The sequence below is a fragment of the Nilaparvata lugens genome, chromosome 1 (assembly GCF_014356525.2).
Source record: "Nilaparvata lugens isolate BPH chromosome 1, ASM1435652v1, whole genome shotgun sequence".
Taxonomy (NCBI): Eukaryota; Metazoa; Arthropoda; class Insecta; order Hemiptera; family Delphacidae; genus Nilaparvata; species Nilaparvata lugens.
The window spans coordinates 10,986,398-11,058,486 of record NC_052504.1 but is presented as its reverse complement, the minus strand read 5'-3'; the positions used below and the strand labels follow the sequence as shown (position 1 = coordinate 11,058,486).

Here is a 72,089-nt window from a genome sequence, read left to right as displayed (position 1 = left end):
TTCGAAGAGACTTACTAATGGAAGAAGATTCTCCGAGATTAACCCTTCCAGAAAGTTAAAAATTTAGCGATTGAGTATCTCACTGATTCCAAATTATATACGGGGAGAAATATGGAGTGATCATCTTCTAAATTTTTCATTTAATGATCTTGAGTTCACCTTATAAAATTATTGTATTGAAGGTAAGGGTTAAGAGAGAATTGAACTTACATAGAAAGTGATCTCGCTTATATGGTATCGCTTATGGAAGCTTTCTAGATCATAGAAGTAGACAGTGAGAACATAATACTTGTAATCTAAAAATCCAAGATGAGCGACCGTCACTTGATCACAGAATTGTTTTTCGCAACGCAAATGTCTTGTCCTGAAAAATGTCAAAATGTCAATATCCTTATCGATCCTCTAATTTTAAATTATAAAAAAACTATGAATAACGAAAGATGGTACACGTTATTGCAAAAGATAATTACTGGTTGAATTTGGTAAGTTCCGTATCAATAATGTAGAAATTATTATATTTACAAAATTTAGTTCAATTGATGAACCATGGTTTCGTATTAGGATGTACCTATTTATCAATTAGATTGAATATGATGGAATGCTTTTATTGAATACATTGAATGCAGTAGTAAAACAAGAAAACGTGAACGAAAGCTAATCTAAAATGAATACTTGTTACTACAATAATTATAGCAATTATAATAATTACTAGCCGTCAGGCTCGCTTCGCTCGCCATATCCGGGGGCTCCGCCCCCTGGACCCCCGACTGGATCGTCCAAGAATGAGATCAGCAGGCTCGCTTCGCTCGCCTGCATTTTTCATTTGAGCATTTTTATCATATGTTAGGACAATCCAGTCGGGGGTCCAGACTAAACGTTTGGCTAAACGGATATGGCGAGCGAAGCGAGCCTGACGGCTAGTAATATAATATTCCCAGGATTAAAGTAGCAGTGCCCAATCGATTTTTCCGCGATAAATGCATTTAAATCTTCAACTTGGTGCCAACCTAACAAAGTCAACTCAACTTAATGCCAACCCTGACAAAATTATTAATTTAGTTGCCAGTTAACAACTGTTTCGAAGAGGTACTCTATCTAGATTATAGTTATATAGTAACATATGATATGGAAATTTCAATTATAATTAAGAGATTGGGAGAAAAAGAATATACATGCTAAAAGACGAATTTTAAACCCTTAAAAACAACCCTTAGAGTTAAAATATTGCCAAAAGATTTCTTAGTGCGCCTCTAAAGGGCCAACTGAACATACCTACCAAATTTGAACGTTTTTGGTCCGGTAGATTTTCAGTTATGCGAGTGAGTGAGTGAGTGAGTGAGTGAGTGAGTCAGTCAGTCAGTCAGTCAGTCAGTCAGTGAGTGAATGCCATTTCGCTTTTATATAGATTATAGTTCTAAGGAACTTTTTTCAACGAATAACAGATACATTTACAGTAATCTATCCACAAAAATGTGAGATAGATGGAATGATAATAGCACAGAATACAGCAGAAGTTTTATATATTTATAACCTAGAAGTTTTCTCTAATATTAGCCTATACTACAGAGTAAAATAATTATACCTTGGAGAAATGATAGAAGAGAAGAGCATAATTTTATCTCGTGGTGCTAGGGCTACCCGCTTATCTTTGAATTATAATTTGTTATCTTATGCTATATTTTCTCTATTCTATGATTTACATAGGCCTACGTATAATAAATGCTGCTCCAAAAATATAGATCTATATACTAGTCATATCACCACAGAAAGTACAGATCATCATCTGTACTAGATGCCTAGTAACTAAATTATATACGGTAATTATTGTAATAACAAGTATCCATTTTAGATCAGCTTTCGTTCACGTTTCTCGTTCTACTACTGCATTCAATGTACGGTATTCAATAAAAGCATTCCATCATATTTAATCTACTTTATTCAATCATAAAAATACTACTACACGTATTTTTTCATATTCATTTATAAGGTCAAAATATTATAACATATTAGAAAGAAAAACAGGTTCAGCCCCAAACTTCTCCTCTTCCTTAATATATAGTTCATTAAATTTTCCAGAATTATAAAATTGAATCAATAAATTAAATTTAAAATGTCATAAAAAATTAAAGTTATAAAATATGTCATATTATTATGTCATAGTTATAATAATGTGTTGAATGAAAAAGACTAAGAAATTGTCAAAAATCACAGATTTATTGATACTTAGAAAGACCGGTTTCGGTTATTACATCATTGTCACTGATAAACTAAAACTAAATATAAGAGCAGCAGAATTTATACTAGTAGGCGAGTACTGCTATTGGTCAAGGGCATGAACGCCTGCTATTGGCCCAGCTAGACAGTCTTCGTCCACTCAACTGTGTTACAAAATGGCGGCTTAAGCAACAGAATCGCCATGATAACAAAATTTACTTTCAGTACAAAATAAGAACCAAGAAAACAAGTGTGAAAGATGATAAATCAAATATGTAGATGGAAAACAATTCACGCTTACAATTTTATGATAAAACTAAATTCGTAGTGTTGTATTGGCTGAAATGAATCTGGTCATTTATTTCATTCATTTCAACCAATACAACACTACGAATTTAGTTTTAACATAAAATTGTAAGCGCATACATTAGTCAATAGTTTTTCCATTTACATATTTGTTTTATTATCTTTCACACTTGTTTTCTTGGTTCTTATTTTGGACTGAAAGTGAATTTTGTTATCATGGCGATTCTGTTGCTTAAGCCGCCATTTTGTCACACCGTTGAGTGAGACTGTCTAGCTGGGCCAATAGCAGGCGTTCATGCCCTTGACCAATCAATAGCAGTATTCGCCTACTAGTATAAATTCTGCTGCTCTTGTATTTAGTTTTAGTTTATCAGAGATTGACAATGGTGTAATAACCGAAACCGGTCTTTCTAAGTATCAATAAATCTGTGTTTTTGACAATTTCTTAGTCTTTTTCATTCAATATAAATAATTACCACAGTATCAACTTCTCAACTACACACAAAAAATAATAATATGTCATCTTATTAGGTCTCACCCATTATAGATGTAGGCCTACATGTGAAATTTACAATAGAGTTGATAAGAATGTTTGAATTTACCTATTATGTGCACTGTCTCTGCGCATTACATTGACTAGATTACTGTCGGCGAGAAGTCCATCGATCACTACGCTTACATGGAAGCTCTTGTCGAATTTTTCATCTGCAAAATAAAAAATACATAATTATCAAAGATGAAATTCATAGGACAATATTTATGAATAGCAAAGAAACTGATGTAGAGCGCTTCTTACAATTCACACTTATAAGTACAAAATTACTAACTTCTGACTTGGGAGGGACATGCGCAGCAGAGAATGCATACAGAGGTAGGGATACAAGATACAACGGCGGTGATGTTGCCATTCTGAACCGGCCAGCATTCCCCAATTTCCAGTGAGTATTCAAGCGCTCATGTTTAACTTACGGAGTTTCCTCTCTGAAAGCCTTCAGTCGACTGACTCGAATCGACAAATTGGCAACTCCTCTTCTACCTATGATGACTATCCATCACAGTGATTGGCTGATCTCCCACTATTACTCTGCGCCGCATATTCCTCCAAGTCAAAAGTTATTTAATACGGAGTTTAGTTCAGTGTGATAAAATGATAGAATTGTATCGTCAATATCAAAATTCACTTTGTATGATGGTCGTTTGGCTGCTACTGCGAACTAACAGTCATGTTGACTCCAGAATTTTTCACATCACACATTCATTTTAATGAATAAAATAAGATAAAGAAGTGGTAAATGCAGAGTGATCAAGTATTTCTGCAGTATATGGTAGTTATACAATAGTATATAGCAGAGCGTTTACAAGTCGAGGTCAAGATGAAAGTTTTATGGATAATTTTGGATTATCTTCCTTTTCGATTCTTGTAGTTTGTAGTGGAGGAAAAGCAGGATATGGTCGTTTGAGTTTCTACGATTATTTTAGGGGTTGCATTTTAGAGGTGAATGAAGCTAAATCCTTATTTGTTTTTGAGATAGATTGAAAAAATTATTTTTGCCATCCAATTTGGTTATTTGAGAATATTTTTTCGTTTCTTCAAACATATTTGGGAAATGGTAAAAACTGATTTGAATGATGGAAAGAAACATTTTTCATCAACTCCTAAGTCAACATCTTGAAAATAAGCTTCTAGAGCTGCGTACAGACTTGCGCGCCAAGAACACGCGCATTTTATTTATTTATTTATTCATCATTTACAATCAACTTGAGGACAAAGAAACAGACTATAGTCCAAAACTTCTTTTCATCCCAATTTTGCCAATTTCATAAAATAAATGAAATAAAATAATTTTCAAATAATTTTTCATCAGCTCATATATATTTTATGATTGAGTGTTTCAATGCTAAGGAAATTTTCGACTACTCTCTATATAGATGGCAGTTGGATAACGCCTGTAGGCTATATTTTTCATTTGATATATTTTAGTGTTATGAATTGTTTTGTGGTCTTTCTCCTAGAATAGTAGTGGGCTACTCACCATCAGTATTATCAGTCTCAACCATGGCAATAACCCACAATTGCTGGCAGTAAGTAGACATTGCAGGACTCTTCATGACAAAAGGCCCTGAGGATATGCTACTTGTGAAGTTTTGCCTTTGAAGTAAATCAGTTGCTTTATGTTTACTGGTAATGGTTATTGGAGGACCTGAAACAATGTAACCCATATTCATTCATTGATTTATTAAAAGAGCAATCAATCATAATATTACACAATGATCTATACTATAATAAAGTAAAGAACTGGATCATAAACGTACGGGATAGAAAAATCATGTTTGACGCATCATCATATATCATCATCATTTGACGGATCAAAATCGATGAAGTGAGTAAAAATGCAACTGAAGTGAAGTTTTGTTTCTTTTCTGGCTCAAACTATTGCAAAATTACTCAAAAATTTCCAGTTAGTAGAGTGAAATATTTATGTTTTTAATTAGGTTTTAATTATCAGAATTGAAATTTTAGTTTAGTCATTAGTTTTGAAGTGAAAAGTAAAATCATAGCCTCATTCTTTTTTCGAAACTTTTATTTGTGAAAATTTGGGAGGACAGCTTTGGGCTACCGTATGCCTACTGTTTTCTCCCAATCATACTATATTGTAATAATGATTTGTGATTACAATGAAATAAATAAATGAATAATAATCACGTCTGAACTACTGGACTGATTAACTTGAAATTTTGCATATAGATTTTTAATTAACCGAGGATGGTTATAGGCCTATTCTCAATTCTTCAAGATTTCATTACATCAAGTTTTCAGTTTGTCAAGTTTTAAAATATACCCTTGCGGAGCACGGGTCACCTGCTAGTATGAAATGAATGATCGGTTGAAGACAACAGGCATAACCCAAAACAGTCTCTCTTCCAAATTTTCATGAATATCAATGTTAACGTAAGGCCCATTTCACACCAAAGCTGGGCCGGGCCGGGCCGAGCCGAGTGGAATCGGCCGGAGGTGGATCGGCCGAGCGGAATCTGCCTGCGTTCGCACGGAAGCCGATTCACTCAGTAGGTTTTCTAGCCTTATAGTAAGAACTCACTACGTGGGAAGATTGAACTAAACTCAAAGAAGGCAGAATCCTTTTGGCCGAAAACGCTCGAGTTGAGCGTCAAGCCGATTGCACAAATCCGCTCGGCTCGGCCCGGCGTTGATTTGAATGCTCCCGACTAAATCCTGCATAGTTAGCGCGCACGCGGATCGGCCCAGCTTTGGTGTGAAACCCCACAAAGATAGTAAATTGATCCCAATGGAACATTTTCAATCAGTATTCTACTGATGATCATGTAGATCATTATGATAGCATAATAATTGATATGATAATACAAAAATATGATATATTCTTGAGTGGGGCTTTCTCTCAAATAGAGCTTTTTCTCAGCTGAGGTTTTTCTGAAGTGACGCATTTTCTTGAGTGACACGCAGCTTTTTCGAAAATGGCGATTTTTCTCCAGTCTGAAACTGCTGCTGCTATGAGTAATGATTTTACTTGAACATCAAAGTTGAAAATCATCATTAAAATGGAATGGATCCAATAAGAAGATGTATTGATTATCTATGGTGAGATTCACCTTATAAAGTCAGCATTGACATTATACCGTAGCTCTGCTGTCTGATATTGACATTGCTTCGATATATTTGTCTGTCATTAGACAAAGAAGAAGGCTCTATCTTCAACCAACTCCGCACCGTTGCAGATTATTCAATCTCAATAAAAAAGTATACTATTGAATCATGAAAATATTTTTTTTTCTTAGTGAATATAATGTATTTGAGATATAATTGACCTTCAATAAAATAGCATCATAGTACCATTTTTTTAAAAGTTTTTAATATAAAATAACACATTAAAACACAAATTAAAACTGAATACATACATTTTGAGAAGATAATTGACCATCATTAACAAGAATCAACAATAATTTTATAATAGCAAGTCAGTTATACCGGGAAGACAGCTAGCCTATCTACTACTACAGAAAGCGGTGAAAAAACTTGGCAACTATGTCATCCTATTATTTCCTCTGACTTGCATGCGCTGAGCGCATTAAACAATATGACAATTGAGGCGAGCAGGAGATCTACCTGCATATTCTTATATCATTTGATTACTGACCGGACAATTTGAAACGCCTTACATACCTGAATTAAATTGAAAATTATAAGTATCATGCGTTTATAAAATAGAATTATAGTACCCTCTATTATTTTATTAATTTTAAATTGTAATATATTTCTATTTTATGAATACAAGAAAGTAGCCATGAATTCATACATTTGAAAAAAGTATCATGCGATGATACACATTATTCAAACACGTTCAAATCTCAAGTTCATAGAAATTGTGATGAACTTAACAATGTAATTAGTTATAAATATATTTAATAGAAAGGATAGATATTCTCCAACCACAAATTATGTATTAAAACATAGAGTTCAATATTTTATTCTGTAGTTGAACAATATCTAGTTTTTTCAGTAGGGATAACTATCATAATATTACCTTTTCAACTACTCAGAAAGTGTATATTAACTATTATTTATCAATACATCAGAAGAGATAAATTGAAAACTTGTTCCTTGTTGAAACTGCAGTCTTTCAATTGATTTATATCTCTAATATAGCCTATTATTTACTATTATAACACCTACAGTATATTAATAGATTCGAGGCAACACTCACCAGCTAATCCGATAGACAATCCTAGACCAATAAACGCAAAGAATCCTATAAATACCATCACAAATTCTCTTTTATGCATCGAGTATAATCTCATTTGAACCGACCTGCAACATATAATTACGTTTTATTTAATGTACATTAAATAAATATTATATTACATTACATTAAATATTACATTTTATTATTTATTCATCTACATAAAAAAGCACACAGAATAAATCCATGGAGAGCCTCAGGCTGGGCGTACACCGGTTAGTCAAGACAAGACTAGTCACGTTTAGTCACAATACTTCACATAGTTGCTTATGAAGACATGTCTAATTGCAATGACTAATCAGTGCGAGTTGCGTCATAAGCAACAATGTGAAGTATTGTGACTAAACGTGACTAGTCTTGTCTTGACTAACCGGTGTACGCCCAGCCAACATCAACTAGCTTAGTCACGTATATAGGAATCTGGCATATACCAGTATATAGGATTATAGGAATCTGAAAAGCACTTGTTAGGTTTTATGTAAAACATGTAAAGCATTCAATTATTTAAAAATCACATCAGACACACAATCAAGTATAGCCTCTACGGAGTTGATGAAAATCATGGAAACCTGTATTAGCCTATGTTATTCAATATTGTGTAATTGATAATTACACAATAATTTATTAGCATATAAATTTGTGTTATTCCCCATGCCCTTCAGGACATTGGCGTAGATTTATGACATTTGGGGGGATGTACTGGAGGGTCTGGGGGGTGCCCCCCAGCAAAGGGTTTTTTGAAAAAAGCTTATTAAAATCGTGGTTTTTAAGGCATATTTTACTTCAAATCTGTTTTAAATCCTCTTATTCGGCAGTGGTAAATAAAAATAAATTCTGAGTTAATAGTTTTAAGTTTTATTAAAAAAAAATTATTTACAATAAACCAGCATTAGTTGTATTGTTTGTTTTGATTACCAGCCATAATTTGAATCTTCAATAAATTTTTCCGGGGGACACAGCATAATACCGTAAAATATTGTGGGAGGGGGACGCGTCCCACCAGGTTCCACGCCCATGCTTCAAGAAAATTACATTATTTTTGATGACTATCTGATCTGATAAAGCGCATAAAAGGGCAATAATATTGGGTTATTTATTATCCTGTAGACTGATGTTTCATCAACTTGCTCACTCATAGATACCCGTAAAGTGACAAAATTAAAATTATCTAGGTATACCCTTTAATATTTCAATAATGCATTAATGACATCATCGCCAGTACCCTTCCATATTTTATTAATGAATTTATTGATGTATACCCTTTTTTATTTATTAATACTTTAATAAACTATAAAAGGTAATTTCAACTGAGTCACTGTCAATATTTTATAAAATAATACTGTGTAGAATTTGACAACATATGGTTGTTTTTATTTAATTAAAAGATACTTGATGATAATTTTCATTTTATTTCAATAAATTGTGTTTTCCTTTAATAAAAAGTGAATAAGCTCACTCGTGTAGGTGGGTAGCCTATTTGACTGGGTAATCTTACGCCTTCACATCTCCAGAAAACTGCCATATAGAGTTGTATATTTTCTGCTATAGTAAGGTCCACGTTATAATTGCAGTGGATTAAGATAGAAGAATATCGATGCCGATTCTCTGCATTAATTAATTATATTTCCACACTGTCAAAAACATAATTGGCATCGTTGTGAACCTAGAAAAGTATAGTAACACCGGCTTTGTCGAATGATAGACAAGGATAGCAAAACCAAAGTTGATCAAATACTGTCATAACGTGGACCTCACTATAGACACTATACATGTTATTTTTCCATTTTAATCAAATTCATCAAGTAGAATAATGATAGCTAACTCAATAATAATTATATAAAATAAAATCACAGATGTACATTTGAAGGAGAGTATAAAACAGTGAATACCTTTCGCATCGGTCATGATGATAGGCTGGTGCAATGTATCTATTGAACTCACTGAAAAGATCACTGAACTGGGATAACGCATTCCTGATTCTCATCAAACAGCCCCCTGAAGGCAAATGATAGGCATAGCCGAGATTGGAAGTGTCAGACTTGGCCATTTTTTCTGAAAATTGAACATTACCATACATTGAAAATTGAACAATACAATACATTTTTATCTAATAATAAAAGTAAATAAATTTCTTCAATCAGTGCCGTATCAACTGAATGTTTTACTGATGTGTTATACTTAACTGATACTAATTGTTATACTAAGAGTTATACAATCGTCATATAACAAAATCTGATGATGGTATGGAATGCAAATTTATAAAATTGTGACACACTAATGTTTTGTAAATGTGACAATCTCAAATAAATTACCGGCTTCTAGTTGGATAGTTTTCAGTAATATAGATAAAAACAGAAAACATAATTATGTAATCAAAAATAATAATAGGCATAATTATTATTGTACAATAATTATGCCTATTACATTTTTGATTACATAATTATATGGAATTGGTAACTCAAAAAGTGTATTTAAGGACTAGCTTATAAGTTCTTGATGTAACCAATAATATAAACAAAAATATTATTATTTCCTTACTATTAATTTAATAAGACTAGCTTATAAGTTCTTGATGTAACCAATAATATAAATAAAAATATTATTATTTTTGTTTTATTGTTTCCTTAATATTAATTTAATACTCTGTTATTTCTTTGAATGCTTTATTATTTTATAATCTTTAATCTGTAGTTCTTATGCCCTTGTATGCGTGATGCTTTATTTTCGAGTTGAATTGTATTTTTTGTTTTTTAACATTGCTTACTACTACCAAATAAGAATAATTTTTATTTTACTTACTCCAAAATACAACTTGAAAATAGACCTATGTTACAAAACAATATATGAAAAACTAGCATTAAATTCATGAATATTACATTGATATCTGGTTATAGATAATAAATCTATCCACAAACATTACTCATAATAGATAAGATATTATTTTATAACAGGAGGTTTGAAGTGGAGGTAAAAATCAAATGATAAGTCTCAAATTTATCTAATGAATCGGTTATACTGTAAAGAGTATAATATAGGTAATAACTTTACTGTAATTGAAATAGATTTACATGACGGGTTATTGCCACATTTTGATTAGATAATAAAATTTACTAATAAATTAGTGTTAGAATAAGCTTGAATCATAATGCTTGGATCCAAAAAAACAATATTATTGATGCTAGGCATAATGTGTGCTAGGCCTACTTGTGCATAGCGATATCAAATTTGAACATACAGCTTCAGCTTACCTTTGTTTTTGTGATATGATAAGGACAAACCACTACTACACCAATAACTGCAGGTGTACGATTCAAGTTGAAAATAGGAAGTGTAATGGAAAGAAGTTGTCTCTTGCTGTACTCCAACAGCTGTTACAAAGTCCCGTACTATTGGAGGAAGCAGTTGAGTATTGATCCATCCCCTTCCTCTTTCCCCCACTCCTCACTCCTCCTACACTGAAGCGTCTCCCTTCCCACAAATCTAAACCTATTCAAGGAACTAACCCGACTCAGCAGAATGAAAGAAGCATGAGTAGCTGAATGCTGAACTTGCAAACCTATTTATTTATTAATTCATGCATTTTCTTTACATACAAAGGCTCACAGAAATCCATAGAGAGCCTTATTTACACAAGTAAATAAAACAACAATTTAACATTATGAAATATAGTAAATAAAATAAAAGAAAAGAAAGCAAAAAGCATTTACACAGTTGAAAAAATCAAATTAATTACATTCTTATTAAGAGAAATGTGAAAAGAAAGCAAAAAGCATTTACTCAGAATAATCAAATTAATTTTATTATTATAAAGAAAAATGTGAAAAGAAAGCAAAAAGCATTTACTCAGAATAATCAAATTAATTTCATTATTATAAAGAAAAATGTGAAAAGAGAGAAGATAAAACAATCTTTTCCAAAGATTCTAGAGAAAAATACAATGGAAAAAAATAACAATTAGAAAATAATAATTAAAAAAACAAAGAGCTAAGAAAACAGAAAAAGAAAAGTCTTAAACTAGGTGAGTCCCATCCAGAGTTTACAAAACAATTCATTTCGAAAACGAGACTCTTTTGATAGATCCAGTTCACAATGTTTCTTATATTCATTGAATGAGTTCGGAAAAGGATCAATGTGTTCATTCATGCTATTAAACAGTCGTAATTTAAGAGACTTCAAATAAATAATTAGATAAATAATTGAATAAATATAATAATCGAAATTTCAACTTAGCGACAGAATTCAATATTTTTATTATTTTTCAATTGCAAAGTGCTATCCTGCTTTTTAAATTAAGTCTTCTTTCATTACTAGAAATATAATTTTTATTCTTTTTGCGATATTTCGAAATATAAAATTTGAAATGATTATAATTTCCTTAAAACGAGGTATCCAGCGTGAACTTTCCAGGACATTTCACTTTTTGCACATTGGCCATTTTTGTAAGATACGGGATAGAATAATGAAACTTATTTTTTGTCTGTTCACACATTGGTATTTTTATAGAAACCTGATATTGTTATTGATACATTGATATATAGAGGGCAATATAATTACGGGACTTGGTAAATTTATGAAAATATCCATATAAAACAGAAATTTTTCTAAACACATAATATATTATGTTTAAATAAACATCATATTATGTGTATGGTATTTTTTCAAATATGAGCAAAACTGCTTGATAAGGACTTATTTTTTGAACAATCATACAAGATTGAGGTTTTCCGAACATTATAATGTGTTTAGGTATCTGCGGCCCGGTCGCACAACAGCCGGTTAAATTTTAACCGTGATTAATTTCAAGAGAACCAATCAGAGAAGGCGTCTTTGAAAAGACGGCTTCTCTGATTGGTTCTCGTGGAATTAATCACGGTTAGAATTTTACCGGCTGTGTGCAACCGGCGCTCAGATTGTGTTACCGTATTTAGGTATCTACAGTAGCTAAACTTTTACAAGATTTAGATATATAACTGTAATAAAAACATTCAAAAATATGTAATTGGGTTTAAAAATATGTGATTGGTGAGATATTAGAAATTCATGTAGAAAAATAATCGATACAAAAACTGCAAAGCTTCTCTCAAGGGCCAAGTCACATGAGGCGTTTTCAGTCGTGTCGGCCGGGCAGGAAGCTCTCCGATTGGCTGATTGGGTTGGCGATAGGGAATCAGCTGATAATTAGCCAATCGGAAAGCTTCCTACCTTGCCGACTCGTCTGAAAAACGCCTCATGTGCTTGGCCCTAAAACTGATATTTGAAAAATTGTAGACATGAGTCAGTGTTTTCTTACAATCATTCTACCCTTGCGATGGAATGACCAATGATTCTACAGAATTATGAGGATTCTGTTTGTAAAATAACATCTACACAACATCTAACATCAAATATAGAGTGACAAGCAGGAACCCGTGCTCCGCAAGGATCTGTTTTAAAACTTGACGTAATTAAATTTTTAAGAATTGAAAATAGGCCTATAACCATCCTTGGTTAATTAAGAATCTATATGCAAAATTTCAAGTTAATGAGTTAAGTACCCCCGTAAACAAAGCCATAGTGCATTCGTGTGACGTCAGCACAGGTAGGGCTCCTACACCAATAAAAATTCGTTGATTTCAGCTGATCTATATCAGCTAGTGTTTTTATTGGTGTAGGAGCCCTACCTGTGCTGACGTCACACGAATGCACTCCTGCTTTGTTTACGGATGTAGTGACTGGAGTTACTAGGTAGCAGTTAACGACCAATTAGCCTCACAAATACTAAAGGTTTCAATACAAAATGGAATAAGAAAAATGCCTTCACATAGAAACACACTTTTATTTCATAATAATAATTGATATCATTCTGCTCTAATAAAAATCCATAATGATATAAATTTCAGTATTCAGTCAATAACTTTAAATAACTCTACCATTATTCTAGCACCCAAGCCTGCTATTCATTTGGTCCACAGAACATTCAGGATTTATAAAAATACAAGACACAATGTGCATTTGATTGCGGACTGAAATGATCAATATTGTCCAAGGCCCACATAGAATCTATGAAAGTAGTAGTAGATTACGAATACATTGTGCTTTTGATTACAGACGGTTATTGAATTCGTGATAATGCGTATTGCGTATATGATTTGGCTTAAAAGGACCTCCCAGCAAGGAACACCCTAACAACAAAAGCCACACGAATTTTTACTAATGTATAAAATGTATGAATATACATAACTGCGTATATTATTTGGCTTAAATGGCGAGGTTGGACCTCCAAGCAAGGAACGCTCCAACAAAAGCCATTTACTAATGTATGAAATGCATAAATATATCTAACTTACAGTTACCTATGATAAAATAAAGCTCTAGGACTTTGATACTGATAAACGAACAAGGCTATCAACCTCCACCAATGCTAAAGTTCAGGACAATTGACAGTCTATTTCTTGGGAGCCTGTTCTTCCTTTTTGTCGGTCACAGCACAGTTGTCCCTGTAGATGACGTAGTTGAGGGCAGAGGCCAGACCCAGCCACGCAATGTAGGGGAGCAGCAAACAACCAGCTGTTTTGTTGACCTTGAAGAATAGGAAAGCCGTACCCAGGACCGCTGAATCCAACAGGATAATGTCAATCAGTCCCTGCAACAAACGGTAACAGTTTCTATCAATTATAATGGTGAGATTCTCAACAAGATTCCTTAGGAATTTTCTAATTTAGTATACTGGGGAGGAGGAATAGCCTACTCGCAAAAATAGAAAACCATGTCCTACATCCAAGATGTGTACAACAAATGTTTCATTGTAATACCTTTTCAAGGCCTTCCTTACCACAAAAATCAATACTTCGGCTAATATCAAGGGTTATTTTTCATCAGGATCACCCGTGAAATTCACTTAATTTCAGTATTTCCTAATGGAGATTCTTAACAGGATTTCTTGGGTATTCTAAAATTTAGTAAAGCAGGGAAGAGGAATACTCGCAAAAAAGAAAACCATGTCCTACAGCCAAGATACCAATGCGGAGAGGTGCGCATAACAATCACAAAGACAACTTAACTCGAATAAGGATAATATTTTGGAAGCAATTAATAAAAAGTAAACACTGTAACGTACAAGATTGATTGATCGAAATATGAATGAATATAATTCATCATTTTTGTATACAACGGAAAAATACTGAGTTCACATTATTGCTGTTTAACCAATCAAACTTGTCAGTCATTCATATTAATTGAATAATGAATGAAGGGCATTGAAAGAAATTCAATAGTTTTGTGCACTGTGAGTAATGAAAATATTGTCTGATTGCCAAAAAGGGTTCCAGTTGAAGAGAAATTGTTTCATAAATCTATAATCTGGAATAATAGCTAGTTAAAATCTCAAAGCTGTTGAATGACATTTTCAAATAAATATCACAGAACATTAAACAAATTAATGAATATGAAATTTTTCAAGATGGTTAGAGATTTTCAACTTGTAATAATGTAGGCCTGCCTGTTGATAGATGAGTCATCTTTGCAAGAAATATTAAATGAAAAAGACTAAGAAATTATCAAAAAACCACAGATTTATTGATAATTAGAAAGACCGGTTTCGGTTATTACACCATTGTCAATATCTGATAAACTCAAATTTTGTACTGAAAGTAAATTTTGTTATCATGGCGAGTCTGTTGCTTAAGCCGCCATTTTGTGACACCGTTGAGTGGTAGGAGACTGTCTAGTTGGGCCAATGGCAGGCGTTCATGCCCTTGACCAATAGCAGTACTCGTCTACTAGTATAAATTCTGCCGCTCTTATATTTAGTTTTAGTTTATCAGAGATTGACAATGGTGTAATAACCGAAACCGATCTTTCTAAGTATCAATAAATCTATGGTTTTTTGACGATTTCTTAGTCTTTTTCATTTAATATGAATAATTACCACAATATCAACTTCTCAACTACACAGAAAGTTTGCAAGAAATCTTCATACAAGTTGATCTCTTTTAATTCTCATGCTATTTAAAATATGACATATTACATATTACTATTTAGATATTACATCAATAATAACCCAAAAAGTCACGATTTTCATGTATATCATAAAATTCACTCCATGTTGGAATAAATTCGTATGATTGAGATTTGGGTAGAAATTAGTTTTTTTCAAATATGGATAGATGAGGAATAAAAAAGGATGTGAACAGAAAATAAAGAATAATTTTATAGTTACCCCTTTGATATTTTTGGCTCCGAAAAAGATGGGAGTCCACGCCCAGTTCAAGGCCAGCTGTCCAGCGAAAAAGGTGAGTGGAAGACGGGCGGATCCTGTTTAAAAAAATCAAATTTTAAGAAAAAATAGCATAAAAACCATCGGAGATAATTCATATATTGAAAAAAATACTTTCTAGACAATACGACCACTAAAACCATGTTAAATCTCAGTGTTAAAAGTGGTGTTAAAGATTTTCCAAAGTGTTAGTAGATTTAGTAGTGTTATCCAAATTGTAAGTAGTGTTAGTAGATGAACACAGTTATTTTTATAGTACTCTCTAACTTGTCTGTTCTAGTTCTCAAATAGGAAAGCCTAGTGTGTTCTTGTTGGTAAGTGACAATGTAATTTACAATAAATTTTTGTTACAATAGCAATGATCTACAATAGAAGATAATAGATTTTTCAAAAAGTTCAAACGCATTTTTCTTGATTTCGTTTCAAGGTTTATTAATTATTTTTTATCAATAAGTTTGTATTCAATTTTTGGATGAAATATTTTCAAAGTATCTCAATGTTTTATAGATTTTAGTGGTTATTGAGTGTAATTTCGTTATTTAATATGGGTTTTCAATGTCAAGAACACAATATCATCAATATCTGGGTACTAGCAGACAAGGATAGCCTACTGTTAGAGAGTACTATAAAAATAACTCTGTTCATCATTTCAAGAATCTACTCCAATATTGACAGTTCCTTTTATCGAAATTCAAAATTCTATGTTTGTGAGCGGTATTACTGAAAATTAGAAAAGTGAAGGAAAAATAGCGTAGCCTAGATTCGGACTAAGTCATCACCTAAATTTCCAAGAAAAATAACACAAGGATTCATTCACAAGTTGTGAATGAGTGCGCTTGTTGGATATGGGTGTTCTCGCTCCTTGGTCAAAAAATGCAAGTTTTAACAATTATTGTATCTTTTTTAACGATTTTATTTTGTTCGTCGATCTCACCGTGCTTCCCACTTCTTTCCTGATTTGGTTTATTTTATTTGCTTAATAATAATACCTCTCTCCAGATTAAGTTTTGTTTTATTTGTTACTTTAGTCTATTCTGTCTTGAACAAAATTTTTTATCGTAGGTATTTAGTTATACTTTCCATAGCTGATAAATAGTTTAATTGAAGATAATATATTGATGCTACTTGACAACTCGCTCCATTCTCACAGGCATCTGCCCATAACAGGAGCCTCCAGTGAAATGTATTTTTATTTTTTACATGCAAATATTCAATATTCAAGAGGTATTATATTCAAGATATCAACCACATGATCAAAAGTATATTTCACCAATATAATAAATATAACTGTATTACCCTGTTGCATATCCATACTTTTTCAATATTAAAATTAAACTTGAATTGAAAAAAAACATTTATGGAGTGAAAATGCACTTACATTGGTAGTGACGATCGTTTCGACCTGTTGTTGGTCATCATCAGACTGTAGGAATTTACTGTAATGGAGTCAATTTAGGGACATTAAGGACATTTAGGGACAAACTAAGGGACATTAGAGTAAATTCCTAAAACAGTCTGATTATGAACGATCGTAACTACCAATGTAGGCCTATGTGCATTTTCACTCCATAAGTGTTGTTTTAAATTCAAGTTTGATAAAATGTATGAATTCATGGCTACTTTCTTGTATTCATAGAATAGAATTGTAGTACACTTTAAAATTAATAAAACAAGAATACAAATTGTAACGTAACTACTAGTTTCGGTGATTACACTATCGTAAGGTTATAACATTTATAATTGGAAATTATTTTTATAACCTGACGATGGTGTGATCACAGAAACTAGTAGTTACGTTACAATTTGTATTCTAATCAAATTTTTTTGATAATTTTAAAGGGTACTATAATTCAAGTTTAATAATTGTATTGTTAATATTTTTTGAGAAATAAAGAATTTCAATATTGGTTATCCATCTTGTTTCCACTATTATTATTACTATCGTATTTCATAAAACTTTAAAGTAAAAAACACTCACGTTCTTTTGTGTGGCGACAACCGAAATCGGTCCATTCAAAAATGGCTCCAATCCAAAACTTGTAGTTTTGAGAAATCTACAAAAAACTGCCTGTGCGTTTTATTTTTCGTAACATGGCCATTCAATTTTTATCTGTGGTACTTCATACTGTCATAAGTTATATAGGATGTAGAATTTGAAAATTTGACGGTATTTGTTTTCAAAAAAAAAAAAAAAATAAAATAAAATAAATCTTGGATTGAAGCCCTTGTTACAAGGAACACAATTTGAAATTGAAATAACAAGTTTTCAGATGCTTATAATTCAATCTTAAAGTTATTTTGAAATTCCATATAATAGGAGAGGTTTAGAATAATGTACATGACAAATGTAATGAGATTGTCAAACAGGGTGTGAGAGGAAACGTTGATTTGGTCATTTAGAATATTGTTTGTAAGCCATTTACAAATATATTTTCAAGCCAGCTTACAAATATATTGTTTGTAAGCCAAACAATATTCTAAATGACCAAATCAACTTTTCCTCCCACACCCTGTTTGACAAACACATTTAAATCCTCCTTTATTAACCGCCAAAACTCCCCTCCACCTCCACTCTGACCAAATCTCACCATCATAACCTCAAATACTCCAGTTTCTGTTTGGCTTGAAAATGTGCAACACCAACACGAAACGGTCGTCGCCACACAAAATAACGTGAGTGTTTTTTTACTTTAAAGTTTTATGAAATACGATAGTAATAAAAGAATTTCAATTTCAATTGCCTTAGTATTTCATCTACCAATGTTATCACATCAGCGTCTTTTGTAACATAGTTGAATAAATATTGTTGGTAAAGTTCTTGATAAGGTAAGGTTTGTCCCATTACCGTCAAATCCTCCGCCATCCTTCCAGACCAGATATGAAGCATATCCCATGCTGGAGTAGAGCGTTGTCCAGACCGGTGGAAAGGCATAGTTGGGAGGGCGCCAGTTGGGCCTCTTCAATGACTGCAACATCAAAGTACAAATACTTTTATTGATACACTAAACATTTGATAATCCGATAGCATGATTAAGCAAGACATTGTGAACGTGATAATAACATCATACACAGGCACCTAGCCTGTTAAGCTAGCCACTTACGATAGGGCATGCATGATGTCGTCCGTCATACATTGTTGTGTCATCACAGCGAAAAGCTTTGAGCAAAAATCTTGAGGTCAAGTTTTTCTATTCCCAATTTTGTTTAGTTAATTATTTCTCCGCTACTCTATTTGAGGTAAAATTACTTTCTAGGATTATTATAATTTGTAATTTTCCAGTGGTTTATTGAATGAGCGAAGCGAATTCTATGTTTCAAGTAAATCGGCGTTTGTCTATTAGTTTGTTTGTACCGCAGTTACAGTCACAGTTATGGACCGATTTGGATGAAATTTGGAATATAAGTACTTTGAAACAAGGCGCAGAAACGTATATTTAAAATTTTAAAATTCATCCCCGTTTCAAGAAGGCGGCCTTTATTCAGAAATTTTACCCTAAAATTAAACCTAACTTTTCAATACTTTATCGGATCAGGTTCAAATTGGGCTCATTCTCCTCAGCGCTTCAAAGCGGTATTATTTCATGTATCACATGTTAAAAATTTTGAATTTGAATTTTTCTTCCAAGTTTAACAATCCAAGTCGAAGTCCCAATCCAAGTTTCAGATTGTTTATCTTTTCAACCGTGCTGCCGATCTCAAAAGTGTAGAGGTCCTTTATTCTTCAGCGCTCCAAAGTGGTCTTATTTCAAATATCACATTTTCAAAATTAAAAGAAAAAAAATAGAATTCGATCATTTTTTCCATGTACCAAAAAATCCTAGCTCAAAAGTGTAAAGAACTTCTAATCTCTCAGCGTCCTCCACCGATTCTATTGTATATAGCCTATCATCATACTCTAAATCCAATTTGTGTTTGTGTGTGAAAAGACGGACGTGTGTGAGTAGTGATGTTAGTGAGTGTAGCGAGTTCTAATGTTCTCCGAACTACTAGTTTATAGTGATTGGTTGTTTAATTTATGTTAGAAGCCTCTCGCTGATGACAAAACATGCATAATGAACAAGTGTGTGTGCATAATAAACATGCATGCCCTACCGTTAGTGGTCAGCCTTTAGAGGTAGCTGTGCATCAAAGCTGAAATTTACGTCGTGTCAGCGGAAAGAAAAATAAATGCACATTCCCACATATCTACCAGTATCAAAGTCAGTGACAGGTACATAAACAATATAAATAAATGTTTATTTCCCAAAAAAACTACTACATCAATTACAGAAAATATTAGATAGATTACATATTGCATACAATAGCCTAGTTAGCCTGATTTCAGAAATTTTTCATGATTTGTCTTCTACATACTTCCCATGAGTTCTAATATGGAACCATTCCCACTCAGCCCGGCCGAGCGTGTATTAATAATAATTTATTTATCTATTTATTTGTCAAAATAATTATTACAAACAAGAAAAATTATCAATATTAATCAGAATAAGCATTTTGATAGACCTAAAAACGGAATTATAATCTTGACCTAGGCCTACATACGGAATGCACATTCCCTATATGCATATCTTGAACATAATTATTAAGATAACAAAGAAATTGGCATCATACACCATATTTAAAGTAAACATTTTCTGAATATATGATAGTATATGTTGCATGCCCCCTGTGGGTTGGGGGAGCTTTGAGTTGAACATCGTACTCAAGAATGTGTTGAAAACCAGAATTCACCCACAGTATCCCTGCTTGTCGTAGGAGGCGACTAAAAGGGACCCCAAGGCAACTCCAGAAGTCTTCAAACCCATCAGGACAGTTTCGGAGGGGTAAAAAGAAAAACCCAAGAGGCCAGATATGGGTGAAACTCCGGGCACAAATGTAGGTCAAAAGGCTGAGTCGAGGGTGACCAGGTGCCCTAGAGGCAACTTGGCGATCCCTTCCTCAGCGGAAGGACCTACAAAAAGACCAGGAGTGGAACTCACGTAGGTCAAGAGTTTGTGGGTGGAGAGACCAAACCTCACCACTGCTCAAAGAAGGGCGGCCATTCAGGCAAAACTTCTTGGGAGAGGTGAGGCTTTTGACCCTGAGGAGTTTCGGAGGGGCAAAAAGAAAAAACCCAAGAGACCAGAGATGGGTGAAATTCCAGGCACAAATGTGGGTCAAGAGGCTGAGTGAAGGGTGGCCGGGCGCCCTAGAGGCAACTTGGCTACCCCTTCCTCAGCGGAAGGAGCTTCAATGAAGGCCAGGAGTGGAACTCATGTAGGTCACGACGACTTATCAGTCCGAAGAGACTGCCAAGCATATCACACTGGATTGCAACAAGCAACCAGGTGATGAATGAGATGTTAGTGTAGTAAAAAACTCCTGGTTCTTGTAAAGGACACAGGTATTGGTTTGCCTAACTAACATACTACTTGGGAAGACAATAAGCTTCTGTTGACCTGTAGGGTTCTTTAAACCTTTGGATCCTTGAATCCGTCCCTTTAAAAACAATAAACAATATGTTGCATCCCTCTTTAAAAAAAACATAGTTTATGTCGAAGGATGGTTTGATATTCGAATAGTTCTGAAAGCAGGATTGAAATCTTACCTCATACCAATCCAAATAGTTCTTCTTGACATATATGCTGCCAACCCAACCTCCAACGTTGGGTAATATAGTTGCTCCAACCAAGGGCCAGTTCACGGAATCCATTGTCAGTTCCTGCAAACATTGAAATACGTGAAAAAAATGATTCTTGCAGGAATATTATTAGATATTTGGTTGAAATTTGATAATAAATATATTTGATTTGGAAAAAAATTAATATAGGCCTATTATATTTTTGCAAGACTACAGTAGATAAATAGAGGGGAAATTACTCAAGTTGATGTACTTAGTTTGATCTACTTTCATTGTAAATCAAAGGATGAGTCTACAGTTCAGGTAGGTACTATAAATTAATGCCAAAGTTAAGGTCATTGCACACTTGGCTACGCTGCGCTAGAAATACGACTTTGTAAGACGAAGCCTTCCTATCTCCCAATGTTAAATCTACGAATCTGTTATCTCCAATCAATATTGGCAGATAGGAACGCTACATCTACCGAAGACGTATTTCTAGCGTGAGGTCCACGATTTAACAACAGTATTTTTCATTAACAAAAGTATTGCTATCCTTGTCTATCATTCGACAAAACAGATAGCAATGTAGAAATATAATTAACAAAATATTCAATCTTAATAAATTATGAAAATTTATTGGCTAATCATTGAAGAATAAATTTTCTTGACGGATAAAATATTTTTGGTAAGAATGATAAATTAGATATACTGGTATCAGCTATCCTCTATAGAAGACAGTGGCAAGACAGAGAATCGGCAACTCTTTATCACAAAATTTAGCCATTGGTTAATTATCGTTAGTAAAATGAAATTCAATGCTTATGCCGAATTGATAAAGATATGAGATCCGGAGAAATAGGGAAGCTAAGTTTTTGGGCTGCAAGTACCGTAACAAAGATACCACTTCATTTTGATAAAGGAAAATTGTTGTAGAATATTGAAAATATAAAAATACGGTATGGTCAGTATCAATTTGTAAGTTACGGTACGTATTGTGATGATGTCTTAAATCACTTGATAAAGTAAGCTCTATGTTCATTTCATAAAAAAATTCAACATAATTTTATGATGACATGAGGAGTAAGTTTTGAGTAAAACTACACGTAACATAATATTTGAATGAATATAGGTTAATTTTACAGGTTAGCACCTTATAACCTAACAATCTAACTATTTACGTTGATTTTTTTATAATTATGAATAATGAGGAATAATATAGTAACCTACCATTTTAAGATATTGGGCTATTGTAATTTGTGAAGCACAACTCGTTAATAAGTAATAATTAAAATTAAAAAAGATTTAAAGTAAAAAAAAAAACTCTTTCAATCTAATAGGTTACAGTTATTCAACGCTGAAGAGACAACCGAGATAAATAGTCTAAGTACATTCCATATGAGACTCAATTTCAAAAAAATTAATAAAAGTATGAGGTCTTATCTATAATTTTATAGAGATAACAAGTGACGTTTAAACTGAAGTTTTTTCAAGTACCTAGGTAGCTTACACTAACATGGTTGAAAAATACAACCTACCTTGATTATATACTAATAGATAACAGTTCACTAATGATCTTGAAGAAGAAAATAAGAACGTGAATAATATTAGAATAGCAAGTGATAAATGTTTGAATTAAAAGTTAATTATAATTTGACACTCTGCTATGACTGCTCTGCTCTGCTCTCTCCTCTGCCTCTGCTTCTGCTGTTTCGACTTCGAGAGTTCGAGTACGAGTATCGATTCGAATTGATCTATCGATTATCGATTTCGACTATTGTTTTCCATCGGTATTGACGAGTCAATCGAGTCATATCGATAATGACGACTCAACAACTATCGACTGACGTGTCAATGTCGATACTCAATACCAATATGATGATAATCGTTATCGATAGCCATTAGCCGGTTCGTTCGTTTCTCTCATGTTCTAGACCCTTTTTAAAGTTTGTTTTTCTATAATACATTGAAATTCAGCCGCTCAGGTAAGATAATTGGTTGGTCAATTGAAATACTAACTTACTTTATTTTTCCACACCAATTTATTATTTAATGCTTGGTCGGTAAGTACGACAGATTGATAAAACTAACGTGTTTTGAGGTTAGGTATTTTCTCTTCAGTCGATTTATTTTTATTTAGCAAGGAAAGCATTTCATGTTATTTGTTTTACTTTAATCTCTGTATTATAAAAATATTGGTACATTTTTCATCAAATTCAATGTTGTTATATTTTTAGACTACAGTCTTTTGTTTAAAATACAACAAAGCTCAAATCTCTGTTTTAAAGCTCATATTTCAACACCAGGGCAATTAGCCTTCAGTTTTATTCTTAAATAATAAATCTATAAATCTATCAGTGCTATGATCTATCAAGTCGATAGGCGAGCTTCATAGAGAAGTTATTGACAGCAGTGGAACCAACTCACCTTTTGAAAACTGCCTTGGTTACGGCGGTACTTAAACCTATACGGTAACCTAATAGCCTGAGAATAAAAGATAAAAGTTCAAAGCGATAATGCATAATATTCATGTATCCAATGTGAGTTCTACATTTCTTGCAAGAGTCAATATTTAATAGTTTTCAATTTTAATAAAAATGCTGATATGCAGCGTATAAGATTAGTGCAATACCTTAATGATCAAATAAAGCTTAGAAATGAAAGAAGTTACTGTCTTTAATAGACGCAAAGACCTTAAAGAGATATAGACCCACAATGCCTATGCCTTCCCAATGATAGCTCTTACTTGAAATTGAAGGCCGCCATCGGGGTATTTTAGCACGAGATATTATATATTATTTATTTGTAATACTATAGATCACAAAGGCATTGGTGGCATTGGTATGTAATAATCTTATGGGTTGCCCCCTCAATGGCGGATTCCAATTCCAAGTACGACACTAGCGCTGCATGTGAGTCTATGCATCTTTAAGGTCTTTGAATAGACGGCGTCTTTTTGATCCCTTTTTTCGGCGGAGACATGAGGCCCCAACTTTACAAGCAGAATTTGTTCTGGGTGTCTACGAACTGCATGATTTCTTATCAAGCGCATATATTCCGCTCGTATAGTTCTCCTATTACAAGGATATGAATCCTGTAAACGAGGAGAAAATATGGATTCTCCTTACACTTGAAAAATGTTTCTCAGGTTCTCATCTTGGTGAATTTTTTCTGTTCTTTCAGGCTTATTTAAAATGGCTGGTCACTATTATTCTTTCCGTTCTACTCCGGATGCTATTCCAAAAGGTGCTGTAGTTATTTCTCAAGGAGACGCCATTGTACTACAGAGGAAGTTTCTGGATGAATGGAAAGACAGATTTCAAGTGTGAGTTGACCACTTCAAGTTACAAAACAATTTTATTGTTTGAAACTTGAATATTCATTCTCTATTTGAAACTTGAATTTTCATCCTACGAATAGCCTATTCAATATTTTAATATTTTTATGGAAACACATGTCTCGGTTACAATTCTATTTTGAAGTGACAAAAGCTTAATACTGGTTAATTCATTAAAAACATACCTGAGTAGCCCTGCAATTGCACCCTACCCTATTGAGACTTCTCTGTTGTAAATTTCCTGCTTACTATATTTATGTAGGAACACAAGTTTCGATGTGCACCACGCTTTTGGAAACGTTTTACAGGTGACAGTTTTCAAAGTCATCAGATTTGAATACAACCAAGTGAACTTAATTGAATAAATTTTAAAGAATAAACTTTTTTACTTCTCTCAAGATTATGAACGCCCGCAGTTGACATCTTAGGGGAGATACTTTTCCTAACTGGTAGCAAATTCGTGTAATTTCGAGTATATATTCTTCAAGATAGATTAATTTCATCTCATGACATATTTGGTTTCACAGAACATCAATTCTTGGGAAATTATTCAATTTTGAAAAAATAATCAAATTTAAGCTATTTTTTTCAAAATGGCAATAAATTTTTCAAGAATTGGTATTTTGAGAGATGAATATTATGTCATGTGATAAACAATATCTTCGAGAATGTATCATAAACATGTCATGAATTTATCTGCTACCAATATGTTAATGGATCTCCCCCAAGAATTCAACTTTGGGCGCTCATATCTGAAAAGTAAAAATTATTTTAAAAAATTCCCTTTATTAATCTGTCCATTCAGGTGACTTGTTAGTATCGAAATCGAAATATACATGTAAGCGAGTTCATTCTACAGCTCTAGCCGTTTCTCGCGTCCCATATGCCATTTATTCCGATTGTTCCAGTCCCCCTGGACAAGATTCCTATTCATCATACTAGTATAAACCTATTAATAAAAACAATATAAAAAATCTTGAAGTACCCTTTATTTTTTAAAAACTTTAAAATAGTTCAACAACTAGTTTCGGCCCTAACTTAGGTCATTTTCAAGTTGAAATGATTAATTTGTTAAACAGTAGCTCATGTGGGTGAAGTGTTTTTAGTATAAACCTTTTTGTTCCGCAGTCGGGTGGTCTACCTCTTCGTCTTCTTCCAGGTGGATCACAATTCAGTATCCTCTAATCTCTTATCCTCTATTATCTATTCTAAATCGTTCCTTGTCAGTGCTTGTCGTGAATGGAATAAACTTCCCAACTCTATTAGATGCATTGAGAGCCGAGCGGGCTTTATCTTGTCTTTGAAAAAATATCTTATAGAGAAAATGACTGAGTCTGTCCAACCCTAGAGCACTGCATGACAAATATTCTAATCTCCCTTTCTTTCCATTCTTCATTCCATTCATCCATCTTACATAATACATATTCATCATCTCATCTAAACATTTTCTGTTCTTTGGTATTGTATATCATAATAATTATTACTCAATCAATTTGTAAAATCTTAATTAAATCACACCCTATAACGTTAGTTCCATTTATCTATTTTGAATCATTAATGCAATATTTTATTCACTCTTACTCATTCTAATATCATCCATCTTATCTATTCATCGCATTTTTAAGATTCAAATCACATATATTCACATGTTATAATATTCCCAACAGCTCTATTCCATCACAACCCGGTCGTGTGTTGATGGGAAGGATATTATTTTATATCCTTCTTAAAGAATCGTCAATTATTTGTTGAAACACCGCCGAATTATGAAGTTACATTACAATTTTATATTATCGTTATTCTAATTGCATTTAATCTTTATTCTCATTGATTAATTATCTATACTTTGTAAAATTCGTTGAATAATTAGCATTACCGTCATTTAATGTAAATTAGTGTTAATCCAGTAAATATTGTAACATACATAAATAAAGAAATCTAATCTAATCCTCTGTGTATGTCCCAACCATACAGGGCGCTTCTTTCCAATCTGTTTAACTGTAGTATCCAGCTTCCCTGTTCTCCTATTTTCTGATATAATCAAATCGAAATATTTTGTGAAAAAAATTTCCAACAGCATGGTGCTTTTCGTACCTGTTATCTCTGTAAATAAATGCATACAAGAACTGATGACAAAGCTGTCAATTTAATGACAATTTTTTGCAGATTCCCGCTGAACCATTCGCAATTATTCACCTGTGGCATGGCGGGTGTGTCCTCATTTATGATCAGCAACCATTTTCGGCGCCATTTGAAGCTGAGGAGTTTTGGCCGTTTGGCCATCCAAATACCCACCGTTTTTCTGCCCAGCGTTATGAGCGGATACTTCCACCGAGAGGTAAACTTAACAAACCTTCATTTGCTCCATTAATATAATAACAATCATAATAGATTATAATAACAATGTAATAGATATTTTAATATAATACTAGATTATAGTTGTAATAGATTTTCCAAACAAATAGCCTACTATTGCTGCAGTTTGACTACATGAAAACTGCATGACTGTTTGACTACATGAAAACTGCATGACTGTTTGACCACATGCAGTTTGACTATTTTTCAATTCAGACAGAAAAATAATACCATTGGGCCTACTAAATAATTATTATTAAACGAAAATCCAAATAAATCCTGTAAATCACCCTGAAGACCTCTGCTACTGCAAATATTGACAACAGGGTAACAGCTAGATGGAAATTCGATGAACGCTACTATACAAAAATTATTTGTCAGCCCGGGAATCGAACCCAGTACCTCTTAATTGCCGGTCAGGAATGCTTACCTTTACACCAAACTGACAATCTCTGGATAGCAGCGCTCATTTCACACACAGCCATAGCGGCCAGCAAGTCTACAGATAGAAATAAATTAGAAGTTGCATTTGTATAGTAGCGTTCATCGAATTTCCATCTAGCTGTTTACCTTGTTAATATTTGCAGTAGCAGAGGTCTTCAGGGTGATTTACAGCATTTAATTGGGATTTTCGTTTAATAATAATTATTCATCAATTAGCATTTGAACAAATGCAACTTCCAATTTATTTCCATCTGTAGAATACCATTACTTTTGAAGGGAGTGTTCTCACATCGAAAAGCTTTGGCAGAGAGCGGGTGGATTTGAATTTGAAGCACAGTAAGAAAAATTGTTAAGAACCTCAAAATATACAAATTAAGGGGTCTGAAATATTGAATTATACATCAAATATCTCTGTAGAATTATTCAATCTATAACAATCAATGATAAAATGACATATTATAATATAATAATCAATAATAATGGCAAGGTAAATTCTTAAACGGGTTGCCGGAGGAAATTTCCCTTGTAGTATCACCACATCTGTTTAAACGTAGATTAAAATTTGTTCTAATTGCTATGCCCGAACAAGATGTAGAGTGCATGTACAACATTATTGTGTAGTATCTTTTTTGTTTTTTTTTCATTGTTTTAAGTTTCTCATAGTGTGATAGACTTCACTTTTATGGCTATTGTATCGTCGCTGTAAACTTGAACAATTTTTCAAGTACTTTCTTTATATGTTCTTAATGCTCAACTAATATCATTGTCAGTTAGAATTTAAGAGAGGAAAAATTTCTGATGATCAAACCTTCAAAGTTCATTCTTGTTGAATTCTATATATATATATATATATATATATATATATATATATATATATATATATATATATATATATATATATATAAATTAAAACAGGAGACACGATATAAATAGATTGAAAACACTTAAAAACTTACATTAGAAATGGGGGGAAATTTTCGGAGACAGTCATGGGTATATTACAAACTTTAAAGTGTCTTCTGTTATATATATATATTTTTTTTAATCGGTATCATGTGAAATTCATAATTTATATGTATGTATTCGATACTCCCATATGCGGTCATGCTCGAAAGAGCTTGCATATGTGTAATGTTACTTACTTTATGTATGTAATATTGTAATAAATAAATATACAGAAATAAATTACAATCAAATCAATTTATGCAAACCATGGTCTATAGAAATATTCAAATAAATAGACCCATATATCTTGATGCAAATGAATAAGGGTTCTAGGTTATAAAATGATGGCTTCCAAATAAGCTGCCTTGATTTTTTTAAAAATTAGCTGTCTTTTCAACTACAGTTGACGGCTCTTCTGGCCCAAAACATTTTACAAAGTATGGTCGTTCAAAAACGAACATCATTGTTTTGATAGACCTTAAAAGAACCTCACAAACATTTAATTTACTTCTGTTCAATTTTATATTAATATATGTGTGAACCCTCCTATAACAACCAATGGTATTCTTTTTCTATCCGACTGTACAGAATTCCGAGAAAGCTTCTCTTAAACCTTTGTTCGCGCATATGGTATAAGATGATCAAATAGCCATGCTCAGATGGAATTCGAACCTACAACCAGGCGAACCTTCAACTTGCGACGCCTCAGACAACCCGGCTAAGTCAGCCGGCAAGATACAGCAGTACGGGATGTCTCAAAAAGGACTTTACAACTCTGATAATTAATGAAAAATACTCAAAAGAGATAAGAACTGTTATAGTGTAGTTTGCAGTATTGTTTGGAAGGAAAACACTTCAATTGTCTATTATAGTCTGTATGAAATGAGTTGAGACTTGGCCCATCATCCGAACAAATTACAGTGTTGCCAAATGGTGTAAAATTACAACTTTCTCAAATTTCTAATTTAACCACAAAATTGAATGTAGACTATCATCCTCGATATCCCAGTAGCCTAGTGCTGAAAAAGTTCCAGGGTAGAAGGATTAGAAGAAAATTTAATTCTTTTGATGAAATTGAAAACATCGCGAAAATATGTTTTTCTTTTGAATACTACTTCCCTCAGAATTACGGGATGTCGTAATGAGTGAGAATTAATATAAAAATAACAGGGAGAATGTCTTCTTTCTATTGGTGTCTGGATCATTTTTGTTCAAACTATGGCTATTTTTTAACTAATGATTATGTTCGTGAATATCGAGCAGAAAACATTACATTTTTGACTTGCTAGAAACTTTTTTGTTTTAAAAGATGAGTGGGCTGTGCAAGTGAGACAGTTTCTCAGAAATGATTTAATTTATTTTTCCATTTGTCAAATGTAATCTGAAGAACGTATTTTGACCTCTCAGGAGTTTCAAAATCAAGGATAGGGGCTGAATGGTGTGCCACCATATACTATCAATAGCTGGGACCAACATAAACAAAATACAGAACGCTTGAACAATTCAGCGACTGCAAGCCACATGGTTATAAATAGTGAATGACAACATCGCCTCGAATAATCCAAGCAGTGTTGCACTGCAGCCTTTCTAAAGTAGTTCAAATATCTTGTAAATTGACAGCCTTTAGCATACAATTTAGAACACAATGCATACCATGCAGCCGCTCTCCTAACTTTTAAATTCCTTGGAGACCAAACTACGATTTTATTACAGGTCCAGTTTCCTCTCTGCTCCTCTCTTACATATTACAATTATTAATAGTTTCTCTTTTTTTGCAGTTCGTGACTAACAGAATCCTATTACAAAATGAATGTGGAGTTTGTGTACAAGTGACAAGTATCTGCATTCAGATGTTCTTTGGATTCATAGCTCCGTCCGTTCTGTCTCCTTTGGCTTGTTTTACGGTAGAGTATTCCTTATAATAATTTTAAAATTGATTACAAATAAGTAATGAAAAATATAGTAGGCCTATTTCAAAAATTGGAACTATAATTATTGGAACTATTATTAAAAATGCAATATAATGAATTACTTGCACTCTTGTACATCTGATTGATCCGCTTTGGGTGAGAGTCATGTCTGTCAGAAAATCCTTATTGAATTGGACCAAGGTTATCAGATAGAAACATTTATTTAAAACTGTCAGCAGAGCCTCAACATAGGCTTGTTATCCTTGTCTATTACTAGACGGTGCCAATGACTCTATCCTTTTTCATCTCCGAGGTGCTGCCGGTCTAGAATAGCAGGCCTAGCGTCCCAACAACCCAAGGTGCTAGAGTGGTAGAACCTCACCGAAAATCCTGTTTCCTTTATAAAATCAATAATCCTCTATATTCTACATCCTTACCCCTCACCTAGCCTTAATATCCTACCACTTGTACCTTTCATATTTTCCACTTCCCTGTAAATTCTGCAGATTTAATTCAATCATATCACCCATTATTTTCATTTTTAGCATGAATTTTCACAAATATGTTTTATGTACTATTATTGTAATTAATTTTTTATCATAAAAGTGTTATTATTTTGTTTATTATTACCTGTGTTTCACATAGGTCTTATCAGACCTGGCAATGTAAGATGTATTAAATAAATATCAAATTAACAAATATCTCCACACTGTTGCCTTTTAGCCAGTAACTTTCAAATTAAACCTTTATTTTCTCAACACAGTAGTCCAATATAATCAAAAAGTAGTACCATAGTACGGAACACTACAAACTGTTGAATAAATACTAGTATCATGAATAGGAATCTTGTCGAGGGGAACTGGAATAATCGAAATAAATGGCTGATGGTATGCGAGAAACGGCGAGAGGTGTAGAATAAACTCGCTTATACATTTAACTACGGTTAAAATTAAACAGGCTCACTAAATTGTATCTATTATTATTTTTTAATAAATTATTTCAATAGCGCTACTCAAATGTTTTATTATTATAGAAAATTACTAGTACCCTCTTTAAGTATTTTTTTCATGATAAAAAATGAAGAACTCATTTTGACACTTGAAAATTACATGAGTGCTAAAATAGCTATTTATGTATTAAGAGCGTAATGCGCGACTTTATCGCTCGCGCAAAACAGTTATCACGCGGAGCGGAGCGTGATAATTTTGCAAGAGCGATAAAGAAGCATTATGCGCGAATTACATACAAAATTTTTTCTACAACTGCACAAACCTGTTAAATCACTTATATCTGGCGGAGTTTATAATAATTCGTCTACACTGATATCCATCATGGCTGTATAATCGGTACAATTACCGACATTTTAGGTTAAGATCTGACCGAGAGTGGTTCGTCTTTTGGCGAGCTGCTTATCATCGGCTGATTAGCAAGCGTAAAGAAACTCTTCTGCGCATGCGCGAATGATTAGCGAGCGTAAAGAAAATCTACTGCGCATGCGCAGATGGTTAGCGAGCGAAAAAGTAGATTCTCCTCAGAAATAAGCTGTTTTACGAGGAGAATTGAGTATTTAAATTCTTTCTTTACGCGCAGCTGTAGAAAAAACAAGTTTTATTCATATAAAAAATATAAAGAGAATACTAGTAGTTTCCTATAATATTTAAACATTTTAATTAATTCATTTATTTCATATTGTATACTTATAACAAAATAAAATTTTGTTTTATTTTTCGTGACAGTATGCCGACCGCTACAGGACATATCCGTTGCCTGCCACTATCAGAGGAAACTGGAAAGAAGTTTTCGAAATCTACATGAAAATAGCGAGAAAATCGTCGCAAAAAACCGGCGCTTTGGCCTTGGCCAATTTTCTTCTGGGACTTTCGTTGTGCTATTGGCAACAGAATAATTTTCTAGAAATTCATAGAATTGTAGCGGAAGAGTACAAAGGCATAGAAGTCGCGATGGAAAAGTTTGTCGACCAAACCAAGCCTTTAACACGAATTAGCAGGTTTTTCTAGAATTATAGTGCTTGTACCGTAATTCCTATAGGGTGGATAGATACCGAAAACAGTATAATGTTTCGGTAATCATTTGACAAAATTCAAATTAGTTATGCTATCAAACTACCCTTAAGACCTCTGCGCATTACGAATAATTGACTACTGGGAGAACAGCTTGAAGGAAATTTAATGGTCGCTACTTTTCAAAAAAATATTTGCCCGAGCGGGGATCGAACCCGGCACCTCCGAGACAACCATACTTCCGTTGTGAGATTCACTTCAAACTGTGAAAATTCCAATGTGAAGCAATGAAAATGAAATTTATTTTCTAAAAAACATTACAAAGAAAAAAAAACAATAAGGTAACTTACTTTATTGCATTAGCATATTACAAGTTGATGTCAAATGTATGTATATGATGTTACTCATAAAGATGCTGACGGTTTGCATTGAATCTAACTATAGCTTTTCTCCCTGTTGTCAATATTTGAAATTAAATAAAATGAAAACATTTTTTATTTGGCGTAGTTAGGACGTTTTTGTCCTCTCTATCACTCAAACTTGAAATATTTATATTTCAATCGTAGAAGACTTCTATCTGCAGTCGCAGAAGGCTTCAGGTTAGTTGATAGTATATTAACTTAGATATTTTCGTTTGATACTCTTATTGTCACGTATTCATTAGCATTTCATCAAATGTAATTATTGTATTCAATACCAGAAAATGATCATTGCTGAAAAATATTTTTAAGGTTTCAGGTGAATATCTAAAACACTGTAATAGGTATCAAAATAGTACTCCAATATTTATAATTTATTTTATTGAATTGTAGATGAAGAAATCAAGTTATTGGTTTGAAGTGAGTCAATATGATTGATCAACCCGCCTGAATTTTGATAATGTAGACCAAATGAAGTAAGCTATCCACCTCTTACATATCATGACAACAATGAAGCCTACAAATATGTATATTCAACATGCATTTCTATAAATTTCTAAAACATTGCCCAAAAGCAACGAGGATACATGAATAGAATAGATAATAGATGATCAATTACATTTTTAAACTTACTAAACTTAAATTACTCCCAAGTACGCAAGTAGTGTGTTTGAAAAATGTGTAACATGACATGATGTGTCTGTCTATGAAATCTAGTTGTTCAATGATTCTTTGTTCATTATAATAATTCTAAGGCCCGGTTGCACAAAAGCCTGTTAAATTTGTAGCTGTAATTGAATTCTTCGAGAACCAATCAGAGAAGCGTTCTTCTCAAAAAAACTTTCTATGATTGGTTCTCGTCGTATTTCTCTCTCCAATGTGTAGTGTGTGTGTATTGTGGACATTTTTCATGTATCAGTGCTTTTGAAATTTCATGAAACGCTCTCACTGTAAAAATAGTCGCTAGCTACCGGTATCGAAGTGAATTGTACATAAACACTTAGTAAACAATTTAATGTTGTTAGTAAACTGTCGATTGTTATTTATTTTTAAGCAATAAACATTTAATGCTCTTTTCGGAGTTTTATGGTGTTCAATTACCTTGGTGGTAATCAACTTTTGTTTTTTAGTGTTCCTTTTCCAACTCCAATCTGTCATCGTCCGTTTTTCATTTTACCTCTTATTCTGCTCCACATTCTTTTTTCAGCATTTAATTTTGGTAAAATGGTGGTTCACCAGTGCCTGAAATAGAAGAAAGGGTACCAAAACACTACAATTGGCTAGATGATAGTTTCAAACTATTTTTCTCAATACAAAGTAATGAGCATATTTTTGTTTGAAATTGAAGATAAGCAAAATTAATTTTCATAAAATTTGAATATATTACTCCTAATTTCACGCAAAATAGAACACAGAAATAAGATGATTGTTGGACGAAGGAAAGGGACCAGGAGGAGAGGTTGTGGATTAAAAAATGGCATTTGACATGCTCAGTCATGATATAATCTTCAATAAGCTGAGTTATATGGGTCCGGGGGAACTCTCTGCAGCTGATACAGTCTTATCTGAGAGACAGGTTCCAAGTTGTGGAGTTGGAGATTCAGCAGGATCGAATTCAGAACTATCCTCATCACTCACAACCCCAGACTGTAAAGAGAGGAGTGCCACAAGGTTCTATTTTGGGGCTATTGCTTTTCCTTGTTTTCATCAATGACTTGCCCGCGAATGCCCTTGGCACAAACTATACTCTTGCAGATGATGCAAATTCATCATAACATCTGAGGAACCAGAGAGCTTGAAGAAGACTAGTGCGAAAATGTCTTGAGGGATGTTGAAATATGGTGCAGGGCTAATGAACTTCTAGTTAATGTCTCAAAGACAAGCTTCATTAACTTTTAGATCAGAGAGCAACAAGAACACGCATCAATTCAATTTAGAATGTGTGATGCTGCGGTTGAACGGGTGGAGAACAGTAAGTTTCTTGGCGTATTCATTGATCAGTGCCTGACCTGGAGACCACATGTAGAAATCCTTATAAAGAAATTAAATTCAGCTAGTTACACTCTTCACAAATTGGTTAGGATGTCTGATGAGAAAGTTGTTACCATGGCTACTTTGAACCCCTTTTAGTTTATGGTATAGTTGAATGGGGAACTTCAATCCATGGACGTCGTGTCTTCCTCACCCAAAAGAGAGCCATCAGAGTGATGTTTCGTAAACCGCCACGCCATCCTTGCAGGGACTTATTCGCGACAGCGGGCATTCTTCCGGTTCCCTGCCTGTACATTTATTTTTTGGCGAGTATGGCACTGAAATGGAGAAGTGGCTGGACGACTGGTGCAGACATTCACTCTCACAACACACGCAACTGTGAGACTGGATGCCCACAGAACCACGTTTTTTGAGGCGAGCCCACAGCATATGACCAAAAAGTGTATAATGCTATTCCAATTGAAATTCGAGAACTGAATTCTGAAATAGTCTTCAAGAAAATATTGAAATTGTGGTTAAGTGAGAGATGTTTTTAGGACGATGGTGAACTTTTGATTCAGTAATTTATTATTAGAATATTGTGATTAAGTAAAAACTTGAAATTTAAATTAACTGTATGATCTTTACTTTTCAGGTATTGGAGACTTTTTGATTTCACTGTTTTTAGTTTATTGAACTACAATAATCCATCTGTGATATTAACTTTGTTTTTAATTAGATAGACTATATTGCATGTATATTGAGGTGACATTTGTAATGTATTTATGATGTGTATTGTTTGATGAAATGTTTATGACCTATGTTAATATTGTATTATATACGATGCATAACATGAAAATAAAATTGAATTGAAAAAATTGAATTGAGGTCGCCCCAAAACACGCTGGCTTCAAGATGTGGAGAAAGATGTGGCGTGCTTGGCAGTGAGAAACTGGAGGAGGCGAGCAGGTGATAGAGATGATTGGAGGCGAATTGTTGAGGAGGCCAAGGTCCAAGTGGGGATGTAGCGCTTCGTAAGTAGTAACTCCTAATTTCACATCCACAACATTTGACATTTTTTCCTTGTTGATTATTATCAGAGTTTGTAAACTTTTGCCACCGTTTTGTCTAGGATAACATGATTCCTTTCGTTTCATGAATGGTTTGGGAGATAAAATATACAGGTGATTTATTAAGGCAGAAATAAATAAGTCATTTATTTGAAAATAAATTACATATTTCCTTGGGGTTAACCTTAACCTCCACATGCGCCATTGCATGTCAGCATGATAATTGAACTATTATTATATCTATACGCTAGGTGAACAGCTAGGGAATTCAATCAATAGGATTAAACAATAGGGAGTTCATCTCTGATTCGTCTAAAACAATTAGCAATTTCTGTTTAATTATTTCTGACTAAACTTCTACTATTTCAAGTACCGTATTATATATCATTTAATTCGGATTAAACTCGTCTCACATTATGCTTACAATAATTTTTTTAACCTATTTGTAAGTTATTAATTTGACAGCAGTGGCATCGCTTTTGGAGGAACACGGCATTTTCTGCACTCAATAAATTATAAAATAATTTCGAGTTGCCAAAATGTATTAAAAATAAAGGGAGTGCATATATTTATAAACATAATACTAAAGGTATAGGAATGTCATCAGACTGGAGATTATTGGTAATATATAGATCAGTAAAAGTTTATTATTGGAGCTCTACTCTTCATAATAATATTTACAATTAATTCGTCAACAAACCCCCCACCCCACTTCTGCACCCAGTCAACGGCCTTTTCTAATTATGTTATCTGACTCATTAATTATTAATACATTATCTGATCTAATTAATTGTCTGACTTTATTGGTCTTGAATTGCACTATCTCTTTATGGTAGGTAGTGAAAACTTTTCTCATCATATCGTTGCTTTCACTCTTCATACTGATGGGTTTGATTAAGTTTATTTACGGGTTAATAATAATTATCAGGAAGCTATAATACAAACCTGTGGCTGAAACGACACAATACTTTCGAAGTCTTAAACTTCTTCGAAGTGTTATCTTCTTTCGAAGATAGCAAAGCTAATAACTGGACCTTTGGAGTCAATGTTTATCGCATCAAGCTATATTGAACATTGATCTAATTCAATGCAAGTTTTACTTCGTAAGGTGTTATGCTATCGATCGGGTAGAACATAATTGGACAAGATGTGGAGAACAAGGTGAGTGGGACGGACTATGTGAGAATATGTATAGTGTTAACTCATCCCAAATACTTACCGTACTATAGAACATGCAAAAGACTCGAATGAGGAAAATGGGTTTCAATTCTATTCCTATAATGAAAACCATAGGCTATACCATAGCCACCTCTAATACAAGGCCGCGGCCTACGATATTGCAACGTCGCAGTGTAGTAGGCCTATAATCTAATACATGATTGGTGAAAAAGATCAGCTGGTATTTTTTTAATAGTTATTTGTGCAACTAGTGCGCAAAGTGTCAGTTTGCTGCACCGAAAGAAACGTTTACGCCCGAGCCGTAGGCGAGGGCGGAATGGTTTGTTGAGTGCAGCAGAGGAACTTTGCGCACGTATTTCACATTAAGTTTTTCCTACAGTTACCATTGAATATGAAAAGTGGGTAATTATGGGTAAAATTGCCTGAAATCCATCAAATGTTTTTCTGTGTAATTTTATTATTGATAAAAACCTTAATCCTAAAATCCTAAAGTCCTTGTTGTCCTTGGTTATAATATATAATGAATAATAATTAGCGCGTTGTGCTTCGTTGCACCTCTGCTCACTATAGCAGCCACAGCAGTCACTGTTACCAACTTCATTTTGATTTTGCTGCACTGTTGCTCCATATAACCTACTAAGTATTTTGCGTTGCCATGTTGCAAATCTGGAGTGCAGAAAAAATTTCCCGCACTAGAGCGGAAAAGTGATTCTTTGCGTTCTGTAATCAGTGCAGCAATGGCCACTTTTCAACGTAATTGTAGGAAAAATATTTTTCACCAATCATGCATTAGATTCTAGGCCTACACTGCGACGTTGCAATATCGTAGGCCGCGGCCTTGTATTAGAGGTGGCTATGGCTATACTGAATCACAATTTTTTATGCCATGAAAAATTTAGAATCACCTGAGAGTTAGAGATTAAGTTTTTAATAATCAACAACTGTATCTTAAAAATGTTACCAGTTCAACAGTTGCATGTAAAATCACAGGTGACAAAGCTTAACACTGGTGATCTTTTTTGTTTTTTTGTGACACCCCCTAAGATTTAATTTTTAGGACGCAATCTGTGTTCAAACCTCTCCGCAGTGGATCTGTCGTATGGGTGTTATTTGAACATTCGCGCCGAACACTTTCCATAAATTCGTTCATCACATAGGGATACCCACTAGTGGAGGGGGTAGATTTGGACGCAAATTGCGTCCTCGAAATTCTTGAGGAGAGAGGGAGTAAAAATCACAAAATAAGGAATTAAATGAAATCTTGGGACGGGGTCCCAAAAAGGCAATATTCCTCTTAGGAGGACGATTTTTGCGACCGCAATTTGGGCGAAACTCTTAAAATTGAAACATCACTTACACAGAATAATATTATTATTTCCATAAAACAATTTCAACTGGCTGTTGATCATACTATAGGCCTAACTTTCCTTTGTAATTTTACTAGACATAGCCTACTGAATAGATGAGATGAGAACCAATTATATACCGTAGGCATCTGGTACTGGTAGCTTCAACTAGACTGCCGAAATCAGCTGTCAAAGGAAGGATGTCCTTAATGAGAAACTCTATATTTTTCAAATGCGTACCCTGGATAACAACTGTTTTAGTGCTATCAACTGACATAAATCTCATTCCGGCAAAAATTACAGGAGCTTCGTAACATTGTCGAGAAAAATGGATTTTATTGAATTTCCATCACAAATTTTCTCAAAAATGTCTTGACCGATTTTTTATATTATAAAACATGATTAGATTTGGGAATTGATCCCATTTGACACTTGAGAATAGGGTAAATGCCCGAAACAAGTCTTGTTCCGTATAAGAATATAACTAGGGTACTATAGGTAGTAGTGATTTTCTATAATTGAATAAAGCTATTTCCATAATATGGAATCATATATTTAGTACCTAAAAATCACTACAATTCTACTTGTCTCACTATCTAAATTGTCTTACTAAATAATGTTTCATATACAAAACTATATTATGATAATATATGTATTTTTTTATTAGGGTGACATCGATAAAACAACATATTGCGGACTATTGTGAAGATTCAACCTTGGCTGGTGTCAAATATGTTGTCGCTAAAGACAGGCCACTATTTGAAAGGTGAGTCAATTTATACTTCTTGATTGTATAATAATATTGGTAAGATGATAACATATTACAGTATTTTATTCTTCGCCATAGAGATTCCAAGTGAAGCCTCTTCTATTCAAATATTCAGAACCACATAACTGTCAGATAAGTATACGGTAGCCTACCAAAGGGTACAGCCCAAAACGTTTTACCAATTCTAATTTATACAAGTCCAAATGTAATATATATCCAGGCTAAATTATCTTTAATTATTACATTATTTGATGATTCAATTATTGTTAAAAAACTATAGATTTGAACTGAATTATAGATCAAATTAGAAATTACAAAAATCATTAATAATATGATCGATGGAAAATTATGAAAATCCGCAAATTCAAGAGACTTTTTTAATATTTTGCGTAATCTGAAAAGTCTCTATTTTCCTCCATATATTGTGTAGTCTAGTCAAATGATATAGATTTTCCAAAGATAACATTTCAATTTAGAAGAATGTTCATTAATAATTTAATATAACATCTCAGACTAGACTCACATTTCTTAATTCTTACTTTTTTCTTTTTATTATTTATCATATTTCATAATGTTTTTTCCTTGTTAATTTTCTCGTTCATCTGATCACACTACTGAAAACGTGATCGGCAAAATTTCCAAAATACTATTTAATTTCTAATTATAGGCCTATGTTATGTAATTTGAGGAGGAAATAAATTCATTTATTCATTAATTCAGAAGAATTTGTATTAATAATGTAATCACTGGAAATAGTGATCGAACAAGTGCGAGCCCACCAATTGATAACCCACCATAGCTCCTTTAAATTCATTAAAAACATTCAGTGGCGGATTCAGAGGCCTGGTTTGGGGAGAGCGAATTTTTTATTTTTGCTGAGGTTGATATTCCCACATAAACTCTAGCTTGTGCGTGGGTAGGATGGTAATAAAACTACAGTAATGAGTGAGAAGTTCCAGGTGGTTTCCAAACCAAGGTAAGCGATTATTCTTCCTATACATTTTTGTATTTTTATTCACTTCGAAATTCAATTTATATATTGGTAGCCTACAGGCACTAGTGAATCTATAGTGTGGTATAGACATTTTTCAAGAAATAGCCTACTATTATAGTCCAGTCAAGGAAAGGTTATAGAGGGAAAAGTTGGGAAGACAATTTTTCACCCAGCAGCTCTGTTTAGGGTAGTTAGGAGGTAAACATATCAAAAGTCCCCACCCCTAACCCCTGTGCTAGGGGGGTTGGGGTGGTTCAAAGGTACAATTTTTTGGTTTATGGAATGTAACTCGAGAACCATGTATCTTACGGACATAATTGTTATATTTACAAAATTGAAGTTACCATATTTCTGACATTTTTGAAAAAACACTTTTAGCACCAATTTTTTTATATTTTTGCTCTTATAACTTTTCAAAAATTGACGGGAAAAATCCATGTTGATTATGAGCTCATAGAGCATTGAATTCTCTTCAATTCGAGAATTCAATGGATTTTTCATTCAACATGGATTTTTCCCGTCGATTTTTGAAAAGTTATAAGAGCAAAAATAGAAAAAAATTGGCGATAAGTGTTTTTTCAAAAATGTCACACCTTCAAGAGCGGATATCTCGAAAACTAGAGGAGATATAAAAAAGTTGTGAATATTGTAGGAAATTATGTAGGCCTAAGCTTCAATTTGTTGTTATATGACAGTCAAGTCCTTAAGATATTTCGTTTTTGAGTTTTATGCGGGAAACCAAAAAATGGTACCTTTAAACCACCCCCACCCCCTTAGCACAGGGGGTGGGGGTAAGGACTTTTGATATGTTTACCTCCTTACTACCCTTAACAGAACGGTGGGGTCAAAATTGTCTTTCAAACATTTCCTTCTATACCTTTTTTGAGCTTTTATTGCCTGGACTCTTAGGTTGAAGCATAGAATGAAAAATCTAAGTTTTATAAAATATTAGTTTTCTCTGGTAGAAGGTACGGTATAGTCAACTATATCAGGAGCAGACTCCACTAAATATATAAAGTCAATTCAATTGTATAATTGTAAGGAAACATTTAGCATCAAATAATAGTTATAATAGTATCAGATATTGTCAGATCGCATGATCTTATTATTTATATGCAAGGTCTTCTGTCCAGTTAACCCATGTCTACCCCAACATTTCATAATCAATTATTTCCTTTCACAGAAATTTCCTTTCACCCAACATTTCATAATCGATCATTTTCTTTCACAGAACTTGGTGGATGGTTGCAATCACCTGCAGTTTCCTGTGGAGTATGTACCTGATTTATGAGGTTTGGGACAAGTGGAATAATTCGCCTGTTATAATATCGTTCGCAGAAGAGACCACTCCTGTATGGCGAATTCCTTTTCCTGCCATTACCATATGCAGCAGGAACAAAGCAAGACAATCTATTTTCAATTTTTCGAAGCTTATTCGAACTAAGGTTTATGAGCCTGAAAATATAACTGAAGATGAGTAAGTGAATCTTAAAAATAGAATTATACACAAAGGATCTAATATATCTTATGATTGTCTCCAATATCAATTCAAAATCTATACCATTATTCAAATTTTAGCATCAAGTAGTGAAGAATAATTGAGAAAAAATATTATTTAAAGTATGTTGGATGGGTGTAAGTGAATAAGTAAACACTTTACTATTATTTTGTAAATATGCTTTTTGATGAATAAATTAATTTGAATTCGGATAAAGTAAACAATAGGTGTGTGAAATAGTAGACTTTGGACCATTGCTTTCCAATATTTAATAACGGTAACCATTTTTAGCAAATGAGTTATAGAATTAACAAATTTGCATAAATGATTTTAAGTCCGCCATTGAAGTAATGGATCAATTACCGGTATTGATGAAAATTAGAATTGACTTGAAATTTATCAATTAATCAATTTTTCATTGTCAAGAAACATAATCATTTACAATAGCATACAAAGACCAATAATTAATACATTAGAAATGACAATTGCGCTATATTATGTACGATATAATAGCAAACACTATAAGACGCCATGTTCGCTACATAATAGCACGGAATAAGCATACAGTGTTTCTGTAGTGTTTCTTTCCTCTGTGATAATAGTTACTAACACTAGATACTAAACACTATAAGATGCCTAACCCCATTAACAACATATCGCAGTAAACTTTGGACTTATACAAAAAACTCTCCCACAGAATACAGTAACCTTTCTAGTAGCAAACCCCTCTAGTGAGTTGAATTGTGGAAGGTTCATGATTTATCATTATTTTGTCCACTAACAGACAAGTATAGTAAAGTATGGTAGTCAAGTACCGTATACTTATATTCTGAAATAAGGTATTGATGTATTGACAATAATAAACTTACCCTGTATGGGAATTTCAGGTTTGAAAAAACTTTGATCTTAGAACATTTGTGTTTTAACCAGCAAGCCTCGCTGGATTTATACATGCCTACCTGTGTTAGTCCTTTAATGAATGAATCGATGATTGACTTTCTTGAAGAGGTGGGTACCTATGCTTTCTCATATTTAGATTGTGATAACATTGCTGTGTGTAAATACTATTCGATAGCTATCATTCCATGAATTTGAAGTTGCTTTCGATCATATTATTGTGTTATTCTCACACATTTCATCTTCAAATATTTACTATGATTTAGATCATTTTCCTCTTGAGATGTGTCACTAGACTGCGTCCGTCATATGTTTATTTATCATTTAATATAAACTCAAGTGTTTTGCGAAATTTCGAATTCCTGTATTTTGTACCTTCTCCCTTCTACTATTCTACTAATATTCTATAATAATTAGTTCATGGTACTTTGTCATGGATTCCGAATTCCTATATTTTGTACCTTATTCTCCCCTTCTACTATTCTACTAATATTCTATAATAATTAGTTCATGGTACTTTCCCATTTCTAGTGACTCACGTAGAATTTGTGATGATTGAAATTAATTTATATGTTGCCAAGTGACAATAATTAAAATATTATTTTCTTGTTCAAAATGTTGCTCTGCTAGAGTTATATTAACATTAAATTTATTAATTAAATAACATTCATTATTAACATTAAATTCATTTCATTAAATTGAAGTATCAAGGTACAACAGTATAACAGTAGGGCCCGGTTGCACAACAGCCGGTTAAATTTTAACCGTGATTAATTCCACGAGAACCAATCAGAGAAACCGTCTTTTCAATACCGCCTTCTCTCATTGGTTCTCGTAGAATTGATAACGGTTAAAATTCAACCGGCTTTTGTGCAGCCGGGCCTAGGTGTTTATTTCATGATCCCCGATTATGAAAAACAAGATCAAATCTTACATTCATACCTTCTTTCTCAAATTTTAATCATCAATCTAAGAAATTCAACATAATAATGAACCTGTTTCACCTGTTTTCAGGTTGCAGGTTTACAGAAAGAGTTTTTCAGTTACTGTACATGGCAAAAAGCAATGATTAATTGCACACAGCTTCTCACTCCTATCATGACTGAGGAAGGATACTGCTTCACCACAAATAGTCTCAGTCATTCTGAACTCTATCATAAAGATGGGCAAGTAAACCAAACTTCATTTATTATCATCAGTAAATTAATACCCCATTCATATAATTGAATAAAAATATAATTCAGAACAATCAAACTTTAAATTACGATCAAGAACAGATTTCCAAAATATTTATTTTTTAAATATTTGAATATTAGAAAGACGTACCATTCAGAGTGTGGGATCTCTGACATAGTTTATAGTGTCATGACAGTATAGTAAATGACAGTATGATCTACTAACAGACAAGTATATGGTAAAGTATGGTACGGTAGTTGAGTGGTAGGTCATCTCATTATTGGTTATAGTATGTGTAAAATAAGTTGAGACTTGGCTCTCTATCCGAAGAATCGTCAAAAATTGCAACTTTCTCAAATTTTAAATTTATCGTCAGAACTGGATGTAGAATATCATCCCCGATATGCCAGTAGTGCAAAAAAGTTTCAGGTTTGAAGGATTAAAAGGAAATTCAACTTTTTTGATGAAAGTTGAATTGGAAAAATCGCGAAAATTTGGTTTTCTTTTGAATACCACTTCTCTTGGAATCATGGAGCGTCGTAATGTGTAAGAATTTTATACGGTTAACAAGGAAAATGTTAATGTGATTATGAAATGTTGATGTTAATAACAGTATAGGGAATGTCTCCTTTCTATTGGTATACGGATCATTTTTATCTGACCAATAGTTATTTTTTTATCAATAATTATTATGTTTGTCAATGTCGAGACATTTTGAGCAGAAAACATGAAATTTTCGACATGCTAGTAACATTTTTGTTTCAAAAGATAAGTGGGTGTTGAAAGCGTAAAAGTTTCTCAGAAATAATTGGAATTATTTTTTCCTACAGTTACCTTGAAAAGTGACCATTCCTGCACTGATTACAGAACGCAAAGAATCACTTTTCCGCTCTAGTGTGCAAAGTATTACTTTGCGTACTCCAGATTTGCAACATGGCAACACAAAATAGTTGGTGGGTTATATGGAGGATTAGTGCACGAAAACAAAAATTAAGTTGGTAACAATGACTGTGGATAGATTTAGATAATAATAATTTCAATGGCTACCCTACATTTATGATAAAATCCCAATCTAGAAATCCAAAACAAGAATAATGTTCATCTAAATCATAATTAAATAATCATCATTCACGAATTCTCGTCATTTAATAATGAATAATAGTTCTTTTCTATTGATAATTATTATTTCAACTGCAAGCAATGAGAAAAGTAGCAAATATACATTATAAAATTCGAATTTTGAGGTTAAATGATTACCGTTCGATATCCATAGAAATAAAAAAAACATAAGAATACTACAATAAATATTCTCTGTTGTCTATGTTATTTTTATAAATATTTTTCAGTTTTCTTTGAGCATTTTTCTCGGTAATTTGAGCAAAAGTCTAAATTTCTGAATCCTGTTTCAGTACTTTTTAGCACGGTATTCAGATGAAACAAACTTCTTCTATATACCGGCACAGAATAGGTACAGAATGGAAACTTGTAATCAATCGCCTATCTAACCAATGCTTTTTACATGACGCCAATACTAAACACGTCACTTGACCTTGGGAAGTTCCAATCCTGGTCTTCTGATTGGCTTGTGGCAGTGAATGAGATCAATTGATCCGGATCATTAAAGTGATCCGAACCTACCATCCATACTATTACAATGTGGCCCTTCCCAACAAGATGGCGGATTTTAGCGTCAGGGCACTAGCCAAGTTTCCATACTGTATGCGTATACTGTGATACCATGCTTTTTAGCTGGATGAAACAAACTTGGTACGATTCTTCCCGCTAAGTCGCGCACTTGTCGGTTCAGCCATCTTGCAGCCATCCCAATGAGCTGTTGGCGTGTATTTTGAATGCGAATTGTTTGTTCTATCTGTATTTTTTCTGATTCTTGAATGAATAAAAATGAGAACTTTGGCTGAGAATTTTCAACTTCAATTGGATTATTAATTTTTAAATGAATTAAGGTTGTTATTAATAACAGCATCACACACATAAACATTTGATTGATTTCAGCCATCATTTTACCCATAATCAACCACTTCTCATATTCATTAGTAACTGTAGGAAAAGTTTAATGTGAAATACGTGAGCAAAGTTCCTCTGCTGCACTCATAACAAGCCATTCCGCCCTCGCCTATGGTTCGGGCGTAAACGTTTCTTTTGGTGCAGCAAACTGTCACTTTGCGCACTAGTTGCACAAATAGTTATTCCAATTAGGTATGTAAATATGTCACACATGTTAGGCATTTAAAAGCAATTATGTTGTCCTGGTTTGCTCTTCCTGACCTATAACTATATGTAGACTATCATATTGTAATTGCCAAGCATTACTTTTCTTCTTCTCCTTCTCCACGGCCATCTTCTGAAAGAGTGCAGTATCCTCAGGAGGGATGAATGTAATAATATTATTTCATCCAATATATGACCAAGTTGTGCCAGAAACTCATTCAAATTCAGATAATGATTACCAGTGTCAGAAAAATAATAAAATTTTTACAGCATACCATCGTGATCACTGACGATCACATGTATAGTCACCCTCTATTTCAAATTATTGGTGGATGACCGGTCATAGAAATTCTTAAAACTAACTTATGTAATCGTTGAAGATATAAATTAAGGAAATATAATAATTAATTTTCACATGAATAGAAAAAATATATAGGTAGTTCACATTCAATTCAATGACATGCCACTGCAAAATTCATGAACTTCAAAGAATCCAGTACGGTACTCATAACAACTGAGATATCCGAATAGTTCTGGAATGTTATCATGAAGAATGAACTGTACATAACCGCTGGATTGTTTATTTAAAAGCAGGTTGAAAACAGTTTTGGGTGGGCGAACGACTGTTGCTTTCACATAGATTGTATCCATTGTCTATGAATAAATAAATAGCTATTGTCTATGAATAAATGAATAATAGAATGTGATAAATGTCTGCATTGAAGCAATCACAACCTGTTTGAATGATAAAATCCACCAGTTGAATACGGTTTAAATATTTCAAATTTAATCAGAATTGTGTTGGAGCAGTTTTCGAGCTTCTTATTAGTTGGACAAACTGACAAACATATAGGCCACATTCAGGAATTACTTTATTGCTTAATAGAATATAAGGTTAGAAATAACTTGATAAAATAATAGGGGAGTCCCTTTTTTAGCGACGTCACTGGGCGTCAAATAACATGTAAAACTGTACAAATCAATCTAAAAAATAGGTTGTTGGTTAATACTGGGTTGATACATATTAATGTAGAAACGATTTCATTATTCCTATAATCCTCAAATAGCTATAGTGAGGTCCACGTTAAAATGGCAGTGAAGAAAGATGACGAGGAGAAAAACGTTGACGAACCTCTGTCTTGTCAATGCCTTCTATAGACGGTAGCTGATACAGGTTTATTGATGTAATATCAACTGTTCATTCTCGTTAAAAATAATCAATTAATATCGGGGCACCGAGCTTCGCTCGTTATTTTTATTTATTGATAAACAGAACACAATTCTCTAAAATGATCATGTTTATATTTCACAGCTGGCTATATATGTCATCATGAATTTCGGGGATGCAATATTTTGATTTCTCACATACTCACGTTTCTACTATCCATAGCTGTTTCAGCCAAGGATGAATTATCCTTTTAATGTCGTTCAGCGAGTTTTCCCAAGGATGAGACCTAGAGCAATCAAATCTTTATATCATAAACCTACTATGTTCCGAATTTCGTGAAAATCGTTATAGAGCCGTTTTCGAGATCCGTTAAACATAAATAACTAGGTATGAAAATAGCCAGATATAAAAATAACAAGATATATACAGAAATTGCTCGCTTAATATAATAGGATATTTTACTAAGCAATAAATTTGCTAATAATTTCATAATGAATTTACATAATTAATAAGATAAAATATTTAAATTATGAGATATAACACATAGAACAACATCTGCATGGAACAGATGGCGCGAGCTAACAGGTATCCTTTGTGATCCAAGAATGCCCATTAGAACAAAAGGCAGGGTCTACAAAACATGCATACGACCGGTTCTACTCTATGGAGGCGAAACATGGGCTTCATTGAAAACACATGAGCAAAAGCTTCATATCACGGAAATGCGCATGCTGCGGTGGTCAGGAGGAGTTACCCTTAAAGATAAAATCCGTAATGAACATGTACGTGGCAGTTTCAAGGTAGCGCCTATTGCTGAGAAACTTAAAGAGTCCAGGCTGAGATGGTATGGTCATGTTATGCGAGGACCCGACGATCACGTGGTGAAAAAGTGCCTTTCCATGGCTACACAAACAAGAAAAAGAGGTAGGCCAAAAACTACCTGGATGACGAATGTCCAGAAGGACATGAAAAATTTGGATCTTTCTACAAACGATGCCTATAATTGGAAGGAATGGCGCCTCAGGATTGGTAAAGCCGACCCCGCATAACGGGAAGTGGCGAGGGTGAAGAAGAAGAAGAAGAATAAGATAAAATATTTTGTTGATTAATTATTAATTCTACATTGTTAAAAGACGATCTGGCAACAGAGCAAAGCGAGGAAGAGATAGCGCTATCCGCTTTGTTGAATGAAAGACAAGGATAGCAATTACAAGCTAATCAAACACTGCAATAATAACATGGACCTCACTATAGAGGGATTCCTAGAGATATTTGGGTATGTTTTCAGTGGAATTGTATATTCTAAAAAAATTCTTATTGATTGCAGGTTGAACTCGAAGTATCTAAAGTCACTTCCAAACGCCACTGATTGGGACTTGGACAGGGGTTACTACAATGACACAGGTCCTTTGCACGAATCGTATCCACGCAGGGCCATCAGCTCTGGAACCAGGTTTGGGCTGAGAATTGTCATTTATGTGGACAACAAGGACTGGGATGATGACTGTATGGGCCTTTTCGATGGATTCACGGTAGATAGAAGTGACACACACACATCACATTTTGTTAGAAATAAGTAATTAGTGAACCAGTGCAGTGGGCTACCAGTACGGTATGTCAAATGAATTGATAAAACGACTAAAACCGTGTAGTCCAGTCAATATAGACATAAAAAAGGGGGTGTGCTTGCAATTTATATTGTAGTTCTGATTTTTTCATATATTATTTGGGTACATAAGAGAATTCCAGAACCAAATTTCTTCATGCAAAATTTCCTTGCGCTAGATACAGAGTGGCCCGAAAACCTTGTATCTTCGGCTCATTTTCCAGCTATTTCTGCCAAATCTCGTAATCAGACAGAAAAATGCACTCCCACCTTTTTTTTAGATTATAAAATTCTGAATAAAATGAGATCATTCGGAGCTCTCCTTTATTATAGTATAGAAGATAATGGATGGATAATCATTGCTATTTTACTAAAAGATAAAATAAGTTGAAAAGTTTCCGTTTCAGAGGAAGTTTTGACAACCCACAAAACTCATTTTTCATTTGAAGATATAACGAAAAGGTGCATATGACCTTATCCATTTGCTCAGCTTGCCAAAATACCCCTCATTCCAATATTAAAATTTTCGACTGACTGTACAGTGAGTCAGTCATTCTATCAGGGCTCGAATAATTTTGAAATTTCAATTAAATAAAAATGGAAGAGAATAATTTCTTTACATAAATATCAACACCTTTATTCAAAGACATATTAACTGCATGCGTTTTCATATTGCCAATACAGCATTGATCAAACTGTAGACGTTTATTTAGCACTTTGACTCAAAAAGCTTTTCTAGCTGAAAAATTAATAATGCATGCCACATGTAGGCCTAAACATTGCATCAGGAAAACAAAGTTATGGGCCAGTTGTGTTAGTTCTACAGATTTATTTCTGTTCCACAAAGATACAGAGATACAGAGTGGCCCGAAAACCTTGTATCTTCGGCTCATTTTCCAGCTATTTCTGCCAAATCTCGTAATCAGACAGAAAAATGCACTCCCACCTTTTTTTTAGATTATAAAATTCTGAATAAAATGAGATCATTCGGAGCTCTCCTTTATTATAGTATAGAAGATAATGGATGGATAATCATTGCTATTTTACTAAAAGATAAAATAAGTTGAAAAGTTTCCGTTTCAGAGGAAGTTTTGACAACCCACAAAACTCATTTTTCATTTGAAGATATAACGAAAAGGTGCATATGACCTTATCCATTTGCTCAGCTTGCCAAAATACCCCTCATTCCAATATTAAAATTTTCGACTGACTGTACAGTGAGTCAGTCATTCTATCAGGGCTCGAATAATTTTGAAATTTCAATTAAATAAAAATGGAAGAGAATAATTTCTTTACATAAATATCAACACCTTTATTCAAAGACATATTAACTGCATGCGTTTTCATATTGCCAATACAGCATTGATCAAACTGTAGACGTTTATTTAGCACTTTGACTCAAAAAGCTTTTCTAGCTGAAAAATTAATAATGCATGCCACATGTAGGCCTAAACATTGCATCAGGAAAACAAAGTTATGGGCCAGTTGTGTTAGTTCTACAGATTTATTTCTGTTCCACAAAGATTGGTTAGTTTTCAATTCCAATTAAGTTTTCCGGTTAACTAACAAAGATTTTAACGGTTTCACAATCCGGCAACACTGTAATTTATCCACAGTGATGTTATTGAAATTATTATTCTAAACAAATGGCAAAAAAGTGAGGTTATGTTATTGAAGCGGTGACTATCATTACGCATGTGCCATAAAAATGTTCTGTCTGTTGCTAGTGTAGTTGAAGAAGATCAAAAACTAACCTCAAAAAATCAAAAATTGGAATCTAATTTTGAATGCTAATATCAGCTAAATACTCTTTTCTATTTTATTAATGGATGAAATTCATTCATATATTTAGCTCATACTTTGAATTCTGTAGTTTTTTTTTACCAAAAACTAATTTTGGAAAACAGCTATCAGTAGGTACCTAATCGGCTTCAGTTGAACTTAATTCCCCATGAATGGCCTGTTGAAATTTTTTACATCAATTCGGCGTTATCTCTTGAAATTTCTTTTTTGTGCAACCAAAATACTTCAGTTAGTGTGAATCTCAATTGAAGTATAGCATTTTACCACGATTAAATGTTAACCGGAATATGTTGTGCAACTGGGGGGAAGTTTTTTCTAAACAGATGTTTTTGAGATGAATTTGATGCAGCTGTTTCACATCCACCATATTATTATACAGAGTTTGTAAAAATGAAAATAATATTCATTAATTATCAAAACAATACTATTATTATTTTCAAAAATGGCTGAAAGTAGCCATAGGCCTCTTTCACACGATAGGAGACGTGCAACTTGAACACTGAACAGTGTTCACGTTTTTTTGTCGAAGTACATTGAGTCAAATCGTGTCTTTCACATGGTGACTCCTATCCAGGAACCTCGTTTTGTCAGGTCTTTTCCCCTCGAGGCAAGCAGAGGCAAGATCTAACAACTATGCCGACATTTGCTCAAAGTATGACTCATCACTTTTTTCTCAAAGTCCAACTTCCTTAAAAATATAGATAGAAGATTTCGGATTTGGATTCAGCGACCCAAAATTCTTAGTAAGTCCCGTTTTCGAAAATATCCGAAAACAAGGAAGTTTATGGCTGTTTTTAATAAAGCTTTCTATTATCATTATAATTATACGGTAAAAACGAACAGGTACTGTACTATACAGTACGTAAGTACTCTAGCTATTATAATACAACTTACACTGTATTTGTGTAGGAAATTTGGTAGGTTATTTATCTTGATTTCTGAAAATACCCCAAAATAAGGGAGTAAGATAACTTTGAAAAACCAAAGTTTTCCTGCCGATTGAAGAAACATTAAAAATTAGTCTAAGACATATTATGTCTTAGAATAAAAATGTGTAACAAATATCAGATCACTATTCAAGCTATCAAGCTTTTCATAAATTTATTTGTCTCCTCATGGCAGAAGGTTTGCGCCCAACGTTTTCACTTAAACATTTCTATGATTAAATTGTGATAGAGAACATTATCGTATTGATCTTCTAAATCCAGTTACATGTACATCGATTTTCGTAAAATTGATTTTTTACCGTTCCTATGAATTCTAAGAATTCTATGAATTGTTTATACAGGTTCATCACAGGCCAGGCTGGTCTGAGCTATTCATGACTTTTTTTCAGTATGCATTAACAACTCAGCAGTTCTAATACACAGACATCACTACTTGGAATTCCATGACATTTTCTATTCTTTCAATTCCTATTATTACCATAGATCGATTCAGATCAGCACAATGTTTATACTGTATGTTCATAATAGATTTCTCTGATTGTAAAAAGAAATAGTCAATAATTGCTGGGAATTTAAAGTGATATTCAACGATTTGAACCTGATAAATTGGATTGTTGAATGACAATTGAAATTCAGTGAATTTTACTGTACAACATTCCTTTTCTTCCTATTTTATTGGGTGATGAGTGGAGATGATTTATGATTTCATATTTGGATTCATCTTTTCATAGTTCAATATTTTTTGGAAAACTAGAACTTTTAAAAATTAAAAATGTTTATGTATAAACTTCTCAGGTGTTCAAAAACTTCTTAAAACCTTTGCCTGTCCCTTTGTGAGGCAGGAGTATTATCATCTTAGCACGTACTATATAATCATATGATAATGGAAAGCTATATTAAAAACAGCTATAACTCCCTTGTTTTCGGGTATTTTTGAAAATGGGACTTACGCTTTAAAGAATTTGGGGTCGCTGAATCCAAATCCAAAATCAGAAATCTCTATCTATATTTTTAAGGAAGTTAGACTTTGAGAAAAAGTGATGAGTCATACTTTGAGCAAACGTCGGCTTACTTGTTAGATCTGTCGGCTTATTCATAAGATCCCCATGTGAAAGTACAGGAGAGCTGCAAAATATGAAATATGATCTTCCGTAATATGATATTCCAGGAGCGAGGTCTCTGCCGTGTGAAACTGGCCTTAGGCCTCTTTCACACGATAGGAGACGTGCAACTTGAACACTGAACAGTGTTCTCGTTTTTTTGTCGAAGTACATTGAGTCAAATCGTGTCTTTCACATGGTGACTCCTATCCAGGAACCTCGTTTTGTCAGGTCTTTTCCCCTCGAGGCAAGCAGAGGCAAGATCTAACAACTATGCCGACATTTGCTCAAAGTATGACTCATCACTTTTTTCTCAAAGTCCAACTTCCTTAAAAATATAGATAGAAGATTTCGGATTTGGATTCAGCGACCCAAAATTCTTAGTAAGTCCCGTTTTCGAAAATATCCGAAAACAAGGAAGTTTATGGCTGTTTTTAATAAAGCTTTCTATTATCATTATAATTATACGGTAAAAAACGAACAGGTACTGTACTATACAGTACGTAAGTACTCTAGCTATTATAATACAACTTACACTGTATTTGTGTAGGAAATTTGGTAGGTTATTTATCTTGATTTCTGAAAATACCCCAAAATAAGGGAGTAAGATAACTTTGAAAAACCAAAGTTTTCCTGCCGATTGAAGAAACATTAAAAATTAGTCTAAGACATATTATGTCTTAGAATAAAAATGTGTAACAAATATCAGATCACTATTCAAGCTATCAAGCTTTTCATAAATTTATTTGTCTCCTCATGGCAGAAGGTTTGCGCCCAACGTTTTCACTTAAACATTTCTATGATTAAATTGTGATAGAGAACATTATCGTATTGATCTTCTAAATCCAGTTACATGTACATCGATTTTCGTAAAATTGATTTTTTACCGTTCCTATGAATTCTAAGAATTCTATGAATTGTTTATACAGGTTCATCACAGGCCAGGCTGGTCTGAGCTATTCATGACTTTTTTTCAGTATGCATTAACAACTCAGCAGTTCTAATACACAGACATCACTACTTGGAATTCCATGACATTTTCTATTCTTTCAATTCCTATTATTACCATAGATCGATTCAGATCAGCACAATGTTTATACTGTATGTTCATAATAGATTTCTCTGATTGTAAAAAGAAATAGTCAATAATTGCTGGGAATTTAAAGTGATATTCAACGATTTGAACCTGATAAATTGGATTGTTGAATGACAATTGAAATTCAGTGAATTTTACTGTACAACATTCCTTTTCTTCCTATTTTATTGGGTGATGAGTGGAGATGATTTTATGATTTCATATTTGGATTCATCTTTTCATAGTTCAATATTTTTTTGGAAAACTAGAACTTTTAAAAATTAAAAATGTTTATGTATAAACTTCTCAGGTGTTCAAAAACTTCTTAAAACCTTTGCCTGTCCCTTTGTGAGGCAGGAGTATTATCATCTTAGCACGTACTATATAATCATATGATAATGGAAAGCTATATTAAAAACAGCTATAACTCCCTTGTTTTCGGGTATTTTTGAAAATGGGACTTACGCTTTAAAGAATTTGGGGTCGCTGAATCCAAATCCAAAATCAGAAATCTTCTATCTATATTTTTAAGGAAGTTAGACTTTGAGAAAAAAGTGATGAGTCATACTTTTCGCAAACGGCGGCGTAGTTGTTAGATCTTGCCTCTGCTTGCCTCGAGGGGAAAAGACGTGACAAAACGAGGTTCCTGGATAGGAGTCACCATGTGAAAGACACGATTTGACTCAATGTACTTCGACAAAAAAACGAGAACACTGTTCAGTGTTCAAGTTGCACGTCTCCTATCGTGTGAAAGAGGCCTAAGGCCAGTTTCACACGGCAGAGACCTCGCTCCTGGAATATCATATTACGGAAGATCATATTTCATATTTTGCAGCTCTCCTGTACTTTCACATGGGGATCTTATGAATAAGCCGACAGATCTAACAAGTAAGCCGACGTTTGCTCAAAGTATGACTCATCACTTTTTCTCAAAGTCTAACTTCCTTAAAAATATAGATAGAAGATTTCTGATTTCGGATTTGGATTCAGCGACCCCAAATTCTTTAAAGCGTAAGTCCCGTTTTCGAAAATATCCGAAAACAAGGAAGTTATGGCTGTTTTTAATAAAGCTTTCTATTATCATATAATTATACGGTAAAAACGAACAGGTACTGTACTATACAGTACGTAAGTACTCTAGCTATTATAATACAACTTACACTGTATTCGTGTAGGAAATTGGTAGGTTATTTATCTTGATTTCTGAAAATACCCCAAAATAAGGGAGTAAGATAACTTTGAAAAACCAAAGTTTTCCTGCCGATTGAAGAAACATTAAAAATTAGTCTAAGACATATTATGTCTTAGAATAAAAACGTGTAACAAATATCAGATCACTATTCAAGCTATCAAGCTTTTCATAAATTTATTTGTCTCCTCATGGCAGAAGGTTTGCGCCCAACGTTTTCACTTAAACATTTCTATGATTAAATTGTGATAAAGAACATTATCGTATTGATCTTCTAAATCCAGTTACATGTACATCGATTTTCCTAAAATTGATTTTTTTACCGTTCCTATGAATTCTAAGAATTCTATGAATGTTTATACAGGTTCATCACAACTTCTTAAATAACAATATGTTTGCTTCAACAGAATCATAAGGACGACAAAACATCGAACAACAAAAAAACGCTTTCTGAGTAACTGGCTTTAACAAAGCATGGCTTCACGAAATACAGTACGATAATTTAGAATAGTTGGTACAATGGTTATGCTTTTCGCATTATGGCAGCACTGGGCTTTCTCACTCACTTCTCCAGTTGACACTTGTTGACTTGTCAGTTGTTGACTTGACTTTGACACCTGTCATTACGCGATGTCCGAGTTTGATGTGGAGCTGTTGATTACTGCAGTTTGCAACCGACCTGCTCTTTGGGATAAAAGTCTTGACATCTACAAGGACCGGAATGAAGTCGCCAAAAGTTGGATCTGAGCTTTTTTTCAGTATGCATTATCAACTCAGCAGTTCTAATACACAGACATCACTACTTGGAATGCCATGACATTTTCTATTCTTTCAATTCCTATTATTACCATAGATCGATTCAGATCAGCACAATGTTTATACTGTATGTTCATAATAGATTTTTCTGATTGTAAAAAGAAATAGTCAATAATTGCTGGGAATTTAAAGTGATATTCAACGATTTGAACCTGATAAATTGGATTGTTGAATGACAATTGAAATTCAGTGAATTTTACTGTACAACATTCCTTTTCCTCATATTTTACTGGGTGATGAGTGGAGATGATTTATGATTTCATATTTGGATTCATCTTTTCATAGTTCAATATTTTTTGGAAAACTAGAACTTTTAAAAATTAAAAATGTTTATGTATAAACTTCTCAGGTGTTCAAAAACTTCTTAAAACCTTTGCCTGTCCCTTTGTGAGGCAGGAGTATTATTATCTTAGTACGTACTATATAATCATATGATAATGGAAAGCTATATTAAAAACAGCTATAACTCCCTTGTTTTCGGGTATTTTTGAAAATGGGACTTACGCTTTAAAGAATTTGGGGTCGCTGAATCCAAATCCGAAATCAGAAATCTTCTATCTATATTTTTAAGGAAGTTAGACTTTGAGAAAAAGTGATGAGTCATACTTTTCGCAAACGGCGGCATAGTTGTTAGATCTGTCGGCTTATTCGTAAGATCCCCATGTGAAAGTACAGGAGAGCTGCAAAATATGAAATATGATCTTCCGTAATATGATATTCCAGGAGCGAGGTCTCTGCCGTGTGAAACTGGCCTTAGGGTATGCCATAAGCTATTGCAATATTGATTGGGCATAGATATGCATGGTAGATCGTCCTACATAATCAATTTTGCAATAATTGATTTTGCTAGAATGATGTTGTTCACTTCACCTGTAAAACTTTCAACCTTAACAACCAACATAAAGACCTACATTTAATAAATGATTGCAGGTAACAATGCACAATCCAGCAGAGGTTGCATCTGTTTCCAATAGATTTTTCAATGTGCCTCGCGACCAAGAAGTATTTCTGGCCGTGAAACCCCAACATGATGACAACTAGCAACGATCTCCGCGGCTACAGTCCTCAACGCAGGCAATGCTTCTTTGCAGATGAAAGGAAACTTGCCTTCTTCAAAGTGTACACTCAAAAAAATTGTGAGTTGGAATGCCAAACCAATTATACCTTGGAAGAATGCGGATGTGCTATGTTAGACATGCCAAGTGAGTATGGGGAAAAAATTATTCTAATTTGATTTAAAAAATGTATTTACTGTATAAAAAATAGCCCTAACATATGAAATAAAGAGTTTTTCTTTTTTGTGTAGTTGAGAAGTTAATATTGTGGTAATTATTCATATTGAATAATAAGACTAAGTGCGGTTTGCTCAGTCACAGTTTAAACTAAATTTAATTTTTATTTTCTAAATTAGATTTGATTAATTTCTAGATTCTAGATTAAATTTCATAAATATCATTTTAAACTGGATTAAATCCGTATCAAGTCTTGTTTGTTATAATGTGTTTCATTTTGAATTTAAGCCACCAGCTGATTCAATTTCGTTGAAGCTTTGACTGAGCAAACGGCCCTAAGAGATTGTCAAAACCCACAGATTTATTGAAAGTTAGAAAGACCGGTTTCGGTTGTTACACCATTGCCAAACTTAGTTTATCAGAGATTGATAATGGTGTAACAACCGACACTGGTTGTTTATCAGATTATCCAAAACTCAGTTTATCATATCAGAGATAATGGTGTAATAATCAAAACCAGTCTTTCTAACTTCCAATAAATCTGTGGTTTTTGGACAATTTCTTAGTTTTATTATTTAATAAATAATAAGTTGGTTGAATAATTTTGAACCAAGAGATGAATCACAAACTCATAATTATGGATATTTTTGATTACAGGAGCAACGGATACTCCAATCTGTGGACCTGGGAGTTATGCATGTGCATATAATTTCTTCAGTGAGTACAGTACCTAATAATTTCAATTAATATTATCATAATGATTATTATTTATGACATCATAAAAGTCTGATGTAACCGGAGGAGGGGGCTTCTTCTCTCCTGTAATATTTACTGAAATCATACTACTATTAATAGTCCAGTCAAATGGTCGTTTATAGGAAACAGCCCCGAAAGAATTTTTCTCGACGGTTCTATATATGTATTTTGTGGCGCTGAATTCGAATCTGAGCAATCTGAAAGAGGAGAAAATTCTCTACAACCTTGACTACTTTTCAGATTTTTCATCTGAAGTGTTTCACAAGATTCGCAACTTTGGGGTGTATTCCCCCTCCCCACACTAATAAATTCGAAAATTCCTAGGGCATCCTGTTCATAATATATTGTTCTTCCACGTGATATGTGGTTTTTCAGTTATAGGAGAATATTCTACTAGGAGAATATCCAAGTTGTATAGGGTAGAAGTGGTAGGTTTGCATAATTTTGAAAACCCCTTAAAAAATACCCCTTTTTTGAAAATTCGTAGCCCCGGAACCAAAAATGTTAGAATCCTGCGCGACTACTCAATTTATTGGAAATTTCATTTTCTTCAATTTTGTTGATAATTATTTTTCTTAAGGAACTCAAGATTCATGAGATAAAATGGGAAAGTTGAAAAAAAGTCCGAAATTTTGAGGGTTTTTGGGAGTTTTGGGGGTGAAGCAAGCCGCCCTCTGTCGTGTCAGCAAATTTCAGATTCGAATTCAGCGCCCCAAAAAACATATAGAACCGTCAAGAAAAATTTTTTCGGTGCTGTTTCCTGAAAAACGACCATTTGATTGGACTATAAATCTCTTTTTGAATTTTAATACTATTTTATTATTTGCCAAGAAGAAATATTTTTCAATTATTAAAAACTAAATTCTTATAAAGTGAGATAAAATATTTTGTCCAGTAATCTATTATATTTCTACATTGTTGAAAAAACGATCTGGCAACTTTAGCCTACTGAGCTAGAAATGGATAGCGTTATCTGCTTTGTCAAATGATTGACAAGGATAGCAACAACAATGTTTATCAAATACAGTAGGCTACTGTCATTATGTAACATGTAACCTCACTATAGCGACTGAGTGACTATAGCCACACAGCTGGAATCGTAGAACCGTCGCTTACGAATTGGACCTTAAGATTCTAAAAGTATTCCGCATGACATTGACAATGAAAGAATAAACAAATAATGCTAAACTATTCATTTTCATATAAAATTTCTCGATCAGTTATTATTGAAAACCAGAGAGGAAGTGGAAGAATAGGCTGATACATATATATTTGTTAAATTCAAGTGATGTAGGTCCTGGTAGGTACTGGTAGGTGAATCTATTGCAATATAAATATCAATTTGACCTTTTTCAGGCAAAAAAATTACTGAGGAGATACGTAGGCCTACAACATGGGGAGATAAGGTGGACCAGACCTCAACTTGCAATTGTTTGCAATCATGCACGTCAATTGAATACGATGCTGAAACATCGCAACTTTCAAAGACTCCACAAAGACTTCAGTAGGTTTGATAACTTTTATAACTATTAAAATGTCAATTGAATATTCCCAAATGAAATCAATAATATCCTACAATTTTTGAATTAACAATAATTTATTATTAACATTTTTCTATGTTACGGTACCATAATTTTTCATAAACATCAGTACAATAGTTTCCTTGTCCAAGAATGTATAATTAGGTGTCATCCTCCCTTTTCTCTAAGCATCAACTTTGAAACTACACGTGAACTCTTGGTATGAGAAGCTGCGTTTACACCAAGACTATAGATTGTAACGTATCAAAATCTGATGGGTAAACAAAATCCCTATTTGAAAGAAATTCATAGGTCTGAAGTGGAATAATAGTCTAGCATCGCCAAATGTGATAACGTTTTAAAAGATTAGATAGTATCAGGTATCATGGCTAAAATTAGAACAGCCGAATAGCAATAGAAATAATTTGCTACTTATATAATATTATATAAAGTATTGAAAATTTGAGGTTAGGCGTAAAACATCTAGTGATCGGCGACATAATGATCGATTGAGTCACATAACATAAAATCTAGCCAAACACCTTGGCAGAAATTTATTGCAACTAAAAGGTATGCAACTAGAGGAACTAAAAAAGCACATGGCTAATTGTTATAAAGTGAGAAACAACCTATAAACATTATAAAATTGTATTGCATGTAAAAAATGTACTTAAAACCCAGAATAAAAATAAATTAATGTATTAAGGAAGTAGGAGGTTCGTAGGCGCATGTATACTGTAACAAATTTGCATGAACCAATCAAATGGTAGTAATCGATGGGTGGCAATAGTGAGCTGATTCAAATGCATTTATATATATTTCTAAAAATGATAAGATTTTGTAAATGTTTACTGTTCAGTTTACGTATTGGATATGCCCCGAAGACAGATAAAATATCAGATACGTGATATAAGTAATAATTTAATAGATTGGCACAAACTATTTGAACCTTTAAATGGCGTAGTAGCAAATTATTCAAATTTTATGTAAATTTGCAGGTTGAAATAAAAATTGTGAAAAGAAAAGTAGAACTCCCACTTGCCTGCCAAACACTATCATGGAATGTCACCAAAATTTTTAGAGCACAATACCCTTCATAGTACATTTTAAAGACTTAAAGTTTTAATCTAATTACTATTTTTCTATAAGACTTTGTGATGCTGTTTTAAAGCAAAAGTCATACAAATATTTATTTAATCCTTTGGAAGAGACAACTTTGGCCACCAACAATCCAGGACTACCAGGAATTTCGGATCGCCGCCAGCAACTTATAAAAATTCAGCACGTGAGTGAAAAAATATTTGAAATAGAATTAGGGTGCCCTCAGTGCTTCGAGTGAAATAAAAATAAAAGCTAGCTTGTCGGGAAGGTTTTAAATATTAAGAAATTAATACAAAAACTTGCGAAAGTCTTAAAAGGGTATAAAAGAAATACTTTATTGAATAATAATGAGTCAATTTATATATTAAAAGTAGGCCTACACCAATTGAAGGAATATTAAGTTCTAAACTTATAATACTAACGTTCACCCAATCATTGATTTTATAATACAATTTGTAATAATATAATGTAGCTCTGGTTCTTTGGATAAATTGATTTATCTAATTCCATCAGGTGCCGAATCTTACACCCTGAGAAATATATTTATTATTGAGAAGTGTACTAGAAATCATAGAAAGTAATATATTTATGATCATTGATTTGTCAATTTGTCATTTTCTGATTTGGGAAACAATATAATTATGAAGTGGGATTATCTAAATCGACAAGCAACAGCAAGTTGATATCAAAACTGCATGCAAATAAATGCATATTATCAATGAATTGAAAAGCACATGGTAAAGTTTCGTGCTATAGAACTGAAAAATAGTGTACTGATCTGTGATATTTTATATTGATTTGTTCTGGTGTTATTGTATATTTGTTGCTCTATATATTTTCTATATTGATCTGATTTAAAAATTATTCATTTAATATATGTATCAAAATTTTTATGGTGTACCATTCATTTTACTCCCCAATACCATAGAGTATAAATCTCATATATATATCTGTTAATAATCAGTATTAAATTATTGCGAGAGTTCCTGAATGAGCTTATTAAGACTTTAGTGAAATTGTATCCTAGAAAACCACGACCAGATTTTATAGTATTTAATTCTCATGCTCTACCGATTGAAGCCAAGCCGAGGCAAATCGTTATTCATAAAAAAAATAACGTCATAAGATCTAGGTACTAGATTGAACATAACTAATTATACAAATGATGGGCATATGTGTTTGTCAAGTTCCGTTCAATCTAATAGAATCTATAAGTACGAAAAAATAAACATTTTGTTTATAACTTTGGTGTAAACGCAGCTTAATATGAATATATTATGTCTACTTTCTCGAAGCTTAACTGTAAAATTCAATCTGTGAAATAGAAATACCTACCGTAATAAACTAAAACAAAAGAGCATGCATAGATTCAATGTAAGTAAATTGAAATGTATTGAGTTAAGTTATTCAAATAATGAATGAGTATCAGTTATTCAGTAATAAAAATACTTTTTTGTGAAAAATTAACACTCACGTTTTGTCAACTGAACATATGATTGTATTACTTGTAAAATTTGGACGTATTACTTGGTACAGTAGATCTTCAGTTCAGTTTATGGTGAATCAGTGCAATTTTGCTTTTAGGGCGTAGCCTGTATATATTTTGAAGTCCAGAGACTAAAGTTTTTTTAAGCAATCATTATTAATTTATCACTGGCCTCATTTGAGGACAGTATCATTATTATATTTTTGGAGCAAATCGTGTTAATATTTACATGTGAATTTTGTAGGTCAGTTCTATTATTAATCAATGAAGAATATGAATATTACTTCAGTATATAAAAATTTAGTTTCTCTGGGTTTGACAATGTGCTATATTTTTCACAAAAAAGTAGCCTACTTTTATCATAACTTACATAATCCAGTGAGAAAAAAGAATATGGTATGCTAACCAACAGAAAATAAAAGAGTACATCAATTATATATTGCTATTGCTTGGATTTAACCTGGGAATATCCATTTTTGGAACCTAATAGTTGATGATTTTAGGTTTCTTTATTTATTCTAAACTGCCATGACTTGAATCATACGATTCTATCACTCAAACACCAAAATGAAGTCATTTACTTGATGTAATGAAATATAAATGATTTGTTTACTTGTATACCATAGTTAAAAATGAGTTCATGAAACTAGAATAAAGCACTGCAATATCGGTATGAAAACGATAATAGTTTATTACCGTACCGCACATCAAATAAATTACGGTACTGTATGTTGGTGTTGAAATAACAAAGTTATAACCTAATAAATCGCAGAATTTATGATTGAGTTGAAAGATCAATATTATTGATCATGTTGACAGCCAATCCAATATTATCATTTTACTGTCAAAGCAGCTTCTCAGTTACTGGAGTGGTGTCGTGGTATAAAATTCAATTTAAATTGCCCTCACATTTTTGCATTCTACTGTGCCAATCATCACCAAACATTAAAACTTTTCCAACTCACTACCTAATTTCCATTCTTTCCAGTAGATCTCATTCAGGCCTGGTAATTTACTTCAAGGATCAACATTTCATAGCACGTCAACGTAGAGAGTTGTACGGTCTATCTGAATTCGTTGGTAAGCTCTAGTGATCTATACGTACAGATAATTATAGAATAAAATCCAATAGATTATCAGCAAGCTAATTTATTGATGGAGTGAACGCCTTATACAATAATCCACGGTTTTTGAATGAAGTCACTGTCGTCTGTCTTCATATTGAGTTATTCATTGTGACAATACAAACATGGCAGGTATACAAATAACAGGTACAGGTGCTTGCTCAGAACTATTTCAAATCCAAATTTCAATCAAACTTTGTCTCTTGTAATGAGACGCTACTATATGCCAAACGACAGAGGAGCGCACAATATTAAAACACAAACTTCTCATGAAACCTTTCATTATTAAAGAGAAAATGTATTTCCATCAAATCCCTGTGGATAATGAGAATTTTGTGTCAGTGGAATTTCAAGTTGACAATGATAGATCAAATAGCAATGCTCAAGAGGATTTGCTAATTCTATTCCAACACCAAACGACCATAGTATCTCTCTCCAGCAAATGCAGATGAAGCTCTTTCCATTATTGAGAGTAGCCTACCTATGAAATCTAAGCGCAGTGAATGATATGAAAGATTATCAAAGCATATAATTGAGAAATAATGTAGGTATTATAGTAAGCTCATTTCCCCTCTTTAGTCAACATGATAAATTCAAAGCTTGAAAATTGAGTGCTTCTAGATCGCCTGAAAATCTCTCCTATCTACTCTGAGTTAAAAAATGTCTACACGTTTGCGAATTAAGATAAACAATTGGTAGCCTAGGTAACACACCAATAAATCCCTCAAACGTTAAACGCACATAATCTCTGTGTATTCTCAGACTTTATAAAATCACTTCACTTGAATGGGCTACTTTATTAAAATTAACAAAAACAATATAAAAAATGTTTCAAAGTTTTAAATAAAAAGGGTTCTTCATGTAGTTATTATTTAACGAAAATCCCAAATAAATGCTGCAAATCACCCCGAAGACCTCTGCTACTGCAGACATTGACAACAGGGTTAACAGCTAGATGGAAATTCGATGAGAACTACTATCCAAAAATTAGTTGCCAGCCCGGGAATCGAACCCGGTACCTCCCAATTGCTAGTCAGGAATGCTTACCCTTACACCAAACTGACAATCTCTGGATAGCAGCGCTCATTCTATACGAAGCCACAGCGGCCAACCAGTTACAGATGGAATTAAATAGAGAATGCATTTTATTCAAATGCTAATTAATATTATTATTTAACGAAAATCCCAAATAAATGCTGCAAATCACCCAGAAGACCTCTGCTACTGCAGACATTGACAACAGGGTTAACAGCTAGATGGAAAGTCGATGAGAACTACTATCCAAAAATTAGTTGCCAGCCCGGGAATCGAACCCGGTACATCCCAATTGCTAGACAGGAATGCTTACCCTTACACCAAACTGGCAATCTCTGGATAGCAGCGCTCATTTTATACGAAGCCACAGCGGCCAACCAGTTACAGATGGAATTAAATAGAGAATGCATTTTATTCAAATGCTAATTAATATTATTATTTAACGAAAATCCCAAATAAATGCTGCAAATCACCCCGAAGACCTCTGCTACTGCAGACATTGACAACAGGGTTAACAGCTAGATGAAAATTCGATGAGAACTACTATCCAAAAATTAGTTGCCAGCCCAGGAATCGAACCCGGTACCTCCCAATTGCTAGTCAAGAATTCTTACCCTTACAACAAACTAATAATCTGTGGATAGCAGCGCTCATTTTATACGAAGCCACAGCGGCCAACCAGTTACAGATGGAATTAAATAGAGAATGCATTTTATTCAAATGCTAATTAATATGTAGTTATTATTTAACGAAAATCCCAAATAAATGCTGAAAATCCAGGTTCTTCATGTTTTTATAGCGTTTTTATCAATCTTATAATTTCCTGACCTTATAATTTATTCAAGGTGATACACATACTATAATTAGGAAAGAAAAAACAGGCAATTGCCCAAAACTTCTTCAGTTCCTGGATTTTCACATATTAAAAATAGTCCAAACAATTAGGTTAAATTCAAATTTTGATTTCTGCCAAAGTTTCCGCACCATCCGAGGAAGATAACACAGATATAAAATTGATTTTGAATTTTACAATGTTGATATAAAGCCGAAAAACAATAATCAATACTCGAATCACTGATAATTGAAACATTTTCACGTAATTTTACAAAATTTAGAGCCGAAAAAATAGAAGATCTGTTCATCTTCAAACTAAATAAAACAAAATTATACTGTGATATACTCTTGATCAATAAATACCTATTATCTCTTTTTCAAATAACAAAACTTTGCTCACAAAAACTAATTCAAGTTCAGTTCTCAATGTAAAAATTAATCAGCGTTCAACTTGCAATTTGTTTCTTTTTTCAGCCAACTGCGGGGGACTACTTGGATTGACCAACGGTTTTTGCATTCTGAGTCTGGTTGAAATAATCTATTACTTGACACTGAGACTATATTACAACTATTATCCCCAAGAGAAAGTAAAGCGGACTGACACTGCCGAAATAGAGAATCAGATTTAGAAGAATCGAAGAATATGTGACATTATTGGTTTGTCGCTTTCGAATTTAGTCATTTATTTATTTAACTTCCAACGGTACAACACCAATTTTACATAGAAATAACATAGTAAAAATATATAAATAATATACAATATTAGAAAAATAACATACAAAAAGAGATACAAGCAAAAAATATATAGATAGTCATGTATGTAGTTAGTCAATTAACATAATTTTCCAAGCAAATGTGACTCAGGACTAATAGATAGTTTTTTATACCTACTTCTAGACACATATATAGTGTGGAGTTCCTTCATATTAAGGTGAAATGAATAAGATTTTTTTAGTTTTACAAGCTATTTATCAAACCAAACTATAATAGTCAACCGCACGAAAATAGTCCGATAGAAATTGGAACAGCTAGATGAGTGCAACGTTGCCAAATAAGAGTTGAACAACGTTGTCCACACAGCTGATTGTAAATGAGAATAATCTATATATATAAAAGCGAAATGGCACTCACTGACTGACTCACTCACTCGCAGAGCTAAAAATCTACCGGACCAAAAACGTTCAAATTTGGTAGGTATGTTCAGTTGGCCCTTTAGAGGCGCACTAATAAGAAATCTTTTGGTAATATTTTAACTCTAAGGGTGGTTTTTAAGGGTTTAAAGTTCTTCTTTTAGCACGTATATTCTTCTTATCCTCTTAATTATAATTGAAAAATGTCCATACCATTTGTTAATATAGAACTATAATCTAGAGAGAGTACCTCTTCGAAACAGTTGTTAACTGGTAACTAAATTAATAATTTTTCAGGTTGGCATTAAGTTGAGTTGACTTTGTTAGGTTGGCACCAAGTTGAAGATTGAAATGCATTTATCGCGGAAAAATTGATTGGGCACTGCTACTTCAATCAGAGCTATCCCTGGGAATACTATATTACTAGCCGTCCGGCTCGCTTCGCTCGCCATATCCGTTTAGCCAGACGTTTAGTATGGATCCCCGACTGGATCGTCCTAACATATGATAAAAATGCTCAAATGAAAAATGCTGATCTCATTCTTGGACGATCCAGTCGGGGGTCCAGGGGGCGGAGCCCCCTGGCTAGACGGATATGGCGAGCGAAGCGAGCCTGACGGCTAGTTAATTGATTTTTTATGATGAATTAACAAAATCTGAATTAACAACATCAACGTTCAAGAGGTACTCGCTCAGCCGGTCCAATTTTCCATTGTATTATTTTCTTGCGGTTTACTGTAATATCCTTCGACCATGTATAGGGTACATGTATACCCTATACATGTTCGATGATAATATCGATGCTCAGGGCATTATCTTCTGTGGTATTTTTGAGTTGAACTGAGGAACATGGGTGAACCATTCTGGTTGATCATCTTCAAGTGTGGCAACATAATATTCAGTGAATATTATATTATGAGTTATGATAACATGATATGGTGATATAAAAAATGCACTGTATTATATGAACAATCATGATGATTATCATATATAAACTTAAATATATATATAACCCATTATTAAATACTTATATTCCAATAATCTCAGTATCAATAATATATGATAAATTGAAATAGATTTATACCAATGAATTATTAAACTAAAATTATGAAAGTACATAGTACGAATAACCTGTCCTTAACTGCTCACTTAACTATTATATATAATTATTTATTCACTTAGGCCTAAAACCAAGAATTCTAAAGAAATATTCTAAAATTTAAAGTTGATTGACTGACAACTCATCAATGATGAGTGATAATAAATCATCAGTAAGATAAGAATAAATCAAATCAACCATTAGTATGGTACCTCACCTAAAAATGTGGACTACATTATTGACCCCACATTCATAACCCAAAACATATCAAATTATTATAATTATTGTGAGATCTGTATTGAATGATAAAAAGTGAAAAAGGTAAAGACAATAAATCATCAACTATTAATAATCTTTGCTGAATTTCAAGGATTGCTCCTATACTGTACCTAATCTAAGCCAATCTTCATTGATCTACCAGGGAAAATTTCCATATTATTGTCTCTTTTCGGTTTAGGGCTACTTCTAATATAAATCGAAATACAAATTTCAGTACCCTTTTTTTGAATTATTTTATAACAACATGTTTCAGACATTCAAGTGATTTGAAAAAAAATAATGAAAGAAACATGTTGAGATAAAATAATTAAAAAAAGGCTACTGAGATTTGTATTTATGAAATTTCCATATTATAATTTATTCTAAGTTTTGACTCATATTTACTCAATATTATGTTGCCACACCTGGAGATGATTGACCAGAATGATCTTTAATATTTTTTTTCCAACTCAAATTTACTTGAAGTTTTAGGCTATTTATTTATTGGATGAGCAAAGAATACAATAGTCGGAGAAGAAAAAAAACAGGCTATTGCCGTTTATGATTATGCAAAACTTACGTTTCTGATCATAAAAACTACCTAGTTTGGTTAAATAAATAACTAGTGGAATAAATATCAAAATCTTATTTATTTCAACTTGGAATGAATTTCTCTCGATACGTAGGATCTTTATTGAATATTTTCATTGACTTTCATTGATTTCTTATGACAGTATTGTTTGAGCTCTTTGGTGAAAAAACTGAATTATGAATAAAATGTAATTATCCTATTTGAAAAATTCAGACATTCATTACTCTACCTCTTTTTCCAAATCTGAAGCACACAGAACATCTGTGATATTCATATCACAATCAAGAATTCCAAAGATATATTCAACCGAATCACCATATTATTGAACAACTATAATAATTACTACAAACCATTCATGATGCATAATTGATTGAGTGAAGGCTTCTGTATTATATTCTTCATATTTGAGGTCTCTCAGGTTGTCATAATCGAGTGAGGAAGACAAGATTTTCCCATTTATCCTGCACATGAATTAATTTATAAATTAAACATAAAAAAATATTTATTTTCATGATAAAATGATGTTTGTCTTATATTTCCTGATATTTGCATAATAATCTTATGATTTTGACACTCCAGAGAATGGAAATTATGCTCGAGAAATATTTAAAATATTTGGAAAATAGCACTTTTTTAAATTATTGTAGCTTCAAATGATTGTTTTTTGTGAATAATTACTAAGTACTCTCAATTATATTGTATTATTTTATTTCAGACGAGACTAGTTTTGAGTATTTATCAGTTTTGATTATTTATCCAAGTGTCAAACATTTTTGATAAATACCCGAAAAATAGATCAGCTTTATGAATGTGATTGAACGAGTTCTTACTTGTGACTTGGGGCCTGAGTCGTATTCCGTTTGTGAGTGTGTTTGTTTGTTTGCCAATGTAGAATGTAGTATTCATTTGCTGTCATCAATAAACTTCAAATTCTCAGAACATATAGTTTGAACATTATAATACAGATTATACATTCATATAGACGACAAGGGATATGTGCTGAACCATTATAAATAAATTCTACCTTCATAGGAGACAATAAGGGATACTGTATGTGTTCAATATCACTTAAAATCATGTATGATATAGAATTAATAATCACGAGGCGAAAAACTCTTGTGAAAATCATACTGTATTGTAAATCGACTCCAACCGTGGATGTTTCAATATATCAGCGGCATTTTGAGCAAGTTCTTCAGCCCCGGGGATCACTATATAAAAATTTTGATCTGTAATAGATTAACTGAATCTGATTGTAGTAATAGAATCTGTTCTATACATAAATAATTAATCAAATCGTCGTTTATTGCCATAAAACATACAAAATGTGAGACAATCGTCATTATTAATTAAACATGAAATTACGAGTTGAAGAACTCAACTATCACAGATAAAACGTATACTACACACTACAAAAAATATTAATATAAATATGTAATACTTATTTGAATAGGTAAGACGATACAAATAGGTGAAAAAACACTTAAAAACTTACATTATTAACCGAAATTAAATATGAATTATTTTCAATCATTGATGTAGTCATCTTACTATAGTGAGGTGCACGTTATAATGGCAGTGTTTAATTAGCAATTGTATACTTAACCTTGTCTATCATCCAACAAAGAGGATAGCGCTATCTCTTTGTCGCTTTGCTCTGTTGCCAAATTGTTTTTAAACAATGTGGAAATATAATTAATTAACAAAATATTTAATCTTCATTATGAAAAATTTAATTTCTTGCTTGATAAAACATAATTGATTATTTTAAACGAGAATTAACAGTTAATATTACATAGATAAACCGGTATCAGTTACCCTCCATAGAAGGCATTGACAAGACAGAGGATCGGCAACGTTTATCACCTATCTTCCTCCACTGCCATTATAACGTGGACATCACTGTAGTAAAATGACTACATCAATGATTCAAATTAATTCATATTTATGACTATTTGAAGGTAGTTGAAAACATTCCATCACTATTATCAGATTCAGTTAATCTATTACAGATCAACATTTTTATTGATTTATGATCCTTATGTAGTGAGATCAACATTAAACTATGAGCATTTGTTGAATTGGGGAGAACCATGGAGAACCAAATCACCATATTGAAGAAATAATTAATTATTACAAATCAGATTGTTCAGATAAGACAAATTGATTGGTTTTGGCAGAGATAAGTAAATTTAACAGTAACTGTATGCTTATGGTTACTTTGCTCTGTCATTGATAAAATCAAACTTTGAGGCTACTCATGAATCAATGCGGAATACTATAAAAGTGTAATTCACTTTCAACTGTCAGAATTCCTTATGAATAACATAACCATCTTCCTATTCAACCAATGCTGACATGTTAGAATGAAACGTACTCTACTTTGTATGTAATGAATGAAAGATAAATCGTCGAATGATTTCGACTAATATGGCATGATAATTACCTTAAGTGTACGTTGTAGCAAGCTTTATCCTGGTCAACCATCTATTTATCATGTATCGTACATTAATAATAAACAGGCATATCCTGTTTGCAACAAAGTCGATAATACATTACTAAATACAGCATCGTATTCAAAACTATTGTAACAATGTTATGAGTTTAGGAAAGTCACGGCTAAAAGAATAATAGGTCAGAGTTGGAGGGCAAATGAATGCTAATTTCGGTCTTTAAATGGCAATTGGGATAAAATGAAGGACCAGGAGACAAGTAAAACAATAAATAAGCACTGAAATAAAGAAATTAAGTAGCACTGAATTTATATATGCGTTTTCAAAAGTTTAATATTGTTGATGCAAATAATAAATTAGGCCTGTATTCAATGAATCGAATCATTACTATTAGCGTATGGCTTTGAATGGTGGGGAGACCCAAGGGTAGTTCCACCTCGCCGTATATAGTCCAAAGCTCCCTAATAGGAAAACATTGGGACACTAAGATTGTAGTGAGCACATAATACTTTAAAAGTACACTTTTCACTTCGAAATAAAGTTCGTTTTGATGTTAAAAAGATTATATTTGACATCGAATATAAAATACTGATGAAAAATTAACAATACAAAATCAAATTTCAATTATTGCTATACATCGTGTGATTTTCTGGCCCACCATCGAGTAACAAAACACTATGATAACATAAAAACGTAAATTTTTGAAATTCTCAGAGATACTTCATCTATGTCCAAGGCGTTTCTCTGAAAATGAATGGGTACAGATTATACTATATGATATATTATGATGTATTTTATCCTAAATTGATATTAAAACTGCTGAAGAATCATTACCTCTTTTGGACTAATATGCAATCAAAATTCGGGAATGGAATAGAAAGAGCTATATAAGCCTGTTTTATCGTTTCCAATCATTTTATGATTAGTTGTTTTGTCATTGTTGTTGAGTAAATAAATACAAATTTTATACTAAATATCTCTGGGTACAGATTAAATATGAGTGGTAACACAATAAAATAACCCTTAGATAGCCTCACTCCATGCAATATCTTCACCTGATCTCCATCCACTCTGAGGATAGTAGATTGATTCCAGTGGAAGTTAATCCTATATTTTCTTTTTTTTCCGAAAAATTTTGAATTTTCACAACCAGTTGCACAAAAGCTCTAACAAATTAAACCGCTGTGAAATGATGTAATGTAATGTTCTAATTGGTTCCCAATAAAACGAGTAGGATACCGTATCTGACGACAGTGTACAATGACAGAGCTCTCTATCAATGAGCTCTATCAAATTAAACCGCTGTAAAATGGCGTAATGTAATGTTCTAATTGGTTCCCAGTAAAACGAGTAGGCTACTGTATCTGACGACAGTGTGCAGATGACAATTTTACGGTGGTTGATTCCAATAGAAGAAATCTGGTGCGGCGCACTCACACAACTATCCTTGCCGTTATGAAAATTTATCACCTGACGCTAGTGTTCCCGCGCATCTCAAGTCTACTATCCAAAGATCCAAGCCAGCTGGTGACAGGACAATAAGGCTGGAGACACACGAAGTTTGCTATCTCTTCATAGTGAATGATTTAATAGAATCAACAGTTGCCAACAGTTTGTAATTGAAGTTTTCTCGAATTTCAAGCCTACTTTCAACTTTAGGTGGAAATGTTACTGAACATTATTTGAAGAGATTTCCATGCTCAATCTTTTCCACTTAGAATTTTTTGTTTAAATTGTATATAAAGCCTGATAATTGGGAATCTAAAATCAAACTTTGCATAGATGGGGCGGAGCTCCTGAAATTTTTACAGATATGGGACTTGTGGCAGTTAATAGAGCTTATCAATGACTATTTTAGGTATAAATTTGATCGAAATCGTTGGAGCCGTTTTCGAGAAAATCGCGAAAAACCCTGTTTTTGACAACATTTTCACCATTTTATCCGCCACCTTGAATTGCATCAGATCGAAATTGTTCGTGTCGGATCCTTATATTGTAAGGACCTTAAGTTCCAAATTTTAAGTCATTCCGTTAATTGGGGGATGAGATATCGTGTATAC

At 33.1% G+C, this 72,089-nt stretch overlaps 4 protein-coding genes across 11 annotated transcripts in view; 2 read left to right on the top strand and 2 right to left on the bottom strand.

The window, feature by feature from the left end:
* LOC111056963 (transmembrane protein 181) overlaps window positions 1–10,860 on the bottom strand; it is a 26,905-nt gene extending 16,045 nt beyond the window's left edge. The window contains exons 1-6 of the mRNA XM_039429860.1: window positions 10,544–10,860; window positions 9,185–9,347; window positions 7,260–7,363; window positions 4,554–4,721; window positions 3,123–3,225; window positions 211–364 (exon numbers count right to left, since the gene is read on the bottom strand). Coding sequence (XP_039285794.1) covers window positions 211–364; window positions 3,123–3,225; window positions 4,554–4,721; window positions 7,260–7,363; window positions 9,185–9,342 — 687 coding nt within the window. The 5' untranslated portion in view covers window positions 9,343–9,347; window positions 10,544–10,860. The remainder of the gene's footprint in view (window positions 1–210; window positions 365–3,122; window positions 3,226–4,553; window positions 4,722–7,259; window positions 7,364–9,184; window positions 9,348–10,543) is intronic.
* A 2,230-nt stretch (window positions 10,861–13,090) lies between these two features.
* LOC111056957 (translocator protein) lies at window positions 13,091–22,891 on the bottom strand. Of its 2 annotated transcripts, none has more exons than XM_022344368.2 (5): window positions 22,684–22,891; window positions 21,134–21,247; window positions 18,395–18,515; window positions 15,493–15,587; window positions 13,091–13,917 (listed from the first exon to the last, which is right to left on the bottom strand). In XM_022344368.2, exons 2-5 carry the CDS (start codon window positions 21,236–21,238, stop codon window positions 13,720–13,722), a joined length of 519 nt encoding a protein of 172 aa, XP_022200060.2. In that variant the 5' UTR covers window positions 21,239–21,247; window positions 22,684–22,891; the 3' UTR covers window positions 13,091–13,719. The 2 variants fall into 2 exon arrangements, with proteins under 2 accessions (XP_022200060.2, XP_022200059.2); XM_022344367.2 differs by having other exon boundaries at window positions 22,376–22,684.
* A 129-nt stretch (window positions 22,892–23,020) lies between these two features.
* Window positions 23,021–33,653, top strand: LOC111056962. 3 transcript variants are annotated; one of them, XM_039429858.1, is made up of 5 exons: window positions 23,021–23,208; window positions 24,329–24,470; window positions 26,649–26,820; window positions 30,005–30,130; window positions 31,873–33,312. In XM_039429858.1, exons 2-5 carry the CDS (start codon window positions 24,340–24,342, stop codon window positions 32,152–32,154), a joined length of 711 nt encoding a protein of 236 aa, XP_039285792.1. In that variant the 5' UTR covers window positions 23,021–23,208; window positions 24,329–24,339; the 3' UTR covers window positions 32,155–33,312. The 3 variants fall into 3 exon arrangements, with proteins under 3 accessions (XP_039285792.1, XP_039285791.1, XP_039285793.1); XM_039429857.1 differs by having other exon boundaries at window positions 23,023–23,130; window positions 31,873–33,653; XM_039429859.1 differs by lacking the exon at window positions 23,021–23,208 and adding an exon at window positions 23,658–23,685 and having other exon boundaries at window positions 31,873–33,653.
* A 1,613-nt stretch (window positions 33,654–35,266) lies between these two features.
* Window positions 35,267–57,359, top strand: LOC111056958 (pickpocket protein 28). Of its 5 annotated transcripts, none has more exons than XM_039429843.1 (8): window positions 35,267–35,581; window positions 38,810–38,908; window positions 41,244–41,382; window positions 42,291–42,411; window positions 43,315–43,466; window positions 48,201–48,405; window positions 56,340–56,611; window positions 57,299–57,359. In XM_039429843.1, exons 2-7 carry the CDS (start codon window positions 38,875–38,877, stop codon window positions 56,448–56,450), a joined length of 762 nt encoding a protein of 253 aa, XP_039285777.1. In that variant the 5' UTR covers window positions 35,267–35,581; window positions 38,810–38,874; the 3' UTR covers window positions 56,451–56,611; window positions 57,299–57,359. The 5 variants fall into 5 exon arrangements, with proteins under 5 accessions (XP_039285777.1, XP_039285757.1, XP_039285772.1 ...); XM_039429823.1 differs by having other exon boundaries at window positions 35,269–35,581; window positions 41,137–41,382; XM_039429838.1 differs by lacking the exon at window positions 35,267–35,581 and adding an exon at window positions 36,514–36,778.
* Window positions 57,360–72,089: the final 14,730 nt, after the last annotated feature.

Coding starts and splice junctions, on each gene's coding strand:
- LOC111056958 (XM_039429823.1), top strand. CDS start 35,526: ATGATTGGAGGCGAATTGTTGAGGAGGCCAAGGTCCAAGTGGGGATGT. Junction 35,582..38,809: donor AAGTGGGGATGTAGCGCTTC/GTAAGTAGTAAC, acceptor TTTTTTTATTAG/GGTGACATCGATAAAACAAC. Junction 48,406..56,339: donor GCCTTTTCGATGGATTCACG/GTAGATAGAAGT, acceptor AAATGATTGCAG/GTAACAATGCACAATCCAGC.
- LOC111056962 (XM_039429857.1), top strand. CDS start 24,340: ATGGCTGGTCACTATTATTCTTTCCGTTCTACTCCGGATGCTATTCCA. Junction 26,821..30,004: donor GCGGATACTTCCACCGAGAG/GTAAACTTAACA, acceptor CTTTTTTTGCAG/TTCGTGACTAACAGAATCCT. Junction 30,131..31,872: donor CTCCTTTGGCTTGTTTTACG/GTAGAGTATTCC, acceptor TTTTCGTGACAG/TATGCCGACCGCTACAGGAC.
- LOC111056957 (XM_022344367.2), bottom strand. Junction 18,516..21,133: donor ACTATTTGGATTGGTATGAG/GTAAGATTTCAA, acceptor TTGATGTTGCAG/TCATTGAAGAGGCCCAACTG. Junction 13,918..15,492: donor GAGCCAAAAATATCAAAGGG/GTAACTATAAAA, acceptor CGTTTGTTGCAG/GGACTGATTGACATTATCCT.